Source organism: Akebia trifoliata, chromosome 4 (genome assembly GCF_017979445.1).
Source record: "Akebia trifoliata isolate Shusen 1 chromosome 4, ASM1797944v1, whole genome shotgun sequence".
Taxonomy (NCBI): Eukaryota; Viridiplantae; Streptophyta; class Magnoliopsida; order Ranunculales; family Lardizabalaceae; genus Akebia; species Akebia trifoliata.
In genome coordinates this window covers 14,258,037-14,330,125 of record NC_141378.1, presented here as the reverse complement: position 1 = coordinate 14,330,125, position 72,089 = coordinate 14,258,037, and the positions used below count along the sequence as shown (strand labels likewise).

Here is a 72,089-nt window from a genome sequence, read left to right as displayed (position 1 = left end):
TAAAAAGTAATACTTTCCTTTTTTGGTGAAACATAAAAGAACTCTTTTCTTTTTTCCTTTTTTGTTTTACTTTACTTTATTGGTTTTGAAAGTTGTAAAAACATCTCTTTTTTTCTTTAGTCCCACATCGGGTAAATACAAGGAAAGTTCTCAACTTATTTATGATCCCTCTCTCTTTAATGCTTGAGTATGAGAGAGATAGATACTGGGCCTCGCGCGCACATGGGGGCCCAAGGCACTGTGGGACTGCAGCCCATTGAGTTTGGGACCAACCCGTCAGAAAACCTTAGTGCGCGCAGGGGGGGTGCAGATTTCGGAATTTAAGCCTCACGTGGGTGCGCGTAGACCCGTTTTTGCTAAACTTATCGTTAGTTTGATCTTCTTCTCCGATTTCAAATTTTATGTTCTCTCCGAGTACAAATCTTGCTGCTTGTGAAAAGTTCGATCTAATCGAGTTCGCCGTAGATCTGTTATTTCCGGGTGCACGGTTAGCAGACTGTGACTGTTGAATCTTGGAAATCAAATTGGTTTTAAGGACAGCGGCTTCTCCGTGCCTCAGTCACCGATAAGTTCTTCAAATTTCCTCGAATTATTTACATTATAATATTGCTTATAATTCATTGTTTCAACATATCAGATTCATAATTATTTTCAACACTCAATTCATGTTGAACATCGAAATAGAGAACAAACTAAACAAACAAAGAATATCCCACTTAAAAAAATATTTTAAATGGGTTAATTCGGCAAACTCTTACTAAACTCATTCAAAATAAATCGATAACAAATTGTTCAGTAAATGATCACCAAATGGATCCATTCGGTATTCTTTTTTGTTTTTTAAGTGGGATGTGTTCCACAAAGATGGGGGAAGGGAGAATGAGTCACAATCTAATCTTAATTTATATAGAAAATGATTTGATATGTATAAGAGTACACCTTATTACAATACTTTGTAAAGATAGTAATTAAAGACTACGTTTAAAATAATTGCTTCCAAAACGCACATGCTAAACACTCACCAATTCTTTGCTCTTTCTCTCATGGCCATGATACTTCTTTGAGGTTTTAAACCAAGATGATGTATATTTATTTCAAATGATAAGAATCCAATCAATACACCAAAAGCGCATAAACTAACCAGTAACCAATGCACGAAAGTACGGTACACGGGTTTTGTTAGCATGTCACCTAAGAGTGCATGTTAAGATGCACTAAATACACCTTTACAACTTATTTGCCTATCAAAAATGAATTGAGATTTGTTGTTTTGAAAGTTGTGTGCTAAATTGATGAACAAAGGGCATGACGACACCATGTGTATTAAATGAGCAAAAGTAATTGGTTATTGAGAAAAAATTCCGCAAGTTGTTTAATTGTTTTATTTTTAGTAATTTTTCAATACACATGATGTCATGTCATTGGCTCATCAACTTAGCACATAACTTTCTAAACAACAAATCTATGTTCATAAAAAATGACCTAAAACTAAAGAGTCGCGATGGAGTGACCTCAAGCTGAAACCTCGTATGCACTTCTTGACGTGAAAGTGGATTGGAACCATAAATACTTTTTCACTCATATCTCAAAGATAAATATCTATGGTTCTCATACACTTTCATGTCGTGAAGTGCGACATGAGATTCCAGCCTGAGGTCACTTCAACATTATTCAAAAATAAATTTCTTACCAAAAATACTTATTTTTAAGGTGTATTTCATGTATCTTAAAATGCACCTTAGGACAAAGGTTAACAAAACCCTATATGTAATTTTGTAAAGGTAAATGCTGGCATGATTTTAAAATTCTCACTTTGCTAACGTGGAGCTATGCACTAAACCATAGATGCTTTTCATCGAGATATGAGTGAAAGCATCTATATATAATTTTGTGCACACTTTCACATCAACAGAGTGTGAAACGGAGTGAATTTTAAAATCAATCCGGGACAACTCTTTTGCTAATGAACAATGATAAATTGACTTGAAAAAAAAAACCACTCAAAATTAACTTGCTGACCTGGCATGTGAACAGAATGATAGATACTTTCTTGTGCATCTCAAGGAAAAAATCTATAATTCTGTGGACATGCCACATCAGCAAATGAATTTTGAGGGGCTTTTTTGCATCAGGTTATCACGACTCTTTGTAAATTGTTTTAATCTTCTAAAGAGACCATTAATACACCTAGCTATTTAGTGACTTAAGATGATATGGTTGGGGAGACCGAGACCAATCAACCACCACATGTTCGTCTGACCAAACAAACTGTATCACTTAATTAATTTCCCACCAGTCCACATCCATTCTACCAAGTTATTTATTGAATCGCCATTTAAGACATCCAAATCTTTAATATCTGACAACCTTAGGCTTTATGGAAGCATGGACACCCTCGTAGACAACTTCATGGTTTGAAAAAAATAAAAAATGAATAGGAATCAATCATTAAAAATATTCCTACAAGCCAAGTGGATGGTTCATGAGTAGATCTACTAAAATATTGGGTGCAATGCATTTTAGAAAAATCATAATAAATATATAGGGAGTCAAAACTTGTTACCCCATCAAAAGTAGTTTATAAAAATTGGATGATCCACACCTCTTCAACTTGTAAATTAGAGTTAGAAGTTTCGGAATGAATTGATCTTTGGTGAAAATGATCTCTTTATATATATATATATATATATATATGGGAAATGTTCGGCACAAAACATTTTGACAAACATTTTGGCAAACATTTTGGAACCGTCGGATATGAGAAGTTTGAACGGTCGAGATTCATTCTCCTCGATTTAACGTATGACTTATACGTTTTCAATTAATTACAGCGCCATCATTCTACTTTCGATTATTTAGTGTTACCTCCCTCTCTCATTAAAAAAAAAAAATAGAGTGAGACTCTCATTCTCTCTCTCTCAAACCCTCTCGAATGAACTCTCTCTATCTCTCTCTCTCAAACCCTCTCGCTCTCGATAGAACCCTCTCTCTTTATGTGTCTGCGGAACCCCACCAACTATTTAACGAAACGTTATAGTTTTATGAGTAGCCTCTACTACATTTAAATCGATAGAAAAGTTGAAAATTCAAAAATCGTGTCTACCGAATGGAATCACGTTCACGCCCCTCCCTTCTTCTATCAATTAGATAGTGATTGAAAGCTTGATTTCTGATTATCCGATTCCTCTTTTGTTGTCCAGCTTTTACAATAAAATACGATGGAGTCGTTGGATATTGATCGAGGGTTTGAGAGAGTGAGAGAGAGGGGTTCTATCGAGAGGGAGGTAGTTGCAACTAGAAAGCGATAGCGAGAGAGAATGAGAGAGTGAGAGAGGGGGTTTCAAATGAGAGAGAGGGTTCCACAGAACTCTGTTTTTTTTTTCGTTCGATTGAGTTTAAAGAGAAGAGGGAGGAAACACTAAATAATATGTTATTGAGGGATGGCACTGTAAATAAACATAAAGTTTATAACTTAATGCAGATTGGTGTTGGTTTTAATCTTGTCCGTCCGATTTCTTCGTATCTGAAAGCTCCAAAATGTTTGCCAAATTGTTTGTTACGTGGTAGGGCGCCGAACGGGACCCTCTATATATATATATATATATAGGGTCAGGTTCAAAGGACAACCATTTCTACACACATATAGACAACGTGTTTTGTCTTATATGGGCAAAAATGTTTGGAATGGACTGATTTTTTGTGAGGATGATCTCTGTGATGAGGGGATCATCCTGGCAAAAAATCATCCCATTCCAAAACTTGTAACCCCATGAAAATTGATTTACAAAAATTGGACGGTCTAGAAGTTTCATAATGAGCTGATTTTTGGCAAGGATGATCTCCTCATCACAGAGATCATCCTCACAAATAATCAGTCCATTCCAAACATTTTTTCCCATATAAGACAAAACACGTTGTCTATATGTGTGTAGAAATGGTTGTCCTTTGAACCTGACCCATATATATATATGGGTCGGGTTCCTGCAACACACATTGCGACACACATATAGACAACGTGTTTGTCTTATATGGGCAAAAATGTTTGGACTGAGCTGATTTCTTGTGAGGATGATCTCTGTGATGAGGGGATCATCCTGGCAAAAAATCATCCCATTCCAAAACTTGTAACCCCATCAAAATTGATTTACAAAAATTGGACGGTCTAGAAGTTTTGGAATGAGCTGATTTTTGGCAAGGATGATCTCCTCACCACAGAGATCATCCTCACAAAAAATCAGCCCATTCCAAACATTTTTGCCCATATAAGACAAAACACGTTGTCTATATGTGTGTTGAAATGGTTGTCGTTTGAACCTGGTCCTATATATATATATATATATGGGAAATGTTCAGCAACAAACGTTTTGACAAACATCTTGGCAAACATTTTTCGTGCGTAGGATAACAACCAAATGGGCGGTCGAGATTAAACAACAGCCGAACAGTTTAAGTGAGGAATTATACGCTTATTTACAGTGCCATCCCTCAAAAATTTATAAATTGGTGCGTCCTCCCTGTCGATTTAAAATCAAAACAAAAAAACATAGAGTGATTCTCACTCTCGACAGAATTGAACCCTCCTCTCTCACAAAACCCTCTCGCTCACTTGAGCTCTCTAGCTGCAACTAAATCCTTCTCAACCCTCTTTCTTACTCTTTCATTCGCTCTCGCTCTCGCCTCCTGAAATCCTCTCTCTTGCTCTCACTCTTGCATTCTCTCTCGCACGAATGGGTTCTTGCCCAACAATCTAGTTTTTGTAGTTCTTAGTTTTCCTTTCTTGGTTTTGTTGTTTTTCAATGTGAGATTGATATGCAAATTGATTTATTTGGTCTGTAATTGTTACTAACATGATAATCAAAACATAATAAACAGTAAAAATGTTATTTATTTATTTTTTAATGATTATAAGGTATTAAAGGAGAAAGAGGAGGTTCAGAAGAGCTACCACATACCTATAAAAAAAAATTAAAAAAAAAGTCATCGAAAGAAAAAATTAAATCACTAAACATAAAATAACCCAATCTGAAAACTACAATTTCTCAAGCTTTCAATTTAAAAGAAAATCTTTTAAAAAATCCATTTAAGCATGTACACCGCCATGCACTTACTTGAACCACCATGATTAAGGGAGGCATAGAGAGAGAGAGAGAGAACGAGAGTGAGAGAGACGATAGAGAGAGAGAGAGAGCAAGAGAAAGGGAGGGTTTCGGCGAGATAGACAATAGAGAGAGAGTTCTACTCTGTTATTCGTTTTTGTTTTAAGGGAAGAGGGATGTGACACTAAATAAGAATAAATGGAGGGATGGCGCTGTGAATAGATGATCAGCTGTTATTTTCAATCTCGATCGTCCATTTGTGTTATATCGGACAGTCCCTATATTTTTGTAAACCATTTTTGATGGGGTTAGAAGTTTTGAAATGAGCTGATTTTTGGTGATGATGATCTCCTCACCGTAGAAATCATCCTCACCAAAAATCAGCCCATTCCAAAACCTCTAACCCATGTTTTGAAAAATGTTTTGCCAAAATGTTTGTTACTGAACATTTCCCATATATATATATATAGGAAGCGGTTCGGCAGCCCTAAAGTTTGCCAAGTTTTGTGCCAAACATTTTTTGTAAATCACTTTTGATGGGGTTAGAAGTTTTGGAATAGGCTGATTTTTTGTGAGGATGATCTCTACGGTGAAGAGATCATCCTCACAAAAACTCAACTCATTTTGAAACTTCTAACCCTAGTTTACAAGTTGAATAATCGTGGACCGTCCAATTTTTGTAAATCACTTTTGATGGGGTTAGAAGTTTTGGAATAGGCTGATTTTTTGTGAGGATGATCTCTACGGTGAAGAGATCATCCTCACAAAAACTCAACTCATTTTGAAACTTCTAACCCTAGTTTACAAGTTGAATAATCGTGGACCGTCCAATTTTTGTAAATCACTTTTGATGGGGTTAGAAGTTTTGGAATAGGCTGATTTTTGGTGAGGATGATCTCTCATCATTGAGATCATCCTCACAAAAAATCAGCTCATTCCAAAGCTTCTAACCCATATTTTGAAAAATGTTTGGCACCAAACTTGGCAAACTTTAGGGCTGCTGAACCGTCCTCATATATATATATATATATATATGCCCTAAAGAGTGTCTAGATGCCCTAAAGAGCCAAATATTATGCCAAACATTTTTCAAAATAAGGGTAAGAAGTTTCAGAATGAACTGATTTTTTGTGAAGATGATCTCTTTACCATAGAGATCATCTTCACAAAAATCAGTTCATTTTGAAACTTCTTACCCTTATTTTGAAAAATGTTTAGCACAATATTTGGCTCTTTAAGACATGGGAAAAATTCATCACCAAACATTTTGGCAAAACATTTTTCAAAACATGGGTTAGAAGTTTTGGAGTGGGCTGATTTTTGGTGAGGATGATCTCTACGGTGAGGACATCATCGTCACCAAAAATCAGCCCATTCCAAAACTTCTAGCCCCATGTTTATAAGTTGAAAAATCGTGGACCGTCCATTTTTTGTAAGCCATTTTTGACGGGGTTAGAAGTTTTGGAATGGGATGATTTTTGGTGAGGATGATCTCTACGGTGAGGAGATCATCCTCACCAAAAATCAGCCCATTCCAAAACTTCTAACCCCATGTTTACAAGTTGAAAAATCGTGGACCGTCCATTTTTTGTAAGCCATTTTTGACGGGGTTAGAAGTTTTGGAATGGGATGATTTTTGGTGAGGATGATCTCTACGGTGAGGAGATCATCCTCACCAAAAATCAGCCCATTCCAAAACTTCTAACCCCATGTTTACAAGTTGAAAAATCGTGGACCGTCCATTTTTTGTAAACCATTTTTGATTGGGTTAGAAGTTTTGGACTGGGCTGATTTTTCGTGATGATGATCTCCTCACTGTAGAGATCATCCTCACCAAAAATCAGCCCATTCCAAAACTTCTAACCCATGTTTTGAAAAATATTTTGCCAAAATGTTTGGTGCTGAACATTTCCCATATATATAGGGGACGGTTCAACAGTCCTAAAGTTTGTTAAGTTTGGTGCCAAACATTTTTCAAAATATGGGTTAAAAGCTTTGGAATGAGCTGATTTTTTGTGAGGATGATCTATATATGGGACCGTTCAGCAGTCCTAAAGTTTGGTGCCAAACATTTTTCAAAATATGGGTTAGAAGCTTTGGAATGAGCTGATTTTTTGTGAGGATGATCTCTATGATGAGGAGATCATCCTCATAAAAAATCAGCCTATTCCAAAACTTCTAACCCCATCAAAAGTGATTTACAAAAATTGGACGGTCCACGATTCTTCAACTTGGAAACTAGGGTTAGAAGTTTCAAAATGAGCTGATTTTTTGTGAGGATGATCTCTTCATCGTAGAGATCATCCTCACAAAAAATCAGCTTATTCCAAAACTTATAAACCCATCAAAAGTGATTTACAAAAAATGTTTGGCACCAAACTTGGCAAACTTTAGGGCTGCCGAACCGCTCCCATATATATATAGGGTCCCGTTCGCCACCCTATGCTTTACCCTACGCTTTACCAAACGTGTTTTGTCCTACATGGGTTAGAAGTTTTGGAATAGGCTGATTTTTTGTGAGGATGATCTCTATGGTGAGGAGATCATCCTCACCAAAAATCAGCCCATTCCAAAACTTCTAACCCCATAAAAAATGGACGGTCCACGATTTTTCAACTTGTAAACATGGGACTAGAAATTTTGGAATGGTCTAATTTTTGGTGAGGAAGATCTTCTAATCGTACAACACCCTACACTTTACCCTACGCTTTACCAAACGTGTTTTGTCCTACATGGGTTAGAAGTTTTGGAATGGGCTGATTTTTGGTGAGGATGATCTCTACGGTTAGAAGATCCTCCTCACCAAAAACCAACGCATTTCGAAATTTCTAACCCCATGTTTACAAGTTGAAAAATCGTGGACCGTCTGTTTTTTGTAAATCATTTTTTATGAGGTTAGAAGTTTTGGAATGGGTTGATTTTTGGTGAGGATGATCTCCTCGAGGAGATCATCCTCACCAAAAATCAACCTAGAACAAAACACGTAGGGTAAAGTGTAGGGTAAATCGTAGGGTGTTGAACGGGACCCATTTATATATATATATATATATATATATATATGGGGGCGGTTCATGGGCCATATGTAAAAACAATGATTTTTCAAAATATGGGTTAGAGGTTTTGGATTGAGTAGAGTTTTTGCGAGAATGGTTACTATGATGAGAAGATCATCCTCACAAAAAATCAGCTCAATTTGAAACTTCTAAATCCATCAAAAGTGATTTACAAATTATTGGCAAAAATTGACAAAAAATAAACGGTCCACATTCTAAATCACTTTTAATGGGGTTAGAAGTTTTAGATTGGATTGATTTTTTTTTCGGATGATCTTCCCATCATAGAGATCATCCTCACAAAAAATCAGCTCAATCCCAAACTTCTAACCCATATTTTGAAAATTTATTAATGTTACATTGTTTTTACATATGTATTTTCATGTCCCTTGATCCGTTCCCTATATATATAGGGCGTTCAAAGGATAAAAATAAAAACAAACATTTTTCAAAATATGGGTTAGAAGCTTTGGAATGAGCTGATTTTTTGTGAGGATGATCTCTATGATGAGGAGATCATCCTCACCAAAAATCAGCCTATTCCAAAACTTTTAACCCCATCAAAAGTGATTTATAAAAATTGGACGGTCCACGATTCTTCAACTTGTAAACTAGGGTTAGAAGTTTCAAAATGAGCTGATTTTTTGTGAGGATGATCTCTTCACTGTAGAGATCATCCTCACAAAAAATCAGCCTATTCCAAAACTTCTAACCCCATCAAAAGTGATTTACAAAAAATGTTTGACACAAAACTTGGCAAACTTTAGGGCTGCCGAACCGCTCATATATATATATATATATATATGGGGGGCGTTCAATGGCAAACTTTTTAGCAAACTTTTTGGTAAAACATTTTTCAAAACATGAGTTAGAGATTTTGGAATGGGCTGATTTTTGGTGAGGATGATCTCTACGGTGAGGAGATCATCATCACCAAAAATCAGCCCATTCCAAAACTTCTAACCCCATCAAAAACAGTTTACAAAAAATTGACGGTCCACGATGTTTCAGCTTGTAAACATGGGTTAGAAGTTTTGGAATGGGCTGATTTTTGGTGATGATGATCTCCTCACCGTAGAGATCATCCTCACCAAAAATCAGCCCATTCCAAAACCTCTAACTCATGTTTTGAAAAATGTTTTGCCAAAAAATTTGCTAAAAAGTTTGCCATTGAACGCTACACCTATATATATATATATATATATAATATATATATATATATAGAGAGAGAGAGAGAGAGAGAGAGAATATTAATATCCAAGACCTCGTGGGGATCTTAACATTCTCCACTAAATATTTTTCCTATAATACCCCTTCTCATTTTCTCTTTTAGTGAAAAAGATAAGAGTATGTTAGTCTTTTACGTAATAAATTCATTTATTAATTTATTATATCATTAATAAATACATTTATTGTATTGGAATTGATTGTCAAAACATTTAATATATAAAAAAAATTTAAATCAAAAGACTAAAATACTCTTAACATTTATTATGTAATTAAATATTTAGTATGTAAAAGATCAACATTCCCTTGTCTTTTTCATTAAAAGATAAAATGAGGAGGGGTATTATTGAAAAGTGGATTTGATGGACAATGCTAACATTCCCATGAGGTCTTGGACGTTAGCATTCCTATATGGGTTGGGATCTGTTGACTCATGAGAAAATACATGATCCCAACTATTTAGATACAATATATAATAGTTGAGATTTATGTCTATCTTGATAACTCATATTTTAGAGATACTTATCTCGAGGATATATATATATATATATATATAGAGACAGAGAGAGAGAGAGAGAGAAATGTGCATACTTTTTTTTTATATTGATAAGTTTGGGTTAAAGGGACCCTTCCTTGAAAAATACTAATAACGAGTATAAATACAAGATAAATTTTCCTCTACAATTCTCATATGATCTTGGGGAGCATTGGACATATATATATATATAATATATATATATATATATATATATATAGAGAGAGAGAGAGAGAGAGAGAGAGAGAGAGAGAGAGAGAGATGTGCATTTTTTTTATTATTATTGGTAAGTTGGAGTTAAAGGGACCCTCCCTAAAAAATACTATTAACAAGTATAAATACAAGATAAATCTTCCTCTACAATTCTCATATGATCTTGAGGAGCATTAGACCTGTCTTCAAGAATAAAAAAATCGTTAGAGAAGGACACCAATTTTGTTAAATAATCCGCTGTCCTATTTGTTTCTCTCCAATGGAACTCAAAACAACATTCATAAAAAAACTATGCATACTTGATATCGAATTCAGAGATACTTGTCTCCTTCAACTTCTTCAATGTTTATACTTTTCGATTTCTCACCATCGAAGGGAGAAAGAAAAATTGAGACTAACGATCTCTTCCAAAAGTGAAGGAATTGACTCTTCATACCTCCTTTCACTTTTTTTTTGTTGTGATATTCTCTTATGTTTTGGTAAATATTTGAGATACCCATCTATGTTTTCAAATTGATGAAATTCCCCTTCACCAGTCTTCTCTGGTAGACTACACCTAAATGATCTCTAGCCAAAAATTCCCCCCACCTGTTTTCTCTTATATATGGACTACATCCAAATGACCTAAATGACATCATCCTCAACCTCTAGCTAATTTTGCTCCTCAAATTCATCCTTTCAAGTTCTTTTAACCTCTGTAATAAATTTCTTTTAATTTATTTGAGCTACATGTTCAATCTGTTGTTTTCAACCTTATCTTAACCCTTGGAGGAAAACCCATATCTAGAATTTTCTACCAAAAATTTCATTGTTTTCTTCCACCCTAAAATCATAATCTTCCTTGATATTTAAGTTTGAAAACAGTATTTAGCTTGAAGATGACATTTTTAGGGAAAAAAAGGATTATTGTGGCTATAATCTGAAGATGAGCGCATTTAAGTCAGTTTCTATCAATTTATCAAAGAAGACTGAGTTCCGGGGGCATGACTAGTGGGGAGGGGCTGCTCTTGACCACCAGCTCCACCCCCTTGAATTTGTGTTTCTAACGAAAAATAGTCACAAATAGATTTCTACGTGGGAGATGAGCTCCCAACCGGTTTTTAATCTAAGGTGAATTTTGTTTATGATAGTTTTTTGATCGGTAAGATGAGGTTGGAGGGACCCCTCCCTTTTATTAAAAATAATTACCTACAAATGTAATTACAAGTTAAATCTTCTAGCAAGACACTTTCGAATTCTTGAGGAATGGCAAACTCCTCGTTAGTTAAAAAAAAGACCCTACTGACAATAAGTAACTCTCACACATGCACCATGAACATAATTTATAAGAACATCCGGGTAACAAAGAACTTCTATCCCAGATTTTCGACACACTATCACACTTCTTACGATGTGAATTACATCATTTTTTACTAGGACCGACAAGCTCACAAGCGCATAGCTATATGCTAGTGTAGATGGTGGACATTGTAGAAGAATCAATTAATCTCATACATATTATTCTAATGCATCAAACTTGTCTATATCAAATATTTTCTAAGAATTCCGCTCTTTAATTCTCACCATCAACCCATTCTTCATGTGGAGGACAAATGATGGGATTGGATGGATGTCTTGACCCTCCACCAGCTCAACATGGAAATTAAAGAGCACGGCTGCAGCCACAAACTTCATCTGTGTAAAAGCCATGTCCTTACCTATGCAGATTCTTGGCCCAACATTGAATGTGAAGAAATTTGACATTAGTTCATACCTTATCTTCCCATTCACATCGATCCATCTCTCAGGCTTGAATTCTAAGCAATCTTCCCCCCATATCGATTTCATCCTTCCCATTGTATACAATGAGAATATGATCCTCATCCCGGGCTTCACAATGGTTCCATCAGGAAGAACATCTTTTCTTATTACGCCTCTTCGGTTCAAAGGAAGTGGTGAGTATAGCCTAAAAGATTCTAACAATGTCGCGTGCAGATACACTAACCCTTTTATATCTTCTAAATTGAAAAAAAATGGCCTTTTGGCTTCGAGACCACCTTCACCTTTCGTGTTCTTCAAGAATACAATGCTGAGTTCTTCTAAGATCTTTGCCTCCACATGCGGTGACTTCACAATCACCCAAAAGAACCAAGCAAGAGCTGTACCAGTTGAATCTCGACCCGCGAAAAGGAAGCTCAACCCTGTGTCTTTAAGGAACTTTTCACCTTTAGGTAGCAAATCATTCCTTGAAATTTCTTCATAAGAAGTCATGTAAGCTGTTATTAGATCTGTTTCTTCCACACCTTTAAGCATATCTTCTCTCTTTGAGGATATGAATTGTGACATATATCGATCTATGGTTTTCTTTGCCTTCTCCAATTTCTTCTCCTTCCCGATCATCAACCAACGACACAATTTCCACCATGTTTTAGGAACTACATGCCTATAAAATATGGCTTCAGTTGCAACGTCGATCGCCTTGGAAAGTTCGTTAATAGGAAAGTTCCTAGAAAGATAATTAGGATTCTTCCCAAATGTAACAGCAAAAATATTGTCGAAAGCGAACCTCAAGAACACATCTTCCAAATCAACAACAGATGATTGTTTAGCAACATGAGCTAACAAAGGAACGAGTGACTCCTCCACCACACTTCGGCTGACCTTAGTTACGTAGCTTCGAAACTTCTTCGACGCGAACATCGTGTTTGCTAGCCTCCTTTGTGCATGCCAATGATCAAAATCAACATTGAAGAGCCCATTTCCTAGTACGTCGAAGGCCTCGAAATAGTCCTCCCCTTTAGGGAAGTTGGGGTAGTTGGTTTTGAGAATGTACTCAACATTTCGAGTATCAGTTGTGAAGACTACCTCCAAACGCCCGATTATCGGTCCCCTTGCCACTATTGTGCTTCCCATCTCATTACAAACTTCGACCGACCAATCATGGAAACGGTGCACGTTTAAGAAGAGTGATGGGATGATATCCACAATGGGCCAGCGTACTAAGACCTGATTCTTATGTTTTGAGTACCATTTAGTGAGGAAGAAGAAGAAGAAGAAGAAGAAAGGGAAGAGAACGAGAAATGAAAGAGAAAGTACATGCCTTACCTCCATTATTTTTTTTTTGTGATCGTGTGTAATTTTGGAGGGTGAAGTTATGTAGCACTTGTATCATGCATGCAACCCTTTGTTGGGGATGTGATATTTATTGTAACGATGAGTATAAATTTGCTGTTAAGAAATTCCTGTATTAATCTGCTGATGAACCAATGGCATAACGCCACGTGTGATGGTGGGTGGAGAGAAAATTTCGGAACGGTTGGGAGTTCACATTTTAATTGCTCTTTCAATATACGTGGCAACATCCCAATTTATTCACTTAAAGATAAATAATAAATAAAAACAATTTTTTTTTGGCTTTATTCAAGGTTATGAAAATGGACGACGACTATGAACTTCCACGGAATTGCCAAATTTAAAATTATAATTAAACGGTGAAAAATAATAATTTTTCAAAATTTATAGAATTGTCTCCTCCACAAATTTATCACATCGGATCATGTTTGAATGCCACAAGGTGAGTTCAACAACCCACAGTAAGAATTGAAATCTTAATAAGTTGATAAATCTAGTTGGACTCATCTCAATAGAAGGTGATATGACTATTATAAGTAGTGTGTTTTTTTTTTTTTTTTTTTACTTCATGGTTTTGAAACCACATTGTACCCGGTAATGTAGTGAGATATTTACTTTCCGTATAAGTAAAAGGTAGAAATCACTTTAATACGTCTTCTACTTTAAGTGTTTAATTTTATCTACTTACTTAAATTATTTATTTATTTTTATTTTAACCAAACAGATTTTTACAATTTTTTAACCTTTTCAACTTAAAAGTCATAAAAGTAATAGACAAGCCCTCAAGAATTAAGGTTCAATTGTACCAGCTTGATCAATTTACTTTAAATTTTATTAATGTATATGAGGTCCGATTGAGACTTGTGAAAGTCATTATTACATACAAGTGGGTCACATGTGTGCCGACTTCAAATACGTCTCTGTCTGTCTTCTTCTTTTGATTGGTAGAAAAATTTAAGGCTCGAAAAACTTTTATGAGAGATCTTTGAGGTCTACAAAAGGGCTCGAAAATCGTTATTCTTTCTTTAATCAAGTACTTTGCTTGCTCAATAACAGAGATGTATCATAAGGGATTATTTGTATTTAAAATATTAATTAAGGGGATTTTGAAAATGACATAGAAAAATGATGTTTTTATAATTTTAGAAAACTAACACTGATTAAAGATTGGTCGGATTGTAATATTAATTTTTTTTTTGTTGACAAAAATGACTTTGATACTATTAAATTTAAATATAAAGTAGGGGGCATTTTTAGTATCAACAAATTAGGGGCACAAGTTGGTTGGCTTTGGAGTTAAATCAAAATAGAACTAAATCAAACCCATCTTAGGTCAGTTTCATACAATTTGATTTTATGAGTTGTCAATATCCAATAAACTTGTTTGGAAACAACATATATTTTAATAAATAAATAATAAACATGAAATATATCATATAATATCATTAATGTATGTCCTATCTCCCAAGCATTAAGTATGATAAAAAAAAGGGCGAGGATCCCTTGACTCCAAAGAATGACTCATGAGAAAAACACATAATCCCAACCCTTTAAATGCAAAATCTAATGATTGAGATTTATCCCTGAGATAAGTATGTTCGAGATTTTTGTTATCAAGATACTCATAAATCTCAACCATTAGATTTTGCATTTAAATGGATGGGATCATGTGTTATTTTCATGAGTCATTCTTGGAGTCAATCATCCCCTACCTTCATGCTCCAACCCATAACAAATTAATATTTATTTATTTTGTAAGGGTTCAATTCTCGATTTGCTTGGATTCTATACAAGCCTTGACTTGAGAATTAAACCGAATTGATCAATTTTAAATTTTCTTAATCCAGAGCCGTACCGCAATTTGTTCCAAACCAGCTCAAAGATATCGAGTTGGTTCAGTTCTCACGTTGCACTCCTATAATTATTCTTTGAAGTTAATGTTAATAAAAGGGTGGGACCCACCCATGGGTTGCCTAAGTGGTAAGGGCGAGCACGTGAAGTGTGGGTTAGGCGCACGTCACGGGTTCGATTCCCCTCTTGGGTTTTTTCTCATGATTTAACTGGGGGACCATGGCGGTGGGTTGCTGTGGTAGTCCTCCCCGAGATTAGTTGTGATGCGCGCAAGCTGACCCGAACACTTGGTTAGCAAAAAAAAAACAGAAGGGTGGGACCTTAAAATTGAACTTGAAAGAAAAATGATAAAAATAGTGGTACGACCTGAACTTTGATTAAGATAATGAATCGGCATTCCCATTTTTTAACAAGGTCGTACTTGTTCCTTTGTGATAGTTCCACACCATTAATTTGACCATTGCCAGATTTGATTTAACGTTAGAGTATCGAAGTCCAATTGAGAGAGATGAAATTCATTGTATAATATCATTAATGCTTCTAGAGGAATTCAGATGTAAGGCAATTTGGTGCCAATAACTATCAATATATTAGGTTTGTCATATTTAATGCAATTTTTTTAAGAATTTGGGGGTTTCTAATGGTTGTGATTTATACATATCTTATGCAATACAAACAATGATTGTTATCCCAAAGATAAATTGCTACCAGTGGATTTTGTATTTTAACAGTCAAGAAGATGTGCACATATATGTGGGGAATGCTAATTTCTGATGCTACACGAGAAATTCAGGAAACATCCTTGATAAAAAAAAAATTCATTCCCATATGCACCTAGGTGAGTCAAGTAATCTGTAGCTCCATTTGTTTCCCTCTAGAGAAACTCAAATGAAACGAACATATTTTTAGCTCAGAAGTTGTATCTCCTTCACAGTCTCTTCATATTTACACAATAAAAATACTATTGCAACAATGCCAACTTTACAATAAATTGTGAAATGCTTTTTGGACCCATCGGTGTACGTGTTGGCTCAACGGTAAAATTAGATACGGGTTAGCTCACTTTGTTTGTGTATTTGACACTGAGTTGGCCTCTCGACTTGAAAAAAACTTTGAAGCATCTCGCCTTAAAATTTTGGTAGAGCCTTCTCCTTTACTTGACGTGGTGTCTCCAAGGAGGTATCCTATATATAAACGAAAAAGTAGGAGTGTGAAATAAACACAAAAAATTATGTGTCACGTTACAAGGGGGGTTCCTCCAAAATTTTGAAGCAGTCAGGCAGCTTCAAAGTTGGACTCTCTTGACTTATTCTATTATATGTAATTGGGAAATCTTTGTAGGCACTAGCCCATTTTAAAAGGGCTGTTAGCCCGTTCTAAAAGGGGTGAGTGATGTCTTATGTTAAAAAAAAGAAAATTTTGTAGTGTGTACAAATTAATTTACCATCAATTGTGACTTATAGTAATTAGATCCGGGGATTTTTTTAAATAATTATTTATTTATTTTAGATAAATAAATAAATTATGATATGATTTTAATAGGAGTCCCTCCATGGGGGGACCCATGAATCTCGACCTCACTAAATCTCAGTTTGGGAGGCTTTAAAGATGCGGTTGTTCACTGGTAGGGAGAGTTAACGCATTTATTACTAATTACCAGGCACGTAGAGGGAAACATGATCTGGTGAATCTCGATTATGATTCTGTGCTTTCATATAAATGTCTCACCACTTAATTAATAACTATCGAGCGGCATGTGCAAATGCAGATGAATTATTTGACTATTTTGTAATTTAAAGAATTTTAAAGAATGATATTAAAAAAAACTTATTTTTAAAATTAAAAAAATATTTAAATAATGTGAAGTATATATTTTGTGGGGGAAGGTAATTTATTGATTTTTAACGAAATTGACATTGATCGTATAAAGTTTAAGAGTCGTGATGAATACATGTGATTTTGGTACACGGATAGGTTTACGACTGATTTGACAATGGGACAAAGTCATAAATGTTTTTTTTTTATATATATATAAGAAAAAGATGTGTGATTTTGTATTCTTATCACGACGGTCATATGTTTATTCGAGTACTAAAATAGCATGCATTTATCATTATTCAAAATTTAAATATCAAAGTGAATACATTTGTGAAACAATCATGATAATTTGACTTATCTAAGTGACATATTCAATCGACGCTCATGACGTGATACACTCGAAAATTGTAAATTCATGTCTTAGGATACACAATTGTATTTTCCCATAATTAGAAAAAGATGTGTATACCGAGAGAATCATATATTCCAATAAATATAAATCTACAGTTTTCAAATATGTCACGTCAAGGGTGCAGACGCCACGTGGTAAGTTCGATTATCACGACTCTTTTGTGGAATTCAAATGTCACTGTCCACTCCATCTTCTCTCATTATGATATATGAAGACAAGGTGTATTAGCCAGTGGTCGAATTACAAGATCAATGCTATTGCTATAAAATATTAACAAATTGAATTCGTCTCTCTTTTCGTCATAAATAAAAGACGCTGGTTGAATAGTTCTGTCTAATACTAAAGACAAAAGGATTTTGCGTTCAGTGGTGTTGTCACATCAAACAAAGACCTCAATAGTTTCTATTGCGACACCGACTTTTGCTAAGGCCACAAACATTTCAGTGATTTACATAAAAATTGAGGTGGCATTAGCAAAAATTGGTGTAAGCAATAGAATTTTTTTTTTTTTTTTACTTTTAAGTATATTTTGGTCTAAAACTATTCCTTTTTTTAATAAATGGGAAATACGATAAAAATACTAAACACTTTGATAATAAATAAAAAAATCTTATAATTATTTAAAGGGTTTTGTTGATGTGTGCCCTAAAGGCACATGGTAAGATGCATTTAAAACACTACGTGAAACTTGAAAAATTCGACAGAAAAAATAGGTCGGCCAAGGCTCACGAATTTTAGAAACTTAATTTTAACGGTTTAGGACTGTCGAAATTCTTAATGTTCCCAAATTTGACAGCTTAAAGTTGTTGAATTTCTCTCATCATTCATTAATTTGATAATTTCGGCTCGTTGAAAAAGAAAATTTGACAATGAACAATTTGACTCCAATTCAACCTCTTGGTCCGTTAAATTTAAAAAATTGACATTGTGAAACACCTTGAAAATAAGCAGTCAAGGATGTTTTGGGTAGGAAATATTTTATGAGGGCATTTTAGATGGTAAAATAAGTTCTGCGGTTGCATTTACTATTTAATGCATATGAACTATATGCCCTTGGGGCACACATTAGCAAGATCATTATTTAAAAATGGGTTTTGTTAACATGTGCCCTGAGATCACAGGGTGCATTAAATGCACTTTGAAAATAAGCATTTCAAATAAATAAAAATCTTTTGAGGGCATTTTGATAGGAAATGTAATTTTCAAGATGTATTTAATGCATCTAAACGTGCTCTACAGAACATGTTAACAAAATCCTATAAAGTTTCCCTTCAAAAACAAAATGGAAAGATGTTTGTTGTACAACCTAATTAATTAATGGTTTCCAATGAATATGATGGTATTCAATAAATATAGGTATGGTTGGTTTTTCTTAATATTATGAGAATATTAGACAAGAAGTGCCATTAAGTTATGTACTTCTTTTTCTTTGGGACAATCACTATGAAGGATTTTTTATTGAGAATATATACTGAATAGTCCCCTAATAAAAAAATAAAAAAATAAGGACCATTTAAGTCTCACTTAATAAAATATTAACCCATTACGAATCTTTTGAAGATTCTTTTAAGAAAAATACTTGAAATATCCTTTTATTAATTTTACAAAGTGGTTTGATCTAAAAGTATACTGAGCCAAATAAAAAACTTGACCAATTTATTTGGTCATTAATATTTCTGTGAAAAAAATTATTTATTAAAAGATAATCATAAATTCAATATAATTTTATTTGACTCATTTATGTTGGCTTGCTAATTTTTTAGTTGAATCAATTCGATGAACATTCAAATTGAGTTTTAAAATTATGTTTTAATTATTAAAAAATTATTTATATATTTTAATAAATCCAACATATATATATATATCTCAAATCAATTTGATGGTGATGATGATCATACTCATCTCCATCATCATCTTTGTTGCAGTGGTCATCATTTTTGTGAGTTAAGATTACTAGTTTTGGGAAGAGAAAATAATGATTTTTTTTTTCATTGTTCTGTAAGAGATTACCATAATTAAGGGGCTTGTCATTAATTTTAAAAAATAGTAGTACTTAAAATATTCTCAAATAAACACATTTCTTTAAGCTAAAAAATCATTGAAAAGGTAGTTACGGTATTTTTTGCATCAAAAATTCTCTTTAGATTAATATTTGATTAAAAAAAAAAAGAGAGAGAGTATTAAAGAGTCCTTGTTTTTTTAGAAGGAACTTTTTGGTATATTTTTTCAAAAAATAGGTATTTACGGTCATTGTCCCTAAATTACTCTCATTGACTTAGCCGTATAGATGGGAGGGAAATATACACATCGTTATAAATTTTCATATTCTTGCACATTAGTATAGAAAGTCTACTTATTTAGGACAGAAACATACAACAAATCCATGTAGATATATGGAGGGGCGGAGCCAGGATTTTCTTGTAATGGGAGCAAACTATGGTTAGTTGTATGGTTGAAGAACTTGAATGATGAAAAAATTATTTGTGCTGGAAAATATGATTGGAGGGAGGTGAGGGTGTGGGGGCAAATGGGGAGAGAGGTGAGGGATTGGGGGACAAATGGGGCATGTAATTAGTTGAAAATATAGGAGTGTCTCAGCTCCTTACTAGCTCTGCCCCTGGATATATGAGAGGAAACCAAAATAAGTAAATCATACTAAAAATTGGTCCCTACTCTCCTTAGACAAATAAAAAGTAACACATAGAAGCTAAGTCTACTAGTAGAGCTACAAGTTTTGTACTCAATGAGAGTTTGAGTGAGGCAACGAATCTCCTTTGATCCATACTTCCGTAGACCAGAAACAACCTTCCTGATTTCTGTTACCTACATGAAAATAGACCTTCATGAGAATAAATCCAGCTAATTCTCTAAACACGTGTAGATAAAAAGATTAATAGAGATCCGACGTTCATTAAATACAAATAGAAATCAATATTAATAATAAGCGAAACAATCGAAGATTTGAAATTCTCTAAGCACAATAGAAGGCAACATAAACAACAAGAGATTCAGATTTCTTTAAAGACAAACATAAAGAAAGATTAATAAGCATGAGATTCAAATAATAACAAATAATAAGAGTATCATATTTATGAAATTTGAATAAATCTTGCTAGGTTAATGAACAATAATGGTTAAAACTAATTGAATGGGAAGAGTCAAGAATTGATGGGTTCAAAAGATTCTTCATAGTTACCTTGGAGACTTCTTCCAGACAATAATTCCCACTATGAATTGTGGAACATGATAACAGAGGCAATAGGATGCAGTTGCTTACCCCAATGTCTATTGTCAAGTTGACTTGTTTGATTTATCACGTCTTTGCTTACATGGCACTTTAAGCGGACATCAATAAAACTCAATTTTTATGTTAGTATATATATTATTGATACTAGAAAATGAAAAAAAAAATTACAGATTTAGAGAAGACGGTTATAATTGTGTTAATACATGTCTAATAGTCGTTTTTTGATGTTTATAGAATATTAAGAGATATGTTGTTTTACGTGAATATTTTATGCAAATGGTGTATCTAAGAGCATGGTTGGCATTGGTGGATGAAAAGGACATGAAGGCCATCTTCTCTGAAACAAATTGAATGGAGTAATAAATTCATTTCAGCCAACCACAAAATTTTGAGATGAGGGTTGTAAGATGTACTAATTCACTACAACTAGATTATCCATGATATGGCCCTACAGATAAAATGGAAGTACATGAGTAATCAGGCAAAGTCTTAGATGATTATATGACAATGATATTTTATTTTCAGAAAAAAGATATATATTTTCCCTAAATATAAACTATGTCGTTATATGCATGACCAATATTAATCTATAAGCTATGACAAAAAAAAATGTAATACAAATATTTAAACAAAGGTGGTTCTAGTACTCTTAGAAAACAAACTCAGTAGTCACACTCAAGGTTCGAAAAAATTTCATCTTATTTCATTTTTTCAATCGCTTGAAACATTAAAACCTTTCGAACATTCAAAATGTTTCAAAACATTCTTACTCTAGGGAAATAATAATTTCAAAGACAATAAAATAAGAAAAGCATTAAAACTTATAATTTAAAACACAGGTTTTAAAAATCTCACCTGAGAGTGGGAAGAAGTTGTTGGATCATCATATCCCCCCCCCCCCCCCTATTCGAGCTTGGGATCGGCAATGTAAAAGGTTTAATTTTTTCATTGGTAGAATTAAAATTTTTTACCTTATGAATAGCTTAGATCTCTTAATACCCTTATCAATTTGCATCAAATGTTCCAGATATTAGTAGATATTAACAGAGAACTTTCGTTTCCATAATTTTTTTGTTATTCGAAAGATTGAGTCTTTCTAATGATTTTAAATATCTTCAATCAAATTATGTTTGAGCTAACTAAATTAGATTAAACAATTGCATCTAAATTGTTATTAGATAAAATAGTGTCTACTGCTAGGACCTTATACTATTCAAATTGCTATTAGGATAAATTGATAGTTGAGGCATATAACAACCGTATGACTTAATTTAAGATAGCAAGGGATTTTAACACTTACCAAGTCAACACTAAGAACAATTGTACTGCCTAACAAAGCTATTTGGATGTTCTAATGTCAAGGACCCTTGAAACCCTTACATTGACTATAAGAAGATAATTAAACTTGGAGATAAGAACTAAAAAAGATATAACTGAAATATATGCAAATTTTGAGGTTGGACAACCATACAATAAAGGGTGTCAGGGGTATAAATAGGGTCGTCAACAGATGCTTATCTGTTCAGATACAACAATATCCGAATTCGAATCCGAAATTTTTATCTGATATCTGAATCCGAATCCGAATCTGACAAATGTTTCAAAACTTTATCCAAATTCAAATCCGATTATCCTATTGGATATCGAATAATATCTGATTGGATTTCGAATAATTTGTATATAAAAAAAAACATAATTTTTCCTTATCCAACTGATTTTTTATTATTAAAAAAAAACTTATTATATATTATATTATTTATATAATAAATAAATCAAATCAAATAATATATATTATTATTTATATAAAAAACTATCCGAATTCGAATCCAATATTCAAAATTTTCGGATAATATCTGATTTTTTGAATTCGAATTTGAAACGGATTCGAATTTTCACCTATCCATTGACACCCCTAGGTATGATTACCAATTTCTCACCAATAATTTTTAAGCAATAAAGAATATTGTTTAAGAACTTAAAACCAAAACCTAGATAAGCAATAATATTTTATAATAAATAATACATAATTGAGGGACCAAGATGACCTGCAATTTCCCTTGGATTTCTTCTTGTTACTGCAATTGATTTGCAAAATTGAAGAAAATATGTCCCAACCAAGTAAACTGAGCAATTGACGACCTCACCACCTTACTACATCCATAAGAATTAAAAAAAAATCAAAAAATCAAAAAATAAAAATAAAAATAAAAATAAAAATAAAAATAAAAAAACAAACAAAAAAGATCAATCGATGTACTTACTAGCAATTAAATAACAAATCCAATGATTTAATTAATGAGATCTAAAGTGAAAATGTGTGTGTGTGTGTGTGTGTGTGTGTGTGTGTGTGTGTGTGTGTGTGTGAGAGAGAGAGAGAGAGAGAGAGAAAGATTTATACATCTTGGAAAGCTTGTTGGGGGCTCTATCAGTGACCTTTGCGACACGAAGTAGAGCTTGTGGGGGCTTTCAACTCCTTCAACTGGTTCAATAGATCTAGCTTCGACTTAGCTCTAAGATCAAAGAGCTTGTGGAATAAAAAACCTTAGATCTCATCTTCAACAACTTGAACAACATAATGGATCCACCAACCTGAGAAATTTTGAGTGACTTCAATGCTTAGGTTAATGGCTTCTACTTCAATCCATCATCTAGATCACTTCGAGATGAAAATATATATCGAGTGATTAAATAGAGAGCAAGAGATTATATTGAGAAGAAGAGAGACAGAAAGAGATCAATCTAGAGGGAGGGCTTCTCACAATCGAGAGAGAGGAAAAATTCGTACTTAATGTGTTTATGGAAGTTAAAAAACTCGAAATTCATGGGGTCATGATTGCGGAATTTGGACTTCAAAAATTCGTTGGGCCATGCCCAACAAAATTTTTTTGTCAATTTTTACAATTTTCACATAGTGCGCGCGCACACACACACACATAATATATATATATATATATATATATATATATAACTTAGTAAGGAAATTATTTTTCACATTCCAAAATTATTAATTATTTGAAAAATATCTTAAACTACCCTCTATATTTTATAAAATTTGGAGAAAAATTGTATTAAGAACAAGTTTTACGAAATTCTAGCAAAAAATAGATAATTTAAAAATTCATTAAATAATTATTGATATTTGAGATACCACCTATGTTTCATGATTTAAAACGACACGTTAATGACAAAGTAACTAATCGCGTCAAAATGATACTATGTGAAAATTGGAAATTTTAATGGGTCAAGATCAATAAATTTTAGAAACTAAATTTCGATGGCCATGGCCGTTGAAAATTTTGATCTCCCCAAATTCGGCAGCTTAGAGTTGTTGAATTTCTTCCATCCTTCATTAATTTGATGGTTTTGGCCCATCAAGAAAAAAACATCGACAATGAAAAATTCAACACCTCCATCCGTCGAATTTCATAAAATTCAAATTCCTTTGGCCGTCGAATATGGAATTTTTTCATGTTGTGTAGGTTGACGTTCTTAACCCAAACTGATCAACCCATAGAATAATCGTGTTAGACGGGTTGATACAATTATGACCCAAACCCACTAGTTCTGTATCATTTTCAAGTTGTGTTCACAGATCGTGTTAAGATTGCCACCCCTAATTTTCATAAAAATATGAAGAAATCTAACCACTTTTCATTGTCGTCGGTCTAACTACTCGAATCTCTTGTCATCACCGATTACCCATGGTGATGGTTCAATCAATGAAGCCACCATCTATTTTAAGTATTATGGGTTTAAGACACTATGTGAAAACTAGAAAATTTGACAGAAATATTCGACGGCCAAGACTCACAAATTTAAGTAATTGAATTTCGATGGCCTAGGGCTGTTGAAATACTTTATGTTCCCCAAATTCGATGGCTTAGAGCGATCGAATTCGTCTCATCCTCCATTAATTTGATGATTATGGCCCCTTAAAAAAAAATCAACTTCCACTTCCGAGTCCATGGGACAGATTTGGCTCTGGTCAATGGATCAAGATGGAGCAACCAAGCTTTGGTCCATTAGATTGGACCAAGGGGAAGATAAGCCCAACCAATTGGACCAAGCCCAAGTTCATGAACCTATGACCCAACCAATCTGATCCTATTTGACCAGGTTGAGCTGAACTGAGTTGATTGGATTGACTCACTGTCGAGACCGGCTTTGGTTCTTATTAGTCTTTATCTTGCCCGTGTAAAGTTTTTTGAATCATGTCACTAGTTTGAGCCTCTTTGACTTCTTGTTTGACCCGGGTTTTCCATATTGTTCTTCAAGAATAATTTTTTACTCATAGAAAAGTCAATCCAAGATTTCATATACAATCCCAGATCGACCAACCACATGAACGTGCATGGAGGACATATCCAATTTACAAAGTTACCCTTATTAGGTTTCGTGTGATATTTAGTGATTTGGGATTCTTAGAAATCTCGGAATGACCTTTCTATGAGCCAAAAACCTCTAGTTTAGTTTACAACATAAGAAGTGTGTCGAAAATCAGGCAGGATTGGAAGTTGCTTTGTGGCCACTTAATTTTACTAGGATTGATGAGCACACAACAACATAACCATGTGATAGGGATTGTAAAATAATGAGTTTATCTCATACACATTATTATAATGCATCTAACTAATCTCTATCAAATATTTTCTGAGAAAATCCGCTCTTTTATCCTCACCATCAACCCATTCTTTTTTATGGAGGACAAATGATGGTTTTGGATAGACGTCATGACCCGCCACCAACTCAATATGGAAATTAAAGAGCATCTCCCCAGCCACAAACTTCAACGGAGTAAAAGCCATATCCTTATCGATGCAGATGCTTGGCCCAACATTGAATGTGAAGAAATTTGACATGAGTTCGTACCTTTTCTTCCCATTCTAGTGGATACATCTCTCTGCTTGAATTCTGAGCAATCTTTCCCATCCTTCCCGTTGGGTACAATGAGAAAATTACTTAAAGCTTTAAGGACCTTGGTGGAGGGATATTTTTAAAATAATCCCTAAGTTTTGGGTGATTTCTAAACAGTAAATTCAGTAAAACTTTTTTTTTTTTCTTTCTTAGTAGTCCCTCAACCTCATCTTAGGTTATAATATTTTTGAAATATTCAAACTACCATTTTCATCTTCTTCATATACTTAGGTTTTCCAACGGTGATTCCAATCATCTCCATCCATTTTTTTTTTTTATCGTAAATGACGAATGAAAACAATATACTTCTAATTTTTAACATTTAGATGTATTTTTTTTTACATTTATTTGGACAATTAATAACAAACAATGAAAAAAGATGTTGAGCTCACCACTTTTTTTTAATTATTATTGTTGGTGACCTCACCAGTTTTATTTATTGTCAAACTCACCAATTTGTATTGTTGAGTAATGTTGAACTCAAAAGTAAAAAGTGATGGGCTCGACGTTAATAAAACCCATCGTATTTTTTTGTTGAATTTTTTCAACTAAAATACATAGAAAGATCGACTAAAAACTTGACACAACGACTTTTGTAGATGATTTCAAACTAAAATAACCATCCTTGATCGATTTTCATCTAAAAACAAAGTAAAATAAATGAAAAAACCTCAATTTGTTTTACATACATCTTCAAAATACTTGAAAACCCCCTTGAAAATGATTTCTTCTTCATTCTCAAATCATTTTCATTGAAATGAAGTCTCCGAAACTCAACTGGGATACTGCAAATTTTTTTATTTATTTTTTAACTAAAATAGTGAGTTTAAATGGTTAGGACAGTTACGACATTTCAATTATGAGAAATGTCTTGAGTGAGGTTCATGGACTGATTATTAAAAATAAAAGTTATATTAAATGGACTTAGGTATTAATTAGAAAGAAATCCTCCCCCGGTTCCTTTAAGTAATTTTCCCGTTATTTTATCACACCTCTGAATTTTTTAGGCTCTTTTTGCAACTTTAATAGACCTACCACTTATATGGACAACTGGTTCTATGTACTGTAGCTATTCTTCCAACATTGTACTTAATCATCATAAAATATTAATATTTTCTCATTATAGTTATATCTTACCATTATTTTCAATAAAATGTGATAGGTTCTAGAGCATAGATTTTCATGTTTGGGTTAAAGCTTTGATAATGATAATGATGATGCATTTCAAATGAGCTACGGAGCATAAAATTTTTAAAATAAAAATTCAATGGTGAATTTTTTTTTTTTAAATTCATAGCATTTCGTCTACTAGAACCCCATGGCATCAGATCATGTTTTTGAATGCCATAAGGTGATGCAATAAGGAATTTTTCATTTTTTATTAGGGGTAAGAGAGAAATTATCTATGTTTTAACCACATGTCAAATGGGTGTGGTGCTGTGAGAAAAAAAAAAATCACTCCTGACGGAGAATGACAATACCACATACCTTGTTGTGATATTTAATCATAACATATGGTGTGCTAAAATCACAACACTAGTTTTTTTTGCAAAAATGCCTTAATTTTCTACCTAAGTAGTTGGGCCTCAATGAAGAGTTAAGTAGTTGGGCCTCAATGAAGAGTCTTCATTTTATGTGAAGAAAATGAGACGCAGCAATTAGAGTGGGCTCGGAGCCGCTTCTTGATTTAAAATGGTACATGTGTGGTGTGGGCTGTGCATGTACTGATGGACTAGTCCTGTCGGATATGGCTGGAACACGGGTTGGATTAAACCCAATTACGGTCTGGTCCTCTATCAACTGGGAAATCATGCTAAAAAAAAATAAATGAGACAACTAAACTGGTGGAATTGTTTTCCAAATAAATGATCATTTATTATTATTATTATTATTTTTTTTTTTTGGGTATTTGAGGTTGATGCGACGCATGCCCATCACACCAGCCATGAAATTTAGTGCCTTCATTCATATGTTTTAGTTGTACCTGTGCGATTTGTCGGAGGGTGGCTCTATTAGCCCACACTGAAATGATTGACCATACCGACTTGAGGTGACAAATGTAGAAAAAAGAAAGAAACTTATATTTTTACCCTTTTGAGATTACCTAGCACTCGTCACAACTCACCTAACAAAAAAATCAGTTCTCTCTTCATAATCTTGTTGTTTAGAGTTATGTGAGTGGTTGAATCAAGGAGAATGTGTATATGTATATAGGATCATGTTCAACAACAAATATTTTGGCAAAACATTTTTCAAAACATGGGTTAGAGGTTTTGGAATGGGCTGATTTTTTGTGAGGAGATCATCCTCACCAAAAATCAGCCCATTCCAAAACCTCTAACCCATGTTTTGAAAAATGTTTTACCAAAATGTTTGTTGCTGAACATTTCCCATATATATATAGAGGGAAATGTTCAGCAACAAACATTTTGGCAAAACATTTTTCAAAACATGGGTTAGAGGTTTTGGAATGGGCTGATTTTTGGTGAGGATGATCTCTACGGTGAGGAGATCATCATCACAAAAAATCAGCCCATTCCAAAACTTCTAACCCCATAAAAAATGATTTTAAAAAAATGGACGGTCCATGATTTTTCAACTTGTAAATTGGGGCTAGAAGTTTTGGAATGGGCTGATTTTTGGTGAGGATGATCTCCTCACCGTAAAGATCATCCTCACCAAAAATCAGCCCATTACAAAACCTCTAACCCATGTTTTGAAAAATGTTTTCCCAAAATGTTTGTTGCTGAACGAGACCCATATATATATTTTATTTTTTTCATTTAATAATCAAGAAAGATTGAAAAATCACTATTATATAAAAACTTCAAAATGGTGATTTTAAATTGAAGAATTTAGAGGATTTTTGCTAAATTTTATTCAGTAGGATTAGATTGAATTGGTTTTAATAAATTTGGAAGGTACTTACCGAATATTATCAAATAATATTTGGTAAGTTCCTATCAAACAAAACTGTCTATCGAACATTACAAAATCGATTCAGTAGGGTACCTATTGAATATTACAAAATAAATTCGGTACATACCTACCAAACAAAACTTTCTTTTTGAAATGATTTCAACTTGATTGGAGGTCTTAGGGTAACAAAAACTAGTAAGATCAAAGCTTAAAGCCATCATTGATATCTTTCTAGATTGAAAGAAGAGGAAGAAATGAGAGAGAAAGAGAGAGAGAGAGAGAGAAGAAGAAGAAGAAGAAGAAGAAGAAGAAGAAGAAGAAGAAATCGTTTGAAACCTATTGGTAGATGTAATGAGTATTAGATGTGAAAATAAAATAATTAGATTTGTACAATTAGTTATTTTTTACTTTTAGGTGGGTATCGTGAGTAAGTGGGTACAATGAGACATTTTGGTGTGTCCAAATAAAGCCACCATTTGGAGAATGTTTCCTACAATTAATCCTACTAACAGAAAATGATTCTATACCCTCATCTTCACCCAATTACAAAAGCCCTTGATTTCTTTTTTTTTTTCTTCTTAAAAATAAATCATCTTCAACCTTAATATTCAATCTACTTTATTCTTCAAATCTCATGGAAAAATATTTTGCTCACAAAAGTTTTGCTTTGAGTGCTCACAAAATCTAGGATCTACCAATCATAGGAACCCATATGTATTGAATGCATCCCTAATTTACAAAACTACCATTGCTAGGCTTGACGTGGCACGCACAAGAGACTTTGTGAGTCCTATGACAAAAATTCTTCGAGTAAAAAATCTCTCGAACATCAACATTGTATGGGAATTTTGAGAAATAGAAAATAAATGAATTCTTGGTTTTTTATTTTTATTTTTTATTTATTTTCTAACCCTTAGTTATGATGAAATTGAAAATGATGGATAGACGAGATTGGAAACTATTGTTTATAGATAGGGTTCAATTGATTAGAAGAAATTTTACCACGGTGGTTCAAAAGCTTGAAGATATTGGAGCTTTAAAGAAAATCAATGATATTTTTCAGCTTAACATTTCCATTAAGACCTTGATTTGTCGACAAAAAATCCATCATTTTCTTATTCTTAAATCTTTATATTTAGTCTTCAGGCTTGAAGATTGTGGAGGGACAAATCTACAAGAACCTAGGATGGTGACATATGTCCTATAAGGATGCACATAGTTCCGATATTAAAGCTCGAGCATAAGGCACAAGATCAGGTATAAGGTCAGGTTGAGCCAAGCTTATAGTTCGGGTACAAGGCATAGGTCGGGGTTGAGCAATGTTCATAGGATGGGTATCATAAAGCATAAGGTCGGTGGAATCTTCTCTTGAACATGATTTGAAATGATTTCGTCATTAGAAGGTTATCAAGTAAGAAATTACTCAAAAATGATAAATTTCTAATGTAAAAAGGTTATTTAAGGAGGATAAGATGGAATAAGAAATGTCTAAAAGAGGTTTCTATCCTATTCTCTATAAAAGCTCAACCACATGCTAATGAAAAATTTAAAATTCTTGTTCTTAAACCCTCTATATTCTTATTATAAGGTCTAACTTTGGCATTGGAGGCTCCGTGGAACATGTAGAAGGGGGAACTCCTAGGAATTGAAGATATACCCACAAGGTGCTTGTGGATCTCGAGGTAATCACAAAAATCACCTCTACAAAGGTTGAAGCAAATTGAATCTTAAGATTGAAGATGATTGATTTTAAAGATGACAAATTCATCATTTTGAGAAATAAAATAAAAAGAAAAATTACTTAATGGAGCTGGATGAAAAGACTTGTAGCTAAATAGTCCCTAACTTTTGGACCATAACTTAATAGTCTAGTTAGCACATCTTTCTTTCTGAACAGTCCTAGAACTTCATTTCACCTTATATAAAAAAAAATTAACATACCCAAAATACCCTTTTCTCACATCTTTTATACCTAAGGTTGTCAACGACAATTACGATTCATTCTGACAATTTGTGACAGTAAATCACAAATGGAGAATGATGTTCTCATAATTTGAAAAATAGTGATGTTTGCTCCGAGTTTTTGTTTTGCCATTTTATAATTATACATGTGTTTTGGGTATTTCGGAAAGACATATATATTCAGTGTCAATCATGAAAAAACAAAAAATCGAAATTGCCTAGGCTCGGCATTTTGACCTTGAAAAAGGTCGAGGCTTGACACTTCAACCTTTTAAATGGTTCTGACAATGTTTCAGAATAGAGCCTTGACCTTTTTAAACGTCGAAGGATCGAAGTATCCGTTTCTTGACCTTTTAAAAATGATTTTAATTTTTTCGTTTTTAATTCTACAATTTGTCTAGAGGAGAGTATCTGTTTCTTGAATCTAAACCAAATGGCGCCCAACCAATCTTTGGTATAAGGTTCAGAGGATGAAAGAGGAAAATTAAATACAACATAGTTCACAAGATAATTCAATTATACCAAAGCTTCTATGGACACAACATCAACATCATACAGGTGCAAAGGTAGCTAGTGTAGAATGTTTGACGTTGTAGAAGAATGAGTGCATCTCATGCACATTATTATAATTATACTGCATCTAACTTATATCTCTAGCAAATATTTTCTACGAAATCCGCTCTTTTATCCTCAGCATTAAACCATTCTTCAAATGGAGGAAGAATGATGGTTTTGGATTGACGACGTGACCCTCCACCAATTCAACATGGAAATTAAAGAGCATGTCGGCAGCCACAAACTTCATCAGAGTAAAAGCCATATCCTTATCGATGCAGATGCTTGGCCCAACATTGAATGTGAAGAAATTTGACATGAGATCGTACCTTATCTTCCCATTTTGGTGGATCCATCTCTCTGGCTTGAATTCCACGCAATCTTTCCCCCATATACATTCCATCCTTCCCATTGGGTACAATGAAAATATGATCTTCGTCCCTGGCTTCACGACGGTTGCATCGGGAAATACATCTTTTTCTTTAATGTCTCTACGGTCCAGACTAAGTGGTGGGTATAGCCTTAACGATTCATACAATGCCGTGTGCAAATACACCAAGCCTTTTATATCTTCTAAATCGAAAAAAACTGGCCTTTTAGCTTCGAAACCATCCTCACCTTTCATGTTGTTTGAGAATACAATGCTGAGTTCTTCCATTATCTTCGCCTCCACATCCGGGGACTTTGCAATCACCCAAAAGAACCAAGAAAGACTTGAACCCATTGAATCTCGACCCACGAAAAGGAAGCTCAACATTGTGTCTATAAGGAACTTTTCACCCTTGGGTAGCAAATCAGTCCTTAAAATTTCTTCTGAAGTCAAGTAAGCTGATGTCCCCTCCATCAATTAATAGTTTTTATTTTTGTATGAATTTCTTTTCATAATCAGATAAAATCAAATTTTAATCATATTGGGTGGAACGATGTGTAAATCTCGGGAAGCCTACTTAGATTTTTCCAAAGATAAGTATTAGTTAGTTACACTACCAAACTGTATTGGGAAGGACCTTACTTATTGAGCCAAAAACGAATGCCCGAATCCGTCATTAATTTCAATCGTTATTATTCGCTTTAGTCGGGTGTTATGAGATGTGTATGAGCAGTCGCTAGGCTTAATTTTTGTGATGGATCTTAGCCATCGCTATGCTTTTATGCGTAAGATCCATCAATCAATGTGATTAAATTTAGGTCTTCAATGACCGTCCATTTTAAACCCCCCTTGATCTGAACAAAAAAGAGATTTTTTTTTTGTTAAATCGCAAGAGGAGTGTCAACTGCGTTGTTATTTTTATTCAATTTAATTTATTGTGGTCTGTAGTACAAGAGCTACGTAAAAAATGGACTACAAAGGATCCGTTCCCACTAGTTTGACCCTATTCGACCAGGTTGAGCTTAACTGAGTTGACTCACTGTCGAGAACTTCCTTGGGTTCTGTTTTAGTGTTGATTGATCGCTTTGGGCATTTTCTTAGCCAGTTTTGATTGGGCTTCTTTAACTCGTTATTGGTTCTGTTTAACGATTTTTAATATCTATGTTTACCTCGGTTGACCCATTTCCTTGACTGGCTTTTCCCAAATTGACCCCCCTCTCTCTCTCTCTCGTTTTTGTTTATACATTTAGAGTTGGGCTCTTTAAAAAAAGTATTCTGATTGGGCTTTATCTGGTCCATGTAAAGTTTAATGAATCAGATAACTAGTTTGAATTCCGCTTCCACCTTGTTGATGAAGAAAAAAAATATATACTTCTCAGATAATTAAAACTGTGGATTTCACATAATCCCGAATCAACTATTTACATGAACCCATATGTATTGCAGGGAGTCCAAGTGTATTGAGGACATCACCAATTTACAAAATGTGTTCTTATTTAAATTTACAGCATAAGATTAGGAAGTTTGATAGTGTGTCAAAAATCTGGCATAGAACTTGATTTGTGATCATTTAATTTTGGAAAATCCTGGGGCACTTTGTTTTTCACAGTGATGCTCACTGTGTTGATGTGATAACCATAGACGTGTTTCCTCGAGATATGAGTAAAAAAGCTTCTACAGTTATGTGCGCAACTCCAAGTCAGAAATGTGAGAATAGCAATAAATTTCAACGTCACCCCAGCATTACTCAATAATTTTATTAGAAATGGCACGCACACAAGGGCATAACTATGTGCTAGGGTAGGTACCAAAAGTTATAATGTGAATATTTAAACACAATATTATTATAATGCATATAACTTATTATATATAAAAAATATTTTCTAATAATTGCGCTCTTTTATCCTCACCATTAACCCATTCTTCATATGGAGGACAAATGATGGTTTTGGATAGACATCGTGACCCTCCACCAATTCAACATGGAAATTAAAGAGCACGGCCGCAGCCACAAACTTCATTTGAGTAAAAGCCATATCCTTACCTATGCAGATTCTTGGCCCAACATTGAATGCGAAGAAATTTGACATGAGTTCATGCCTTATCTTTCCATTCTCGTCTATCCATCTCTCTGGCTTGAATTCTAAGCAATCTTTCCCCCATACCGATGCCATCCTTCCCATAGCATACAATGAGAATATGATCTTCGTCCCAGGTTTGACGACGGTTCCATTGGGAAGTATATCTTTTTCTTTAACGCCTCTATGGTTCAGAGTAAGTGGTGAGTATAACCTAAAAGATTCATACAATGCCGCGTGCAAATACACCAAACCTTTTATATCTTCTAAATTGAAAAAAAATGGCCTTTCTGCTCCAAGACCATCTTCACATTTCGTGTTCTTCAGGAATATAATGCTAAGTTCTTCTAAGATCTTTGCCTCCACATGCGGGGACTTCGCTATCACCCAAAAGAACCAAGAAAGACTTGAACCCGTTGAATCTCGGCCTGCAAAAAGGAAGCTCAACATTGTGTCTATAAGGAACTTTTCACCCTTGGGTATCAAATCATTCCTTAAAATTTCTTCTGAATTCAAGTACGCTGTTATTAGATCAGTTTCTTCCACTCCTTTAAGCATATCTTCTCTCTTTGAGGATATGAATTGCGACATATATCGATCTATAGTTTTCTTCGCCTTTTCCAATTTCTTCTCTGTCCCAATTACCAAACAACGGCACAATTTCCACCACGCTTTAGGAACTACATGCCTATAAAATATGGCTTCCGTTGCGTCGTCAATGGCTTGGGCAAGTTCGTTATTAGGAAAGTTTATAGAAAGATTATTAGGATTCCACCCAAATAAAACAGTAAAAATATTATCGAAAGCAAACCTCAAGAACACATCTTCCAAATCAACAACAGATGATTGTCTAGCAACATGAGCCAACAAAGGAACGAGTGAATCCTCCACCACATTTTGGCTCACCTTAGCTATGTAACTTCGAAACTGCTTTGATGCAAACATAGTGTTTGCTAGCCTCCTTTGTGCATGCCAATGATCAAAATCAACATTGAGGATCCCTTTGCCTAGTATGTCGAAGGCCTCGAAATACTCCCGTCCTTTGGGGAAGTTAGGGAAGTTTGTTTTGAGAATGTGCTCAACGTTACGGGGATCGGTTGTGAAGACGATATCCAAACGTCCGATTATCGGTCCCCTTGCCACTATTGTGGTTCCCACCTCATTAGAAAGTTCGACGCACCAATCATGAAAACGGTGCACGTTTAGGAAGAGTGATGGGATGATATCCACAATGGGCCAACGTACTAAGACCTTGTTCTTGTGTTCTGAGTACCATTTAGTGAAGAAGAAGAGTAAAGAAAAGAGGAGGACGATTGCAAGACAAAGTTCAGGAAATGTCTTCATGTTTTTGTTTTGGTGACTTTGGAGGGTGAAGTTGATGATGGTATTGTAGTTTTATTGTGCCATAGCCATAATGACATGCATTTAACCTTATAGTTGGGGGATGTTCTATGCTCCAACAACAATATTGAACACGGACCGGTTGTCCAACGAATTCTAAGATATGGCCGTCGTTTTCAGCGCAATATATAATCTTCCCTCTAGAGAAACGCCAATGAACACCGAATAAATTTTAAGCTCAGAAGTTGTATCTCCTTCACCATCTCTTCATATTTATACAATAAAATTACTATTGAAACAATGCCAACTTTACAATAAATTGTGAAATACTTTTTGGACCCATTGGTATACACGTTGACTAAACAGTAAAACTAGAGAAGTGTTTGCTCCCTTTGTTTGAGATTTATCCTTGGGATAAGTATCTCTGAGATTTCTGTTATCAAGATACTCATAAATCTCAACTATTGGATTTTGTATTTAAAGGGTTGAGATCATGTGATATTTTCATGAGTCATTCTTTGGAGTCAATGGATCTCAACCTTAAAAAATATAGTCAATCATCCCCTACCTTCATGCTCCAACCCATAACAAATTAATATCTATTTATTTTGTAAGGGTTCGATTCTCAATTTTCTTGAATTCTACACAAGTCTTGAATTGAGAATCGAACCGAATTGATCAATTTTAAATTTTCTTAACCCAGAGCCATACCACAACTTGTTCCAAACCGGCTCAAAGATATCGAATAGGTTCAGTTCTTAAGTTGCACTCCTGTAATTATTCTTTGAAGTTAAAGTTAATAAAAAGGGTGGGGCCCTATATAAAACCGAACTTGACAAGAAAAAAAAAAAAAAGGTGTTACAACCCGAAATTCAATTAAGATAATGAATCCGCATAACCATTTTTTCACAAGTGCGTACTTGTTCCTTTGTGGTAGTTCCACACCATTAATTTGACCGTTGCCGGATTTTATGTAACATTAGAGTATCCGAAGTCCAATTGGGAGAGATGAAATTCGTTGAACATTTGAGGCACTAAAGTATAATATCACTAATGCTGCTGGAGGAATTCATAAGTAAGGGAATTGGGTGCCAATAACTATCAATATATTAGGTTTGTCATATTTAATGCAATTTTTTTAAGAATTTGGGGGGGTTCCAATGGCTGTGATTTATATGTATCTTATGCAATACAAACAATGATAACAATCAAGAACATGTGCACATATATGTGGGGTATGCTAATTTCCAATGCTACATGAGAAATGTAGGAAACATTCTCGGTTATAAAAAAGTTCATTCCCTTATGGGCCTAGGTGAGTCAAGTAATCTGTAGCTCTATTTTCTTCCCTCTAGAGAAACTCAAATGAACACCTAATAAATTTTAAGCTTGGAAGTTGTATCTCCTTCACTATCTCTTCATATTTATTTTGTAAAATTTATAGTTTAATTTTCATATAATATTTCATTCATTTATTGTTGAGAATAAATTTTGAACTCAAGACCTCTTGAGTGTTTTATTGTAAAAAGTAGTACTTTCCTTTTTTGGTGAAACATAAAAGAACTCTTTTCTTTTTTCCTTTTTGGTTTTACTTTACTTTATTAGTTTTGAAAGTTCTAAAAACATCTCTTCTTTCTTTAGTCATACATCGGGTAAATACAAGAAAAGTTCTCAACTTATTTATGATCCCTTTCTCTTTAATGCTTGAGTGTGAGAGAGATAGAGACTGGGTCTCGCGCGCACATGGGGGCCCAAAGCACTGTGGGACTGCAACCCATTGAGTTTGGGGTCAACCCGTCGGAAAATCTTAGTACGTGTATGCACATACGATGCGCGCGCAGGGGGGTGCGCATGATAGGCCCTTTTTGCTAAACTTTTATTAATCTCAATCGTTGGTTTGTGTTTTTATATCAACCGTTGATTGTTTTTTACCGTTTTGGACTACAATTGTGAACAGTTGAGTCTGTTGTGAACCGATGGCTTACTGTTTATAAAATAAGTTTTTTTCCTTTTATTCAAGTACAGAAAAACGAAATACTTTCTAATCACTCTTCTTCTCCGATTTCAAATTTTATGTTCTTTCCGAATACAAATCTTGCTGCTTGTGAAAAGTTCGATCTAATCGAGTTTACCGTAGATCTACTATTTCCGAGTGCACGGTTAGCAGACTGTGATTGTTGAATTTTGGAAACCAAATGCTAGAAATCGACTGCACTGAGGATTCAATCTTAAGGAGGCGAAATTGATTTTAAAGACAGCGGCTTCTCCATGCCTCAGTCACCGATAAGTTCTTCCAATTTTCTCGAATTATTTACATTATAATATTGTTTATAATTCATTGTTTCAAAAAACCAGAATCAGAATAATATCCAACAATTTATACCATAAAATTGCTATTGCAACAATGCCAACTTTACAATAAATTGTGAAATACTTTTTGTACCCATCGGTGTAGATGTTGGCTCAACAATAAAACTAGAGACTGGTTTGCTCCCTTTGTTTGTGTATTTGAAACTTAGTCGACCTCTTGACTTGGAAAAAACTTAGAAGCGGCCATCTCGCCTCAAAGTTTTGGTAGAGCCCCCTCCTTTATATGAGGCGGTGTCTCCAAGGAGGTATCTTAAATATAAACAAAAAAGTAGGGATGTGAAATAAATGCAAAAAATTATGTGTCATGTTATAAGGGGGTTCCTCCAAAATTTTGAAGCAGCTAGGTCGCTTTAAAGTCAAACTCTCTTGAATTATTCTATTACATGTAATTGGGAAATCTTTGTAGGAACTAGCCTATGTTAAAAGGGGTGTTAGCCCAGTCTAAAGAGGTGAGCAATGCCTTATGTTAAACAAAACAAAAACAAAAACAAAAAATTGAAATTTTTAGTGTGTACAAATTAATTTACCATCAATTGTGATTTATAGTAATTAGATCCGGGAATTTTTTATAATTATTTGCTTTTAAAAAATGAAAATTATGATATGATGTTGGTTTTAATAGGAGTCCCCCACCGGTTGGAAACCTCACGAGGGGACCATAAATCTGGATCTCACTAAATCTTAGTTTGGGAGACTTTAAAGATGTGGTTGTAGAATGGTAGGGAGAGTTGACACATTTATTACTCATCACTGGGACACGTAGAGAGAATCATCATCTAGTAAATCTCAATCATGATTCCTTATAAATGTCTCTCCAATTAATTAATAACTATTAAAAGTAGTTTATTTTTAAAATTTTAAAATAATTAAATAATGTGAAATTTCTGTTTTGATGTAATTTATTGATTTTTGAGCAAATTGCTGCTTATTGTATAAAGTTTAAGTCGTGATAAATGCACGCGATTTAGATGTTTCGATATACATAAGAAAAATATGTGTCATTTTGTATTCTCGCCACATCTCAAAGGAATCATGTATCTCAAGGAATATAAATCTACGATTTTCAAATATGTCATGCCAAAAATGTCAATTGAGTATGTTATGTGGATAAATCAAATTATCATTAATCTTTGTAGAATTTAAATTTTGGCGTCCAACCACACTAACTCCGTCTTCTCTCATAAAGATATTAAACATCAAGTGTATTAGCTAATCAATGCTATATTGCTATATAAAGTACAAACAAATTGAATTCGCGTCTTTTTGTCGTCATAAATAACACACACCAGTTGAATAGTTCTGTCTGATATTAAAGACGAAAGGGCTTACTTTCAGTGGTGTTGTCACATCAAACAACGACCTCAATAGTTTCTATTACCACCTCATCTTTTGCTAAGGGCACTCCTAAATGGGAAATACGATAGTAACACTTCGATAATAAATAAAAAATCTTATAATTATTTAAAGGGTTTAGTTAATGTGTGCCCTAAAGTCACATGGTAAGATGCATTTAAAACACCTTGGAAATAAGCAATCAAGGGTGTTTTGGGTTAGAAATTTTTTATAGTAAAACAAGTTCTAAAGGTGTATTTAATACATATTAATCATATGCCCTTAGGGCACACACTAACAAGACTCTGATTTTAAAATGGGTTTTTTAACATGTGCCCTAGGGCATAGGGTGCATTAAATACACTTTGAAAATAAGCATTTCAAGTTATTTCAAGTAAACAAAAATCTTTTGAGCGCATTTCCTATTTTCAAGATGTATTTAATACATATAAACATGTGCAACCTAATTAATGGTCTCCCCTAAGGGCATATGATTAATATGTATTAAATACACCTATCCCCTTAAATACACCTAATTAATGGTCTCCCTTAAGGGGAGACCCACTATCCCCTAACCAATTTGTTATTGTGATGGAACTTCTCTCCGTCAGACTGATGGACTTTACTAACAAGGGGAAGCTCGCGTTAATGGCAAGGTGCGAGGAACCCAATATCAATCACCTTATATTTGCAGATGACCTAATGATTTTCTTCAAAGGCAACCTCTCCTCGGCTAAAGCTGTGAATGAGGCTTTGACTTGGTTCGACAGAACCTCCAGGCTCAAGATGAAAGTGAACAAAAGCAATGTGTACTGCTTAGGTAATAAGAACAGAGAAAAAAAGAAAGATAACCATGGAGCTCCAGATAACTGAAAAACACATTCCCGTAAGATACCTTGGAATTCCTCTTACTTCAACAAGGTTAAAGCTATCTGACTGCCAACCTCTAATTATCAAACTCTCCAATAAAATCAATACTTGGAAGGCAAGATTCCTATCAATGGCTGGTCAAATTGAACTAATTAAATCTGTCCTTAGCAGCATGTAGGTATTTTGGATTAGTGTGCTCATGTTGCAGAAGAAAGTCTTAAAAGAGCTAGGAAGACTATTTTCCAGATTCCTATAGGCAAGGCCTTAAATAGGGAACAAAATGCATTGCATCAGTTGGAAAAGGGTAGTAAGAGACAAGAGGGAAGGAGGTCTAAACATCCATGACTTAACTCTTCAAAACAAAGCTGACATAGCTAGGCAGATCTGGGACATTACATCAAACAAAGAAAGCCTATGGGTTAGTTGGATTCAAAAAAAGATGATCAAGGGAAGGCATTTCTGGACCATTCCCCTTCCCATTGAAGCTTCGTAGATGTGGAGGAAAGTGCTTCAGAATAGGGAAGCTATCCAAAATCTGATCTGGCACAGAATAGGGGATGGCAACAAAACCTACATATGGCATGATCTTTGGAGCGCTGTAAGGATCTTGATGCACAATAGGCAACAAGAGACCAACATAGAGTTAAGGCTTTACGGGGAAGCAAAAGTGAGTTCTTTGATTCGCCAAGACTCATGGATTCTCCCTATACATCTAACTGCCACCTTGGGGCTCATATGGGACAACATTCGAACCTTGGAGCTGGATGGCATTGAAGAAGACAAAGTGATATGGAAACCAGATCCGAAAGGTGTATTCACTGTGAAATTTGCTTACAAAGCCTTGCAACAATCCAACCTACAAGTCACTTGGCACAAGTTAGTTTGGTTCCCTAACAACATCAAGAGACATAGTGCTACCTCATGGCTTGGATTGAACAAGGGTCTTAAAACCCAGGACAAACTAATGGCCATGGGAATTACCCCACACTCGAAATGTAGTTTTTGCAGAAATACCCCTGAAAATGAAAGCCACTTATTCCTTAGGTGTGATTATGCCTTCGGGCTGTAGTAGAGATTGTTAAAGAGAATCAACATCAACCATTTAAACAGAGACTAGGATTCTGAGGCAGAATGGCTGAGTAACCACATCAAGGGGAACTCCCTACGCTCACTCGTTAAAAAGTTTGCTTTTAATGCATTCATACACCACATGTGGCTAGAAAGATGCAGAAGAATCTTCAAGAATAGCTTCCTTCCTTTAAATCTATTGGAAAACTTCATTGTTATAGATGTCATCCTTAAAACTAAAACATGGACACAACTACCGAGGACAACGCTGCAAACAGAAAGTTTATGAACTCATGGAACATCAATTCCAACTTCGAGGTAAAGAATACCGTGAGATGCAAATGGATCAAGCCTATTCAGGGTGAATGTGTGCTCAACACTGATGGCTCCCTCAGAGGCATTGTGGGGGGAGAATGAGCTATAATCAGAGATGACCAAGGAAGAACAATAAGACCATTGACGAAAATCACCCATAGAGAATCAGTTCTGTACCATGAGCTTCAAGCGATTTTAAAGGTTTAGACATGGCAAATACTTTTCACATTAGAGTCCTAAATGTTAGAGCAGACTCAAAAATAGTTATCGACTGCATAAATGGCCTAAACAAGACCTTTTAGAAAGAAGAGAAGTTGGTCAAAGCCATCAAAACCAAAGCCTTATTGTTCCACAAGATTGACTTCTCCTTCTACTTTAGAGAGACAAATCAAGTTGCTGATTTCTTAACTAGTTACCTTACTGCCCCTGGTAGCATTAGGTTGGATCCTCAAAGCTTCCTTACTAATCTCAAGACCATTATATGTAAGGATGCCTGTGGGCATGTCTGTGAAAGAATGTAAAGGCCATCTGTTTTCTAGTTGGGGATCTGCTTGACCCCCCTTAATTTTCAAAAAAAAAAAAAAAAAAAAAATTTAATGGTCTCCCTTCAAAAACAGGTTATGAGAATATGGTGTTCAATAAATATAGGTATGATCATTTTTCTTAATAGTATGAGAATATTATATAATAAGTGCCATTAAGTTATGTACTTTTTCTTTGGGACAATCACTATGAAGGACTTTTCATTGAGAATATGTATAAAATAGTTCCATAATAAATAAATAAATGACCATTTAAGTCTCACTTAATAAATTATTAATCTATTACAAATTTTTTGAAGGTTCTTTTAAGAAAAATATTTGAAATACTTCTTTAATAACTTTACAAAGTAGTTTGATCTAAAAGTATACCGAGCCAAATAAAAAACTTGACCAATTTATTTGGTCATTAATATTTCTTTGAAAAAAAATATGTTTTTATTTATTAAAAGATAATCATAAATTCAATATAATTTTATTTGACTTATTTATGTTGACTTGCTAATTTTTGAGTTAAATCAATTCGATGAATGTTCAAATTGAGTTTTAAAATTTTATTTTAATTATTGAAAATTATTTATATATTTTAATAAATCTAACATATATAGTCAAATCACTTTGATGGTGATGATAATCATACTCATCTCCATCATCATCTTTGTTGCAATGGTTATCATCTATTTGAGTTAAGATTACTAGTTTTGGGAAGAGAAAATAAGGATTTTTTTTATTATTGTTTTGTAAGAGATTACCATAATCAAGGGATTTGTCATTAATTTTAAAACATAGGAATACCTAAAATATTCTCAAATAAACACATTTCTTTAAGTCTCAAAATCATTGAAAAGGTAGTTACGGTATTTTTTTTCTTCAAAAATCCTTTTTAGATTAATATTTGATAAAAAATAGTATTAAAGAGTCCATGTTTTTTTAGAAAGAATTTTTTGATACATATTTTCAAAAAATAAGTCTTTGCAGTCATAGATTAGTGACTACTCTAAATCATAGAGTAGTGGTGCATCAACATTTTCATATGGTCACCTTAAATTCTGGTGAGAAGAGACAGAAATTAACGAATCAGTTTGCCTAAAGAAAATGTATTTCTAAATTTACGTGTCATTATCTTCAGGGGCGGAGCTAATAAGGAGTTAGTGGGGGCAATTGCTCCCACAGAACTTTGAGACACCCTATATTTTCAACTAATTACATGTCCCATTTGTCCCCACACCCTCACCTCCCTCCAATTTTTGCCCCCACACCCTCACCTCCCTCCATTCAAGTTGTTCAACTATACAACTAATCATAATTTTCCCCCACTACAAGAAAATCTTGGCTCCGCCCCTGATTATCTTATTGGTCCAATGTGTACTTGAGAGAATCATGGCTAACCAGTACCCCTTCAATGATTTTCATTTCGTCCTTCAAAAACTTTGCAACTACAATTATTTGCAAAATGCATTTATTTTCCACCTAATAAGTAGGGTATCAATAAAGAGTCTTTATTATTTCATTTCTTGTGAAGAAAATGAGACAGCTAAACTGTTAAATGACCCACCCAAGGGCGTAGCTAGTGAGGAGCTGGTGTGGGCCATTGCCCCACGGAACTTTGAGACACCCCTATATTTTCAACTAATTACATGTCCCATTTATCCCCATTCCCTCACCTCTCTCCCCATTTGTCCTCACTCCCTCACCTCTTCAATTTTTTATTGATGACATTGTCTCTTGACCGGGACTTCTCAAATATTAATTGGAAATGACCTAAATATCATTTTCTTCAACTTCTAACTAAAAACCTCTTAATTTCTCCTTAAAATCATTCATCTTCACTATACAACTAACTATATTTTGCCCCCCACTACAAGAAAATCCTGGCTATTCCTTGGACCCACCAAACACCATCCGAAATAGCAATTCCTGGTGGAATAGTTTTTCAAAATAAATGATCTTTTATTGGTACTATTGCTTAAAAGCAATCCAATCGATTCAAAACTCAATAGAGCTTACTTAAAAAGATTGGATTTTGAGATGACTGAGTCTTAAAACTCAATGGATTCATTTAAAGTATTATGGTTTTTAAGACCAGGACAAAACCAAATGGACCATGGCCGAGCTAATTAGATCCAGTTTTGGGCATAAAATGGGTCAGATTTGATCAAAAATCGGAATTTAGCAGGTTTGGACCCTTAGAGTAGATCCAGATATATATAATAAATAAAAAAGTTGAAATATGGTTTGATGTCCCTTGATCTGAGTTGGTTCCGTATTGAATACAGATCCTTCCCTATATCTTCCTAGATCTGAAATATATATTGCTTTGAACAAAACAAAAAAAATTGGATTTTACAAATTATCATTTTCCACTTCTTTCAAATAACATGAGTTTTATAAAAATAAAAGAATTATAATAATAAAATAGAATAGTGTGGCAATTAAGAAAGAAGTATAGTAGAAAAATGTTGAACAATTCAAAATTATTCGATACGAGCCGAATCAAGCGATCAGAGTTGGGTCGGATTCGGATCCAGATTGAGCCACAGAGCAAAATGATTCAGATAAGGTTTATCTAGTAGGATTCAATTTACATCTTAATATGGATATAGTCAAATATGGCCCGGGTCCAACCTTTTTTCAGCCCTAGTCCAGTTCCAGGTTAATGGAATAAGAACAGGATCATGTCAATGAATATGGATCAAGCTCAAGACTTTACCAAGAGCTAGCTAAGGGCAACCCGTTGGACAAAGCCTAGGTTCGTAGACCTCAATCTATCCGACCCATAATCTACTCAAGTTGATCCAACCCATGACCCTACCCATTTGAATGACCCATTACCCAATCCATCTGAACCTATTTGACCAGGTTAACCATAATAGACTTGACTCACTGCCGAGAACTGGCTTTTGTTTTGTTTTAGGCCTTTTTTTAGCCAGAGTTGATTGGGCTTGTCAAACCCGTTAAGTTTAACTCAATTGACCCATTTCCTTGTCTGGTTTGTCCAAAGTTGACCGTCTCTTATGGTGGTGTTCAAAATTACAGTTTTGAATGGGCCTCTTAAAAACCAAATCTGATTAGGCTTTTGGAGCCCATCTAAAGGTAATATGGACCTGTGGAACTCAATATTAAACTGGTCGGGCTTAGAAACAAATGTTGAACCTGAGCCTGACAGGGAGCCCATCTGGATTCAGGAGTTGGGCCTAGTTGTTACTTCGGGATTTTGCTTATGTCAGTATCTAGGTAATAGATTAAAAAATAAGTTTTCAGTTTTTTTTTTTTTTTTTTAATTAATAAATAAAAGAGTTTAATTAAAAGACATAGATATGTAAGTTTTAGACTTTAAGTTAAAAGAAAAAGCCCTTTATCTTTCAAATAGAAGACTTCTTTACACACACAATTTGAAAAAAAAAAATAATTGTAAATGACCATTGGAGGGGTTTGAGTTTGACCCGGACAATCTTTAGGCTGGATTTGGGCTTCAAAACCTAACCCATACCCAATCAGCTCAAGCATGAGCCATTATGGGCTTGTGCTTGTTTTTTTTTGGGGTTGGGCTTCGAGCCTGGAGCTTTTTTTTACATCCCTAGTAACTAGTTTGAGCTCCTTTGACGCCTTGTTTGGCCAGAAATTTTCACCTTGTCAATGCAGCGGTTTAACTCACTGTTTGAAAAAGAGTTTTGCATTTTCTTTGAACACCTTAACTAATTGTTTTGACTCAATATCATGCACTGTTATGACTCAGTTTTGAGCAATACTTTGACTCGGTTTTCGAGCAATAGTTTGATGCAGTCAGAGCTCTGTTTTGATTCGTTGTGTTGAGTCGTTTTGAACTTTATCTTGCTGTTTTGATCAGGTTTAGACTAGGCCAGTCAATGGGAAGTTTGGGCTGGGCTTGGTTGATCTCTAACCCGATCATAAATATGTGATTTACACTTAGACCAGCCCTATATTCCTATCCAACAAAAATTGGTTATTAGAGCTGATATTGTTTTTTTTATCTAAATATGAGATAATCTGTATCCTAATTGAAACAATTAGAAAAAATGAATGTAAACTTTTTAATGTATAATACGTTTTAGTTATATTCTGTTAGAAAATCATACATCTATCTTTACATAATATATATACACTCACACGAGTTGGTCTGCATAAAAGAGGAAAAATAATAAAATTGGAAGGATATTATTAAATGGGATTAAAAGAGAAAAAATAGTAGTCCAAGAAGTATTATTGAAAAAGAGAGGGAGAGCGAGGAGAGAAAAAATAATAAAGTTGGAGAAGGAAGAGAGAAGGCAATACAGTAAGACCCACACAAAGGGATAGATGGGACATTTGGACCCCATGACTATAGTAACGATGGACTCTATAGTTGTGTTTAATATATGGACACAAACACTATTGGTCAAACTAGGTTGACAAACTAGGTAATAGAACATTTCATTTTAGAGAAAATATTTCTTATAAGAGACTTTAATTTTATGTCGTAAAATACAAAATTATATTTGTTTTAGTACAACAGAATAAGTTGTGGTGGAATATAGAAAGAGATACAGGCAACATCCAAGTTAATAATTTTAGACCGATAAGTTGTTAATGCTCGTAAGTCATGAGTTTCATACCTAGTATGAGCATTAATTATTCAGGGGCCACCCACAAGAGTGCACCCTCACTTACGTAGTGCGTGTGATGTGCGGTCGTTGCACGTTCTCCTGGACTAGTCTTTGATCATGACCATACTCTATGGACTGAGCAAAGTCAAATACAGGCCCAGGTTATTTACAGTGATACTCGGTTATCAAAAAATAAAAACATTCAAATTAATAACCCATCCAAAAAAAAAAAAACCAACTAATTTAATATTTGAATAAGTATATGGACAAAATAAAAAATCTTGATTTGATGTTAAGAAAATGAGGCAGCAATAACCCCAAGGGGTTGGCTCAATTTCAATTTTGAATCCCTAAGCGGTGAGAGCCCATAGGTTATGAGTTCGATACCCAGTATGAGTAATTATTCCTCGGGGCCACCCGGGAGTGCACACCCTCACTTACCTGGTGTATGTGATGTGTGGGCATTGCATGTGCCCGGGGGATGGGTCCCACACGCCTTGGCCCAGCCCTGGCTCTAGCTCTTCCAGTCCCGCTAGTCGGATGTACTTCAGATACCCCACTATCAAAAAAAAAAATGAGGCAGCACTGCTAGCAGTTACATAAACAATAGACAGCCAAGAACAAAATCATTCTTCCCTAGAACGCATTGTGTTCTAAGCCAATTTCTTGAGCGAAATTCCTACTCTATCCAGTCTCATTCGATGCTTGGATCTTTGTTACCAAGTTAATCGGTTAGCTTAGTTCAAATTTGGGTTCTTGATTCACTTCTCTAGAACAAAATAACCCAATTCATGAAGGAAAGCAGATAATTCGTTTTTTGATTCAATAAGCGTATAAGCAAGCTAAAAATACAACCATAACATTTATAATAATAAATAATAATAAAAAAATCAGAGGTATAAAGACGTTGTCCAGATACGTCTTTTGATGACAAGTTACAATCATTGCCACGTTGGGTTTAACTTTAGGGAGGCAAATAAAACGGACGATTTTCTTGCCTCTCTTCTTTTTAGTAAAGGAGAAAAGATTTTGGAGTCAAAGGAGTTCCCTTTGGATATTCAAAGGATTATTAGAGATGATGCTATAGGAAAGAGTTTCTTGAGAATGTGATCCTTTTTTTCGGTTCTTTCTTGTTTCTTCCCTTTTTAGAGTTGTGTGTTGCAAGCTAGCTTTGGTTTTTCTTAAAATAACATATATACAAAAAAAAAAAAAAAAAGAAGTTAAAAATGTCATAAATTACACATATTAAAGCACAAAATTACAAGTAAAACATAAAAATTTTCAAAAAAAAAAAGTTGCACATCAAAAATCCATAAAAACTTATGAAGTTTAAGTGTCATATTGATCAAACTACAATCTTCACGCATTCAAATTCTGAAAAAATACCCTTATCTTAAATCTCTAGCCAGAAGCCCTTTGATTTTCTCCAAGAAAATGTGCCATCTACAAGTTGTTAACTTCTTAGGTAAACTCTCTTTAACCATCCATTCCTCGTCTTCGTTGTCTGGCTACTGGACCTATGGTCCATTTGGGTGGCCCATTATCTCAACGATTTATGTATGTTTTTTATTAGGTTCTCTTGTGAAAGAAGTTGGGACAATTACATGACTCTAATTTAGAGTTAAAGTTGTTTTGGGAACCCACTATTTTAGAAGGATTAAAATCCTTTGATGGGTAGGATTCTAATGTTAGAAGATATAGCCCTCTACTCTTATTTATAAAAGAATGGATAGGCCTCCCTTATTCAATGATTGATGCTCCTCTAGGAAATTAGGGTATTCTCCACAACAACAAAAGTATAATTGATTTTTCTCTAGAAAACTGCATAGAGAAGAAGTTAATGAGTATCCGAAACTCTATCACTAAAGGCAATACCAATCCAGAAAGATTACTAAATTAAGGAGGGGAAGGTGAGTCTAGAATTAAAGTACAATCACCATTAGGGATCGCTCCTATTTGTTATGGATTTAAAGCTATGCACCTATTCTATGTATGTATAAGTAACCTTAATTAGTTGATAGATTATGTGTCTGTTAATGGTAATCATTCCAATTAATCAAGGATTCATTCATGTCTAGAAATTAATAATTAATTCCACTAAAAGATTGATTGATCATTGTAATAGATATGTGAGCATGATGAATGAATGATCGAAAATATACTTACATTGCAAAAAAACAAAAACTGAAAAAACTAGGTTTTTTCCCAAACTTCCATTTCTCTAGTTCTCAAAAATCATATTGTTCTTAAGGTTTGCAAATTAAAGAAGATAGAATCTTAAGGATGAAGACGAGGAAAGACTTTACCTTTAAAAAATCTATCAATGTCTTGTCTACTAAAAAATCCATCATATTTTGTTCATGAGGTTTGATGAAAAAACTTTACCCTAAGGTTCAAGTTGAATGGTTTCGGAGAGACAATTAGGGGTTTTCTCCTAAAGGTTGAAGTTGAGGATCTGCAGGTGATTTATATTGGCCTCGTAGAAAATACCAAGGTCAAGAGGGGCACATCATCAGTTTGGAAACGAAGTGGGCCGGGACATCTCTAAGATTAACCAAAATGAGGAGGGCATGTTTTTAAATCACCCAAAAAGTAAATTTTAATTAGGTCAGGAATAAAAGATGACGAAAATCAAACAATTTTTCATCAATGATGACTCTTGTACTAGAGAGAAACTAAAGTTTATTAAGAGATTAATGATGTCTTTGAAAAGGAAAGAATAGAAGATGATGAAAATCAAATAATTTTTCATCGTTGATGACTCCTGTAGTAGAGAGAAACTAAAGTTTATTAAGAGATTAATGATGTCTTGGAAAGGGACAGAATAGGAGATGAGGATAATCAAACAATTTTTCATAGATGATGACTCTTGTACTAGAGAGAAACTAGAGATTAATGATGTCTTTGAAAAGGAAAGCAATCTGATGTAATAGAAAGTCTCGTTAGTTGCTTATCCCATCAAGTATGTGGCTAGAAGATGACTAAAAATATCAAATAACTCTTCATCAATGATCACTCTTGTGCTAGAATGTAATTAAATTTCTTAAAAAAAATACATTAAAGTTTCACATTTCTAATCTCTTGAATTTTATATTGAACTCCCCGAACACAATGAAAATATTTAGAGAGTTACACCCGTTAATTGGGTACTTACAAATTAATGTTTGTACACAGTTAGTTGTTTTCCACGAACCTCAAACTAATTTTTACCACTCCTTCCAATCAATTCTTGATTTGATTTAGTATAAAAGAATTAGGTAATTTAGGATTGGATACTAAAAAAATTTCATTATTTAATGTGCATTGATAATACTAAATTAATATGGGATGCACACCATCTATCATCCTTTTAGGATGGGAGGAAAGACAAGTGTTTCTTATATTGATGCAACTTTTCTAAGAATATATTATTAAAGAGAAAAATTTTGGAGAGGTATTATTAAGAAATTAGAAGGGGAAAGAAAAAGTAATAAAGTTGGAGGGGTAATGTTAAAAAATGGTAAAAGAAGAAAGAGAATAAAGTTAGATGTGAAGGTAAAACCTGTCCTTAGGATATTTTGTTTATGAGACATAAATATTGAGACAAAGATAGTGAGACCTTTCATTTTGTTTTATAGACCTAGGCATCCTCTTTGGGGTTAATGGGGTAAAAACGACAAAATAATAAAGTTTAGGTTCATTATTAAAAAAATAGGAGATGAAAAAAGACAATAAAATGAGTTAAAGGATAAATGAGAAAAAAATATATCAAAGTTAGAGAAGTATTATTGAAAAAGGAGGTAAAATAAAGAAAAAAGTAAAATTGAAGGGATATTATTAAAAGCAGTGAAGATTATGAAGTTGAAAGAGGTGAAAAGGAAAAACAACAAAGTTGGTAGTGTAAAATGTGGACTCCACTTCATTATAGATGGATGGGACGTTTATTTCCTATAATTGTAGTTAGAGTGGGATCCATCGTTGTATTTTATTATATAGATTAGAATTCGCCATGCACGAACATTCTCTTTGAGGTTAATGGGTAAAAGCAAAAAAATAAAATAAAGTTAAAGGGGTATTGTTAAAACGTTTTGAGGTTAAGAAAGTAAAATATGAAAATTAATAAAATAGATTAAAGGGGTAAAAGAGAAAATATGATAAAATTAAATAGGTGAAGAATGAAGACAATAAAGTGGATTCTACAAAAATTATAACTCAATAAGATGTTTATCCCTCAAAAAACTATAGTTGGATGGGAGAGATTTATCCCCACAAAATTGTAGGAAGTAGGTCCTACAATTGTATTTTATTATAAAGATAGATAAAATAAGTTATCAAATTGGGCCTCAAAATCGGTCTAGCTCCCGAGCACAATACAAAAATGAATTGTGTCTAGCTCAATCTAGTTACTAAACAAGCCAAGTCACACAACCTACACCTAATGCACATTAAGTTGGGATGGGTAAATGATGTGATTCTTATTTGAATGTACTTATTGAAATCCAAATATTCTATTAGAATCATAAACTATTAAATTAATTAAATTTTGAGTTTGTTATGATCCGTAAATTGCCTTAAAGTAGAGTTGTTAATGGATAGGTATCTGATCGAATACTGCTATATCCGAATTTGAATTCGAATCCGATTGGAGATCCCTTATAAACATTCGAATTCGAATCCAAAAAATATATCAGATATCCGATCCAATCGGAGTTCGCACAGTCGAAACCCATAGATTTCATCTGAAAAATCTCTCCGATTGGTTCAGATCGTAGAGAGAGAGAATATGTACCTAGATGCTCGTTGGGCGGAGTAGACGTGTCAGAATTCGTATAGTTGAAATCCACATATTTCCTTCAAAAAATCACTCTGATTGGTTCAGATCGGAGAAAAAGATAAAATATGTACCTGATGCTCGCCGGCCAGAAAAGATGGTGGTTACGGAATTCAATCGAAACCCACCATTAACGTCGTCTGGTTCTTACATTTTAACATTTAAGGTGGTTGAGAGAAGATAAAGTTTTGAAAATAAAGTTTTGTTGTATGACACGAATACATAACACTATATATTTACATATATAAAAATTTTGTTGTAAAACATAAATACATAATATATATATATATATATTATTATGGGAGCGGATATTATCGAATCGGATATCGCAATATTTGAATTCGTATCCGAAACTCATTCAAATATTAAAATGACATCCAAATCCGAATCTGAGATCCAAAAATTTCGGATAATATTCGATTTTTTGAATTCGAATTCGGATTTCAATTATCCATGGGCACCCCTACCTTAAAAGCCCATAGGCAAGAAACATATATAGGAGGACCCCCTCCATGATCTTCCTCATTCGCATTGGATTGTGGATTATTTGAGAATATGATGACCATGAGGAAGGGTTGGGAAAGCTTCCTCTCCATATAGAGAATGCTTAGTATTTGAGACTTTTGAATATATGGAAACTTTAAAACGAAATGCAAATTATATTGGGCTATAAACAATCAATATTAGGTGTTGTGCGTGCAGATTCATGTATTGTTGTAACTAACACATTAAATATCCCCACCTGGAGATTACATTTGCACGAATGAAACTCAAAGGAACTAACAAGAGCGGCATAAGTGTAGTATGTGATTAAAATTGATGAAAAGCAAAGTCAATATTATTTTGCACAAACACCTATGATTCACGAACTATCGACATTCCTAAACTTGGAATGAGATTATCATTCTAAAAAAGTTCACTAGTGTTATCTCATTAGACTTGTGGAACCCACTACTAAACACTCTTCTTTCAATCCTATTAGGCCAACACAAGATTAGGTCGTACCTAACACGTCGCACGACCATGGCGTTCTCCACTACTTAATTTGACAACGACCTCATCACATTTCTTGTTGATAGTATCAAGGTTTCATACACGTGTTCCACCTAAATCAGATTCCACGTATTGAAAACCTTTGTAAACTCTGCTTACTCCAACATTACAATCTTGACCATTGAAACATTACAATCTATTAGAAATAAGCAAGACACAAAGAACTGTCACTGTGACCTTGACCATTGAAACAATGTATTAAACCACATGAGACTAAATAGGTCATTCGACAATCAAAGTTGAGAAAGATGTTTCGAAACAAATCACATGCTTCTTCACCCCACATAAGACTAAATAGGTCATTCGACAACCACAAATTAATGGGACCATCGAAAGAATAACAATCAAGATTGAACACCACGTTGATTGTTGTGGACCAACATTTATGGATATATTTTTGTTAGGTGGCGTGGCTTTTTTTTCTTCACGTGTTTTACACGCAGAATCGTACTACACTGTCTATGTTGGACACTGATTCCAACACTGAATTGATCTGATAGTTCACAGATGACCATACATTTATTTTCTCGGGATAGAAGTTAGAAAATAAACGACTCCCTATGCACTCACATGTCAACTCGGTGTTGGTCCGCCTGTCCAACGCAGGCAGTAAAGCATTTATCAGTCACGTGCAAAGTTAGTTATAGGCTTTAAATAAATGAAAAATGATGGACCAACTTCGTTGGACACTGTGCTGACGTGATAATATACAGGAACCATTGATTTTTAACTTGTATCTCAAGAGAATAAATATATGATGACTTGAAGAACCTTTTTCACGTCAACTTTTTTGGTGATTTAATCTGAAAAAACTTTCCATAAACACAACCACAAAAATAGAAAAGGAAAAGAATTTAGAAACTTTTGAAAGTGAGCTTTAAATCTGGGAGTCAAACAAAAAGTATCATCTTTTTAAATTACCATGAAATAAGGAGGGACCTTCTCAAGATTTTAATGACATCTTGATGTAGATAGTACTCTGCATTTGTTTAATGAGATCTTACCATCCAACGGTTAGGACCTAAGGATGGTGTCACCTTGAGGGCGATGCATAACCGCTCCCATCGGCTTCATTGTCTCAAACTTCCCCAAAACTTTTAATTCGGATATTTCTCCTAAATAGGACTGTAATCGAGATTCATTAAACGTGTACAACCCATCTTTTTTTTAATGAATAATGCTGAAGTGGCCTTAATTTCTGACCTCACATCATATACTCTACGGTGAAAGTGTATGAAAATCATAAATGCTTTTCCTTGAGATACGAGTGAAAAGTATCTATGATTTTCATACCCATTCACCTTAGAATGTACGATGTGAGGTCCAATCTTGAGCTCAATTCAACACAACTCAAAAAAAAAAATTTAATTATTATCATCTATATTATTTAAAAAAATCCTTGGAGGACTTTGTTTTTTACTACGTTGATGTGATAATCATCAATGTGTTTTCTTGAGATATGAGTAAAAAGCATCTATGATTATGTGCACACCTCCACATCAGAAATTTGAGAATCACAATAAATTCCAATGTCACCTTAGCATTACTCTATTATTTATTTATTTTTATTGGTATGTTAGAGGATTAAGACTTCCATTCTTTCATTTAAATCCTAAAATTCTTGCGTACTATATTTTTTATTTGTTTTTACAAATGCCTCGGCATGCACCATTGATACCTTGCTTATTGATGATAGCATGGGTCTTTTACATGTCTAAACTGTCTTGCTACAATGACTCAAAATAACAACAAAAGCATCAGTCAAGTGTGTAGAGAATCATCGATTCTCCTCAAGAGCAACACTTGTACCTCTAGAAAAAGCAACTAAAGTTTTTTGCAGATTAGAGTGAATGATATTTCAAGTGACTTTAGCATTTTTATTCACTAAATCGTCTAATTATTGATTTTTTTTCATAACTTTATAATTGATTTGTAATACTCAATTTCAATTGCCACCATTATAATATTGTGTTATTGTATGATAAAAATAAAAGGGAAAGTATTTTGCTGAAATTATCATCATTTTTATAATATATTTAAGATTCATGATAACCTGACTCAAAAAAAAAAAGACTCAACATTCATCAACTGATGTGGCATGTGCATAGAATCATAGATTTTTCATCGGGATACACAAGAAAAATATATACATGGTTTTGTGCAGTTAAGTGTATTATTTTTTTAGACAGATTATCATTATTCAATATTTAAGTAGCAAAAATAAGATACATCCATTTTGGTATTTTTATTATTTTAACCAAACTAATACCTTTTGTATGGTTATTTTATTGTATATATCAATTTTCATATAACCTTGTTTTATACCTCCAACGAAAGATAATTGGTATGAAATTCGAAACAAGTGCATAAATATGAATTCAATAAAAATGATTGCTCATTTTGGTAAAAATAAATAGATATTAAAATTGATATACGCCATTCTGACAAATATTTCAAAATTTTATCTCAATCAATAATTTTTGAATCATATATGTCCCTTTTTTTTATACTTTCCTCATTGTCTTAAATTTGTAATCATTAAATTTGAGCATTTTTTCATACCAATTTCTAGTTATAATCTTCCCGCTTGATTTTTATCTAGGTGTTTTAAATCACCAATCAAGCTGAGTTTTGATGTGGAAGTCTACCTAAAAGAGTCAAGATACGGTGTCCCATTCCTAAACATAGGAACATTGTCTACATGGCATGCTTTTGTTGGAAAAAAACACATTGGGTTGCGTGAAGGGCTTAGTTAGGAGTTTGCGGTGACTCAAACTCCAGCTAAAGTGTGTCACGTAGACATTGTTCTTATTTTTTAGAAACGGGAAATCGTATTGGATATATCCTGAGTCTTTCTAAAATTCCAATTTTTTTGTAGAATCCCTAGAAATATCCTCTCATCTCAGCCCTTCGTCTCAAAAGTCGTTTTCCATCACCATAATTATCCAACTTTAAACCAGTTATCGTGTCATCTCCAACATTCTTGGGGTTTTATCGTCTTTTGCCCTTCTCAAAATCATTAATGAGTATTTTGGCCCCCATGTACTTGAAATAAGTGTTCTACTCTTCTCCTTGCAAACAAAAAAAAAAAGGACAAAAAAACCATTAATAACCTTAAAAATATTTTTTTTTTTTTTTTTTAACCTTAAGAGTTGGAACTTTGTAATCTTGACATCAAATTTGTCAACTTTTTCAATCATCTTCCCTGATAATAATTTTTAACCAAGCCATCTTTTCACTTCCCACGTCCGGATTTTCATTTTATTTACACCCAAACTTTTGATTGCTAGCAACAATTTTTTTCATCTTTTTTTTTATTAAAGTGACAGCTTGTCTAATAAAATCAATTTTTTTTTTTTTGTTTGAGTATGTTCATCAAGCTACAACATCGTTGTGATTTGCTACTCTATTGTGGCTATGTATAAGCATTACCCTGTATTAATTGTCTTCACCAATCACTACATCCAACTAATTAATGTATAAGCATTACAAAATTTTAAACCTACCTTTTACACTTCATTTTCACAAGCCAAATATGGGAATTGTCCTTAAAATAGTTATGTATGTCGATTATATACTTTATAAAAAAAAAAAAAAACTTTATCACACATTAATAAGTACAAGATGTGTTAATGAAAAAAAAAATGTTAATCGTATGATATGGAAAGAATTTGTTCCGAATGTGTTGCACACCTGGATGTATAATTCAATCTGAGTCCAAGCCCACATATCCTGGGATATCCAACATCAATGATAAGGTTCCAATTATTCGATTTTGGGACCGTAATTGCACTAAGATTATCATTGCATAAATGTTAGTCCTTTAAATAATTGCAAAATTATTTCATTTATCCAAATTAATAGAGCTAATGATATATTAGTGTTAATTGTAGCGCACGTGGAAGTTATCAAATCGCGAAACAATTACGGTTACAATACACGAGCCGAAAGGAAGCATCCAGAAAAACCTCTAAGGATTTGGGCGCCACGTCACCGCGCCGCGGCTAGGCATGACCACGCCGCGGCTAGGCATTACCGCGCCGCGGTCATCTCGAGGAATTTATCTTCGAGATTTTCACAGAAGCTTCCTATTGCTTCGGTGGTTGTAACTGAATGAATAGTTCAAAGCGAATCATCCGAAAAGTTAGCCCGATTGTCCGAATATGAACATTATAAATTGGAGGGTTGATTTTAGAGAATGGGTCTTCTCCTTGCTCTCTTCTTCTCTAATTTTTGATTTTTTCTCTCTTTAATTCTCTGTAATTTTCCTTTTGGTGAGATCTTGAGTGTAGTGAGAACATCAAGATGAACCATTCATTATTTGTGTAATTGTTGGGAGAGCTATAAAAGAAGCAATTCGGATCGATTATCATCTTCATCTTCTTCACCCATGTTCTTTGATCTTTTGTTAATTTCTACAATTTTAATTTTTACGATGATTGGCTAAATTCTCATTAGAGAAGTTAAGAAAGCCATAGCAAATTCATCCCTCTAATATAGTTTTAGATTCTTACTTTGTTTACATGTTTTTTATTTTGAAAGTTCTTTTATGATTAAGATAATCTAGCTTATAGTCTGATCCAACTTAGATAGCCATTACTTAGATAAGTTCAAGAATGGCTATGCTCTGTGAAAAATCAGAAGATAAGTTAGGCAATCTAAATCATATTAGTATTTTCATGGATAGCTTTTGATTACTTTCAATGGTTCAATTGTTTCACCTTCCGATCCATGAGCAATGACTTGCTCTATGGATTGAGTTATCTCTTAAAACTAATCTATATTATGGATGATTTGCAAAGGTTTGATTGACTTCTCTAAGCTTTCTCTCTTAAATTTTCACTCTATATTTTCTGTTTTTAATTTCAATTGCAAGTAATTTTCATTTCATTTGTGCAACAAATCAATTCTGTTTTAAAATCAATCTGTTTCTAATTCTGTTTTGGACTGTTTATCCGAATAAGATTTTGAATCCAAACTGTCCCTGTGGAACGAATTCGACTTGCCCAAAGTCTTAGTTCAAATCTTTATCTCTGCATCTCTATTGCAAGCTTTACAATCGATCAATCAACACTGAGAATTATTTTACATATTCTTGCACCGCTTCATTATCATCAAAATTGTGAGGGTTCTGTGGTTCCATCGAGATTTAGACCTTTTCTTAATTTTATTGGATATACTCTTTTTTTATAATCAAAATGACTACTTTATTATTAAAGGAGAAACATCAGCTTGGACTACACTAACTTGATTATGATACAATCTGTTAGTGATCATCATTATAATGGGCACCATATATGATCTTCACCAATCACTACTTTTCAACCAATCATCATATTGTTGATTATTTCTTTGAAAAACCTTCTAACAAAATATTTTAAACCTATCTGTTACATTTCGTTTCTTGTCAAATTAAATCATAACTGTTATTTAGTTCTATCAAAATTCAAGTTTTTCAACAATTTTCCTTTGCATCAGACTCTAATTAGTAAGAATGTTGCACATTAAAGAGTTTGATTTAGACATGCTCGTCTAAAGTCTTAACTATGTTGAAATTAACCTACAATGACCTAAATGCTTTTATTTTCAATCTCTAATCGAAAATTCCTTGAATTTTCTCCTAAAAGATCATCACCTTCATCTTTGGGATAATACTTTTTACCCTCTTAAAGAATATCAAGATTCTATCTATTTTAACCTTCAAAACTTAGGCGGTGTTTGTTTGCGCTATTTTTCAGCGTCTATTGATGAAAAAAATTAAATTCAGCACTTTTGTCAAAATAGCACGTTTGTTTACTCTATATTTTCAGCGCTTATTGTTGAAAATAAGTGAAAGAAATTTAGCACTATTTTGATGCTGAAAAAAAGTGCTGAAGCGGTAAGCACTTCGCTTTTTTCAACACGGACAAGTATGCCCTTTGTTTTTTTTGAGCATGGACAAGTATGCCCTTATTCTTAAAAGGATATTACCTCTTATATCCCATGGATAAGTATATAAACACCCTACAAATTAATAAACCCACACCATAGCTAAATTATTTTGTCTTATATTGGTTAAAAGTTTTGGAATGAGTTGATTTTTGGTGAGGATGATCTCTACAATGAGGAGATCACCCTCACAAAAAAGCAGTACATCTTGAAACTTCTAACCCTATCAAAACAAGTTCAAGAACCGTAAATTGTCCCTTTTTTATTTTTTAAAACTATTTTTGACAAGTTAGAAGTTTCAAAATAGACTGATTTTTGGTGAGGATGATCTCTAGACCATATAGACCATCTTCACTAAAAATTTGCTCATTCCAAAAGCTTTAACCCATATAAAACAAAACAAAAAATGGCTATAGTGTGGGTTGCCCTTATTAATTCATAGGGTGCTACACATCCTTCATTTCCATCAAAAATTATTCATCTAAAATTAAGTTCTTTTAAAGTTGATTTCAAATTTTGGTGACTTGTATGACATTATTATTTTTAATTTGAAATTTGTGGGCTTTTATAAATAGAAATTATTATTTATAAATTGAAGTTTGAGTATTATTTATTATTTCAAAATAAATTGTATTTTAATTTTATAAGAAATAATATATTTTATTGTGTTTGGTACTAAATAAGCATTTGAAACATGCAAACAATATATAATATGATTATAAGGGTAACAAAGACAATTTATCAGTTTGAGCAATGTGTAACAAACATGATTCAGCATCTCAAAAAATGACTTTTTCAGCACTTATAAGTTTCAGCACTTAATGCTATTCAACACTTATTTTTTTCAGTTTAACAAATAGCACCTTAAAACAAGATAGTTAGGAAGGAGAGGAGCTGATATATTTTTTATTTTTAAAAAAATGAATTCCTAGTTTTTTGCACCAAGTAAAAGAAGTAGCATTGAAGACGGTTGAATAACTTGAAAGAAATAAAATTATAATAGAATTCGAAGATATTGGATTTTATGTAGGATAAAAATCAAAGATACTTTCAAGACAAAGGTATTTTTTACATTTCAATCAGTTTCATTCAGAAGAACGACACCAAGGGAAATGTCAAAAGTATCTGAAATATTCACCAAAATCTGTAGGGAATTTATGTCTAATCACCCATTTTGCTCCGGTACTTTTTTTTTTTTTTTGGGTGGGGGGGGGTATACTTAATGGCATCTTGACGGATGCCTTTTACCACAAGTTAACACCACCCCATAATAGAAGGAAGGAAAAGCCAACCTTTGTCTCCTTTGCTTGTCCTATATTCATAACCTTCGCATAAGCCATAACCAAAAAAAAATATGGAGATCCAAAATGTTCTACCATCCATAAAATACCACATGAAGACATGGACTGAACTTTGTCTTCCATTCCTCCTACTTTTCTTCATCTCTACCAAATGGTACCTAAAACACAAGAATCAGGTCTTGGTCTGCTGGCCCATATTTGATGTCATCCCATCAATCGTCCAAAACGCGCACTGCATCCATGATTGGACTGTCGAGCTAGCGAATTTTGTAGGCACGACGATAGTGGCTAGAGGACCTATTTTCGGGCGGTTAAAGATAGTCTTCACAACTGAGCCATGCAACGTTGAGTATATCGTGAAAACCAACTTCAACAATTTCTCCAAAAGGCCAGACTTCGTAGAGACATTCGAAATAATGGGCAATGCAATCTTCAATGTCGACTTTGATCGTTGGCATGCACAGAGGAGACTAGCAAACACTACATTTGCATCGAAGGAGTTTCGTAGCTACATAGCTAAGGCGAGCCAAAATGTGGTGGAGAATTCACTTGTTCCAGTGTTGGCTCATGTCGCTAGAAATTCATCTGTTGATTTGGAAGATGTGTTCTTGAGGTTCTCTTTTGACAGTATTTTTACTGTTATATTTGGGAGGAACTCTAATTATCTTTCTATAAGTCTTCCTGATAATGAACTAGCGAAAGCGATCGACGATGCAACAGAAGCCATATTTTACAAAAATATAGTTCCTAAAGCATTCTGGAAATTATGCCATTGGTTGATGATTGGGACGGAGAAGAAATTGGAAAAGGCGAAGAAAACCTATAGATGGATACATGTCAAAATTCATATCCCCAAAGAGAGAAAATTTGCTCAAAGGAATGAAAGAAATTGATCTAATAGCAGCATACATGACTTCAGAAGAAATTTTGAGGAATGACCTGCTACCCAAAGATGAAAAGTTCCTTAAAGACACGGGGTTGAGCTTCCTTTTCGTTGGTCGAGATTCAACGAGTACGTCTCTTGCTTGGTTCTTCTGGTTGATTGTGAAGACCCCACGTGTGCAGGCAAAGATCTTAGAAGAACTCACTGTTGTGTACACGAAGAAGACAAAAGGTGAAGATGGTATGAGTGCGAAAAGGCCATTTTTGTTTAAGTTAGAAGACATAAAAGGGTTGATGTATCTACAAGCGGCCTTGTATGAAACTTTGAGGCTATTCCCACCACTACCATTCAATCGAAAAGAAGTAAAAGTAGAAGATGTACTTCCCGATGGCACCGTCGTGAAGCCAGGAATGAAGATCATTTTCTCAATGTATGCAATGGGGAGAATGGAAAGGACATGGGGAAAAGATTGCTTGGAATTAAGCCAGAGAGATGGATCGACGAGAATAAGAAGATAAGGCATGAACTCATGTCTAATTTCTTCACCTTTAATGTTGGGCCAAGAATTTTGCATAGGTAAGGACATGGCTTTAGCTCAAATGAAGTTGGTGGCTACCACCGTGCTCTTCAACTTCCATGTTGAGTTAGTGGAGAGCCACGATGTCTATCCAAAACCATCGGCGGTCCTCCATATGAAAAATGGACTGATGGTTAAGACAAAAGAGAAGGCTTATTAATTATTAGAGGAAGACATATGTATATATGGGTCAGGTTCAAAGGACAACCATTTCAACACACATATAGACAACGTGTTTTGTCTTATATGGGTAAAAATGTTTGAATGGACTGATTTTTTTTCAGGATGATCTCTGTGATGAGGAGATCATCCTTGCCAAAAATCAGCTCATTATGAAACTTCTAGACCATCCAATTTTTGTTGAAAAATTATAGACCGTCCAATTTTTGTAAATCAATTTTGATGGGGTTACAAGTTTTGGAATGGGATGATTTTTTGCCAGGATGATCCCCTCATCACAGAGATCATCCTCACAAAAAATCAGTCCATTCCAAACATTTTTGCCCATATAGGACAAAACACGTTGTCTATATGTGTGTTGAAATGGTTGTCCTTTGAACCTGACCCTATATATATATATTATATATATATATACGGGTCCCGTTCGCCACCCTTAGTTTTACCACACACTTTAACAAACGCGTTTTGTCTTACATGGGTTAGAAGTTTCGGAATGAGCTGATTTTGGTGAGGATGATCTCTATGGTGAGGAGATCATCCTCACCAAAAATCAGCTCATTCCAAAACTTCTAACCCCATCAAAATTGATTTACAAAAAATGGACGGTCTACGATTTTTCAACGTGGTAAACATGGGCTAAACATTTCGGAATGGGCTGATTTTTGGGAGGATGATCTTCTAATCATAGAGATCATCCTCACCAAAAAATCAGCTCATTCCAAAACTTCTAACCCATGTAGGACAAAAAACATTTGTTAAAGTGTGTGGTAAAACTTAGGGTGCTGAACATTTCCCTATATATATATAGGGTCACGTTCCTAAGACTCATATTGAGACTCACATTGCGACACACCGTTTGGTCTTATATGGGCAAAAATATTTGGAATGAGCTGATTTTTTGTGAGGATGATCTCTGTGATGAGGGATCATCCTGGCAAAAAAATCATCCCATTCCAAAACTTCTAACACCATCAAAATTGATTTACAAAATTGGACGGTCTTAATTTTTCAACAAAAATTGGACGGTCTAGAAGTTTCATAATGCTGATTTTTGGCAAGGATGATCTCCTCACCATAGAGATCATCCTCACAAAAAATCAGCCCATTCCAAATATTTTTGCCCATATAAGACAAAACGGTGTTTGTCGTGTGTCGCAATGTGAGTCCCAATATGAGTCTTAGGAACGCTGTTCTATATATATATATATATATATAGATCCTCAATATATAATTGTTTGGTTTGAGAATGGTACGTCTGTGACTACCATGCTACACTAATTGTATATGCATGCTATTATGTGCTTTTGTATCCTAGTAGAAACAGTCGTCCTGGGGTGACACAGGATTTACTGTGATTCTCACACATCTATGGTTATGTGCATATCCCATGTCAAACTTGTGAGAATCACAATAAGTACCATATGTCATTCCAGCATTTTCCTAGTAGAAAAGACAGTAATTTAGAGTGTAATTAGAAAATGCAATACTATATATGGTGTAAATCAAATAAGTTTCAATCTGAGGTAGAAGTTGTTTGTTGCCTGGATTTACTTATGAATTGTGGTGTAATATATATTCATGTATTACTTAAGTAATTGTACATTAGCCCAATGTTTTTCTTCTCAATATGTTACAAATGAATATATATGACGGTGATAGATATCTTCAATGCAGCTGGTGATGATTACTAAATAGTTCTTATTTTGAACATCCTTATCGGAATTCAAATATTCTATTAGAATCAACAATTGTTGGATCCATGGACCCTTTATTTTTATTTTTTGGCTATGTAAAATGTATTGAATTAAAAGAGAAAATTGCATGGACAGAGCTCACAGTTTACAATCCGAATATTCGGGAGTCCCATCTTGTCCCCCAAGAAAGCTTGCTTGGCCAATGGAGGAAGGTTAGCAAGATTAGAAAAATAAAAGTAGAATTAATTACAACAGACTCCATAGTTTGCTAAAGCATCAGGTAGTGCATTGCATTCTCTCCAAGTACGTTGGATTTTCCAATTGAAACTCAAAAAAGATCTCCGAAATGCAAAACATCCAAGGTTTTGCTCTCCATGGAGTAACATTTAATAGTGATTTTCACTTTAAAACTCTTCAAATTAAATGACGCTAATCACCCTTTAAAATGTCACATCAATGTTAAATGATAAAAAAATACATGATTTCCTCTCTCCCAAAATTACATGGTTCTCTATTTTAAGAGTCGTGCTGGGGTGACACAAAAAGAGACACAAGGGTGACAAAAACTTGAGTTGTCATGCACATTACTGTAAATGTTTTTTCGCGAGATACATGTAAAAAGCATCTACGGTTATGTGCGCGCCACCACATCATTTTTGTCACCTTTGTGTCTATGTTTGTGTCATTCCAGTATTTTCCCTATTTTAAAAAGTTTCATTGTGACTCTTATGACTCTCATAATTGATCCTGCTGTGGTCCGAATCTCTCATAATTGATCCAATGTATGACTCTTATAAATTCATTTGGTCATGGTCTTGTCTTGAAGTGTTATTATTTGTGGTATAGTACATTAAGAGTTATGACTGTTGTCTTTATTCGTTATGTCATAAAATCGTTTCTGAATCCTTGTGCTAAAACACCAGTTCTGATAGTTAAACATTCAATTTAACATCTATTTTACTTTGTTAAGAACAGTTGCATATATATATAGGGTCAGGTTCAAACGACAACCATTTCAACACACATATAGACAACGTGTTTTGTCTTATATGGGCAAAAGTGTTTGGAATGTGCTGATTTTTTGTGAGGATGATCTCTGTGGTGAGGAGATCATCCTGACCAAAAATCAGCTCATTATGGAACTTCTAGACCGTCCAATTTTTGTTGAAAAATTATAGACCGTCCAATTTTTGTAAATCAATTTTGATGGGGTTACAAGTTTTGGAATGGGATGATTTTTTGCCAGGATGATTCCCTCATCACAGAGATCATCCTCACAGAAAATCAGCCCATTCCAAACATTTTTTCCCATATAAGACAAACACGTTGTCTATATGTGTGTCGCAATGTGTGTTGCAGGAACCCGACCCATATATATATGGGTGGTGTTCAAGGGCCAACTTTTTAGCAAACTTTTTGGCAAAACATTTTTCAAAAACTAGGTTAGAGGTTTTGGAATGGGCTGTTTTGGTGAGGATGATCTCTATGGTGAGAGATCATCCTCACCAAAAATCAGCCCATTCCAAAACTTCTAACCCATGTTTACAAGTTGAAAAATCATGGACCGTCCATTTTTTATAAACTGTTTTTGATGGGGTTAGAAGTTTTGAAATGGGCTGATTTTTGGTGATGATGATCTCCTCCCATAGAGATCATCCTCACCAAAAATCAGCCCATTCCAAAACCTCTAACCTATGTTTGAAAAATGTTTTGCAAAAAGTTTGCTAAAAAAAAGTTGGCCTTGAACGCCCCCCCTATATATATATATATATATCTGAGATTTGCCCACTTCATAGATTATAGTCTTGTTTAAGGACTAGTCTTGAGGCATGTGAACCGCCCACACATCACACGCACCAGGTAAGTGAGGGTGCACCCTCGCAGGTGGCCCCTTGGGAATAAATGCTCATATTTGTTATCAAACTCATGACCTACGGGCATTAACCACTTATCGATTTGAAATTGCCATTGAGCCAATCCCTCGAGGTTAGAGCAGTTACTTAGAATGTTTCATTATGTGAGCCAAGTCAAAAACTTGCTAGTCAAAGAAAAAATATAAATTAAATATACATAAAAAAATTTAAACATCTAAATAATCAGTAGATGTCATGGGTGGGATAATTTGTTCGTTTTTTTTAATCCATACACCATGTCTTCTTACTCAAACCAAAGAAGAGAGAGAGAGAGAGAAAGAGAGAGGGATTTTCTTTAAAGAAGAAAAATTCTAAAAAAAAACATAAAAGATTTTATTTTTTCAGAAAACAAGGACTATTGAGAGTCCCATCTTTTTTTTATTAAAGAGTCCATTTGGTATGCACCCAGGGTGGAGGACAGAAATCCTCCTCACACCTCAATACATGTCACGAAATTCTTTGGATTGTGGCTTACATGACATGTATTGAAGTGTGAGAGGAGGGTTTCAATTCTCCACCTGGGTGCATAAGATCCGGCCTCTTTGTTAAAATATAAGTCTACAAACGTGGGAACTATCAACAATTAGTGCATCTCGTGGGTACCTTGCATGTGCATACCTGCTGTTGGTTGGTGTTTGACTTGGTCACAACACGTTTTCTCTACGCTAGTTTGTCATGAAATGTGAGAAATCTTAGGAACTAATTTATTATTTGTTCTTGGTTAGATATTAGTGGAGAACATGTAGGAAGTGGAGAATATTTCAGTTCCTTTAGAAAGTCCTTTTTGTCCTTTTTTTCTTTTTTCGTAATTATAACTACATAACTAGTACAAGCTGTATTTTTTTACTTCTGTGATTATTTATTTCTGAGGGATGCTTCAATATACTGTTCTCTCTTATTTTCTACTTTTTGTGTCAGGAACTTACAAGTTATATCCTTTAGAAGAATTGTTCTAAGTTCACGAGGAATATTAACTTGATCTAAAACAATACCCAACCATTCAGAAGTCGCACCAAGCTTAGCCCAAAAATCGATTGTTTGATTAGTTTCTCTCTATGAAAACTTTAATTTAGAGGTTATGAACATCTTTCTTACATCTGCAATGTGTCTCAATAAGAAACATGATTCTGAGAGGCTTTAAACTTCTCGTTAATGTACTGAACTGCATACAGGGATGGAGCCATGTAGTAGGGGAAAACTATAGTCAATGGTACACTTGAAGAGTTTAAAGATAAATAGTTTGGGGGAGAAATTCAGAGATTTTTTCTTAGAAGTTGAAGAAAAGGATGTTTGGGCCATTTCTAATTAATTTATGAGAGAAGGTCCAGTCAAGAGGCAATTTCATTTTCAAACAATTGAAGAGGGAGATGAGGGAGTGGGGATAAATAAGACATATAATTAGTTGAAAATAAAGGGTATCTCTTTGGGTGTGTGTGTGTGCGGGGTGGGGGACCTCTTTAGTAGCTCTGCCCCTGGCCGCATGCATAGATCATTAGAAACCACCACTTGAGTAATGCATCTGTACTGATCACATCTCAGTCCTTCATAAATTGCCTAAGTTCCATTGAAGCAACAGTAGTCTTTAACACGAAATTCAAAAATGATATATTACAAACTAACTACCCACCAAAAAATTATCTTGAAATTATGTAACAATCATTACGTGATATAACAAGGCTTTTTTAAAAAATAAATAAATAAAATAACAATTATCACAAGACTCAGACATTGTTGCCCTGCCATTCACGGAGCGTACCCCACTTAAATTATCAAAAAGAGTCGTGATACTCTAACGCTCCTTTCCGAACCATAAATCCATTGCTTCGGGATACACATATACAGATATTTATGTTTTTGTGATTGTGAAGGGAGCATATGAAAAAAGAGTGGCAAATTATCACAACTCATTTCAAAAGTACCACATGGGTCAATACGATAACCTCTTTACAGTATATCGGCAACTTATTACCAATTTATTATAAATAGATTCGGTAAGATGTCACTGAATGACCCATAGTTGGGTGTATTTTCTGAAGGTCGGGGTATTGCAACAGGTTCTAGACCATAAAATTAAAGCATGTTACATACAGTAAAATTAGATGGTTTTTGGTTTGAGAGGGCATAATTGATGGCGTGATCAACGGCCATGATGTGTAGATGGATAGTGGGACCCGTGATGAAACTATCTCTACCTCTTTAGTTGATGATAAAACCAAGAAAAGGCCACTACGTAAGATTCAAACACCGGCCCGTTTCTGTGACTAATGGAGAAAGTTATTGTTCCTCTTTAGGAGAGAAGAAATGCCCTAGTCAATGGATCACATTATTTCCTTTCTTTTTGTTTTCGTCTTATTATCTTTAATATAAACTTCTTTTTTTTTTTTAATTGTTAGTTATAGGGAGGCAGAGAATCAGAGAATCCAGCAATGGCAGGGAATCATAGATCTTTTTACCTTATGTATCCCCAAGAAAAAGATCTATGGTTTTGTACCCTTGCCACGGCAGCCACATACTATTTTTCCACGTCAATTTATCACATCTCTTTTTTTTTAGATTTTGTTAGGAAAATGTTGGAATGACACTAGGTATTTATTGTGATTCTCACAAGTATGACGTGGGATGTACACATAACCATAGATGTGTTTCCTCGCGATACGACTAAAAATCACCTATGGTTATGTATGCATGTCCACGTTCAAAATTGTGAGAATCACAATAAATCCTGTGTCACCCCAGCACAACTCATTTTGTTAAGGTGTGTGCACTGATGGGAAGGGCACATGTTAAGATGCACATACAACACCTTGGAAATAAGCATTTGAGAGTATTTTTTGTAAGAAAAAAATTTGATGGCATTTTTTTAAAGAAAATACAGTTTTGAGGTGTATTTAATGCATCTTAATGTGTGCCCTTAGGGCACATGTTAACAAAACACTTTTTTAGCTATTGGATGCATGGTTTCAAAACTTGACCTAGACATATCACTTGAGTAGTCTCTATATCAAGCATGGACGAGATGGATAAGCAAGTCAATTTTTTGGACAAATTTTAAAACTCCGTGTTCATTTTTCTCATTTTGACTGAGACATTTCAAATATATGAATATGTGGTCTCTGTGAACAATGCTTAAATGAAAATGTCGACGCACCATCTAACTCTAATTAGTAAGAGTGTTCCACATTAAAGAGTTGGTTTAGACATACCCATCTAAAGTCTTAACTATGTTGAAATTAAACTACAATGACCAAAATGCTTTTATTTTCAATCTCTAATCGAAAATTCCTTGAATTTTCTCCTAAAAAATCATCACCTTCATCTTTGGGATGATACTTTTTACCCTCTTAAAGAATATCAAGATTTTATCTATTTTAACCTTCTAAACTTAAAACAAGATAGTAAGGAGGGGGAGGCGTGGATATAATTTTTATTTAAAAAAAATTGAATTCATAGTTTTTTACACCAAGTAAAAGAAGTAGCACTGAAGACAGTTGAATAACTTGAAAGAAATAAAATTATAATGGAATTCGAAGATATTGGATTTTATGTAGGATAAAAATCAAGGATACTTTTAAAATAAGGGTATTTTTTATATTTCAATCAGTTTCGTTTAGAAGAACGACACCAAGGGAAATGTCAAGAGCATCTGAAATATTCACCAAAATCTGTAGGGAAATTTATGTCTAGTCACCCATTGTGCTCCAGTACTTAAAGGTTGCATGTCACTATCAAAGATTATTTTAGGGTTTAATTTATTGCCGTTTTGTACCTTTACAACGTCAACCGCGTGCACGCATCATCATTGATAAAATTTTGGTTGTAAAATAAATTTTTGAGGGTATTTTTGATAGGACGATATTATTTTTTTGAGGTATACTTAATAGCATCTTGACTGGTGCCTTTTGCCACAAGTTAACACCACTCATAATAATAAAAGGAAGGAAAAGCCACCCTATGTCCTTTGCTTGTCCTATATTCACAACCTTCCCATAAGCCATAACCAAAAAAAAATATGGAGATCCAAAATGTTCTACCATCCTTAAAATACCACATGAAGACATGGATTGAACTTTGTCTTCCATTCCTCCTACTTTTCTTCATCTATACCAAATGGTACCTAAAACACAAGAATCAGGTTTTGGTCCGCTGGCCCATATTTGATGTCATCCCATCAATCGTCCAAAATGCGCACCGCATCCATGATTGGACTGTCGAGCTAGCGAATTTTGTTGGCACGACGATAGTGGCTAGGGGACCTATTTTCGGGCGGTTAGAGATAGTCTTCACAACTGATCCCCGCAACGTTGAGTATATCGTGAAAACCAACTTCAACAATTTCCCCAAAGGGCCAGAGTTCTTAGAGACATTCGAAATAATGGGCAATGCAATCTTCTCCGTCGACTTTGATCATTGGCATGCACAGAGGAGACTAGCAAACACTACGTTTGCGTCAAAGGAGTTTCGAAGCTACATAACTAAGGTGAGCCAAAATGTGGTGGAGGATTCACTCATTCCAGTGTTGGCACATGTCGCTAGAAATTCATCTGTTGTTGATTTGGAAGATGTGTTCTTGAGGTTCACTTTCGACAGTATTTTTACTGTTATATTTGGGAGGAACTCTAATTATCTTTCTATAAGTCTTCCTGATAATGAACTAGCGAAAGCGATCGACGATGCAACAGAAGCCATATTTTACAGGAATATAGTTCCTAAAGTATGGTGGAAATTATGCCATTGGTTGATGATTGGGACGGAGAAGAAATTGGAAAAGGCGAAGAAAACTATAGATGGATGTATGTCAGAATTCATATCCTCAAAGAGAGAAAATTTGCTCAAAGGAGTGAAAGAAACTGATCTAATAACAGCATACATGACTTCAGAAGAAATTTTGACGAATGATTTGCTACCCAAAGGTGAAAAGTTCCTTAAAGACACGGGGTTTAGCTTCCTTTTCGCGGGTCGAGATTCAACGGGTACGTCTCTTGCTTGGTTCTTCTGGTTAATTGTGAAGACCCCACGTGTGCAGGCAAAGATCTTAGAAGAACTCACTGTTGTGTACACGAAGAAGACAAAAGGTGAAGATGGTATGAGTGCGAAAAGGCCATTTTGTTTAAGTTAGAAGACATAAAAGGGTTGATGTATCTACAAGCGGCCTTGTATGAAACTTTGAGGCTATTCCCACCACTACCATTCAATCGAAAAGAAGTAAAAGTAGAAGATGTACTTCCCGATGGCACCGTCGTGAAGCCAGGAATGAAGATCATTTTCTCAATGTATGCAATGGGGAGAATGGAAAGGACATGGGGAAAAGATTGCTTGGAATTCAAGCCAGAGAGATGGATCGACGAGAATAAGAAGATAAGGCATGAACTCATGTCTAATTTCTTCACCTTTAATGTTGGGCCAAGAATTGCATAGGTAAGGACATGGCTTTTACTCAAATGAAGTTGGTGGCTACCACCGTGCTCTTCAACTTCCATGTTGAGTTGGTGGAGGGCCACGATGTCTATCCAATACCATCGGCGGTCCTGCATATGAAGAATGGACTGATGGTTAAGATAAAAGAGAGGGCTTATTAATTATTAGAGGAAGATATATATATAGATCCTCAATATATATTTGTTTGGTTTGAGAATGGTACGTATGCGTCTACCATGCTACACTAGTTGTATATGCATGCTATTATATGCTTTTGTATCCTACTAGAAACAGTCGTGCTGGGGTGACACAGGATTTACTTTGATTCTCACAATTCTAATATGGAGATGCATACATAACCATTGATTATTTTACTCGTATCACGAGAAAATACATCTATGGTTATGTGCACATCCCACGTCAGACTTGTGAGAATCACAATAAATACCCTAAGTCATTCCAGCATTTTCCTAGTAGAAAAGGCAGTAATTTGGATTGTAATTAGAAAGTGCAATACTATATATGGTGTAAATCAAATAAGTGTCAATCTGAGGTAGAAGTTGATTTGTTACCTGGATTTACTAATGAATTGTGGTGTAATATATATCCATGTATTACTTAAGTAATTGTACATTAGCCCAATGTTTTTCTTCTCACTTAGTTACAAATGAATATATGTGATGGTGATAGATATCTTCAATGCAGCTGGTGTTGATTACTAAATAGTTCTTATTTTGAACATCCTAATCGGAATTCAAATATTCTATTAGAATCAACAATTGTTGGATCAAATTTTGAGATTGTTATGATCCATTGACCCTTTATTTTTATTTTTGGCTATGTAAAATGTATTGAATTAAAAGAGAAAATTGCATAGACAGAGCTCACAGTTTACAATCCGAATATTCGGGAGTCCCATCTTGTCCCCCAAGAAAGCTTGCTTGGCCAATGGAGGAAGGTTAGCAAGATTAGAAAAATAAAAGTAGAATTAATTACAACAGACTCCATAGTTTGCTAAAGCATCAGGTAGTGCATTGCATTCTCTCCAAGTACGTTGGATTTTCCAATTGAAACTCAAAAAAGATCTCCGAAATGCAAAACATCCAAGGTTTTGCTCTCCATGGAGTAACATTTAATAGTGATTTTCACTTTAAAACTCTTCAAATTAAATGACGCTAATCACCCTTTAAAATGTCACATCAATGCTAAATGATAAAAAAATACATGATTTCCTCTCTCTCCCAAAATTACATGGTTCTCTATTTTAAGAGTCGTGCTGGGTGACACAAAGAGAGACACAAGGGTGACAAAAACTTGAGTTGTCATGCACATTACTGTAAATGTTTTTTCGCGAGATACATGTAAAAAGCATCTACGGTTATGTGCGCGCCACCACATCATTTTTGTCACCTTTGTGTCTATGTTTGTGTCATTCCAGTATTTTCCCTATTTTAAAAAGTTTCATTGTGACTCTTATGACTCTCATAATTGATCCTGCTGTGGTCCGAATCTCTCATAATTGATCCAATGTATGACTCTTATAAATTCATTTGGTCATGGTCTTGTCTTGAAGTGTTATTATTTGTGGTATAGCACATTAAGAGTTATGACTCTTGTCTTTATTCGTTATGTCATAAAATCGTTTCTGAATCCTTGTGTTAAAACACCAGTTCTGATAGTTAAACATTCAATTTAACATCTATTTTACTTTGTTAAGAACAGTTGCATATATATATATATATATATATATATATATATATATATGGGAAATGTTCAGCACCCTAAGTTTTACCACACACTTTAACAAATGTTTTTTGTCCTACATGGGTTAGAAGTTTTGGAATGGACTGATTTTTGGTGAGGATGATCTCTATGATTAGAAGATCATCCTCCCCAAAAATCAGCCTATTCCGAAATGTTTAGCCCCATGTTTACAAGTTGAAAAATTGTGGACCGTCCATTTTTTGTAAATCATTTTTGATGGGGTTAGAAGTTTTGGAATGAGCTGATTTTTGGTGAGGATGATCTCCTCACCATAGAGATCATCCTCACCAAAAATCAGCCCATTCCGAAACTTCTAACCCATGTAGGACAAAACGCGTTTGTTAAAGTGTGTGGTAAAACTTAGGGTGCTGAACGGGACCCTATATATATAGGGTCAGGTGCAAACGACAACCATTTCAACACACATATAGACAACGTGTTTTGTCTTATATGGGCAAAAGTGTTTAGAATGTGCTGATTTTTTGTGAGGATGATCTCTGTGGTGAGGAGATCATCCTGACCAAAAATCAGCTCATTATGGAACTTCTAGACCGTCCAATTTTTGTTGAAAAATTATAGACCGTCCAATTTTTGTTGAAAAATTATAGACCGTCCAATTTTTGTTGAAAAATTATAGACCGTCCAATCTTTGTAAATCAATTTTGATGGGTTACAAGTTTTGGAATGGGATGATTTTTTGCCAGGATGATTCCCTCATCACAGAGATCATCCTCACAGAAAATCAGCCCATTCCAAACATTTTTGCCCATA

At 34.3% G+C, this 72,089-nt stretch overlaps 3 protein-coding genes and 3 pseudogenes across 3 annotated transcripts; 3 read left to right on the top strand and 3 right to left on the bottom strand.

The window, feature by feature from the left end:
• Positions 1-11,660: 11,660 nt before the first annotated feature.
• LOC147404007 (alkane hydroxylase MAH1 pseudogene) lies at positions 11,661-13,016 on the bottom strand (annotated as a pseudogene).
• Positions 13,017-31,025: 18,009 nt separating this feature from the next.
• Positions 31,026-31,757, bottom strand: LOC147404006 (cytochrome P450 86B1 pseudogene; annotated as a pseudogene).
• A 1,409-nt stretch (positions 31,758-33,166) lies between these two features.
• On the bottom strand, positions 33,167-34,705 carry LOC147404005 (alkane hydroxylase MAH1 pseudogene; annotated as a pseudogene).
• A 5,062-nt stretch (positions 34,706-39,767) lies between these two features.
• Positions 39,768-40,343, top strand: LOC147404004 (uncharacterized). The gene has a single exon (XM_086437623.1). It carries the CDS (start codon positions 39,768-39,770, stop codon positions 40,341-40,343), a length of 576 nt encoding a protein of 191 aa, XP_086293749.1.
• Positions 40,344-58,984: 18,641 nt separating this feature from the next.
• LOC147404003 (alkane hydroxylase MAH1-like) lies at positions 58,985-59,785 on the top strand. Its single transcript, XM_086437620.1, has one exon. The coding sequence runs from the start codon at positions 58,985-58,987 to the stop codon at positions 59,783-59,785; it is 801 nt and encodes a 266-aa protein (XP_086293746.1).
• An 8,402-nt stretch (positions 59,786-68,187) lies between these two features.
• Positions 68,188-69,255, top strand: LOC147404002 (alkane hydroxylase MAH1-like). Its single transcript, XM_086437618.1, has one exon. The coding sequence runs from the start codon at positions 68,188-68,190 to the stop codon at positions 69,253-69,255; it is 1,068 nt and encodes a 355-aa protein (XP_086293744.1).
• The last annotated feature ends 2,834 nt before the right edge of the window (positions 69,256-72,089 follow it).

Excerpts from the sequence above, each read along its gene's own strand:
- LOC147404004 (XM_086437623.1), top strand. The coding sequence starts at position 39,768 with ATGTGGAGGAAAGTGCTTCAGAATAGGGAAGCTATCCAAAATCTGATC.
- LOC147404003 (XM_086437620.1), top strand. The coding sequence starts at position 58,985 with ATGAAGACATGGACTGAACTTTGTCTTCCATTCCTCCTACTTTTCTTC.
- LOC147404002 (XM_086437618.1), top strand. The coding sequence starts at position 68,188 with ATGAAGACATGGATTGAACTTTGTCTTCCATTCCTCCTACTTTTCTTC.